The sequence below is a fragment of the Ruditapes philippinarum genome, unplaced genomic scaffold (assembly GCF_026571515.1).
Source record: "Ruditapes philippinarum isolate M1 unplaced genomic scaffold, ASM2657151v2 ctg247_1_1_1_1, whole genome shotgun sequence".
Lineage (NCBI taxonomy): Eukaryota > Metazoa > Mollusca > Bivalvia > Venerida > Veneridae > Ruditapes > Ruditapes philippinarum.
The window spans coordinates 63,400-135,488 of NW_026852169.1; the positions used below are offsets into that span (position 1 = coordinate 63,400).

The 72,089-nt window shown below is 30.3% G+C and overlaps 1 long non-coding RNA gene across 1 annotated transcript; it reads left to right on the top strand.

Moving 5' to 3' along the window:
- The first annotated feature begins 24,281 nt into the window (after window positions 1–24,281).
- On the top strand, window positions 24,282–31,636 carry LOC132751256 (uncharacterized). The gene is made up of 4 exons (XR_009628661.1): window positions 24,282–24,657; window positions 27,555–27,638; window positions 30,100–30,227; window positions 31,028–31,636. It is a non-coding gene; the product is annotated as an uncharacterized LOC132751256 (long non-coding RNA).
- Window positions 31,637–72,089: the final 40,453 nt, after the last annotated feature.

The window sequence follows — 72,089 nt, forward strand, 5'->3', positions numbered from 1 at the left end:
GTTGGTCAAATTTGAGTGTATTGTGGTTGTTGTAGTAGTAAGGCTTTATATACTTAATTCTACTATCATTAAAGTGATGGCATTCTAAAATATAATGATATTCATCCCCAATTCCGTGATTACATAGGAAGCAAATTCTTTCATTAATTGGTATATTATGATAGCGTCCCACCTCAATGGGACATTTGTGGTTTCTTGTGCGGAATCGTGTTATTATTTGACAGTAATAGTTTGGGATTATTGTAAAGTATTTATTTAGTTGTATGCTATGCTTAATTGTTTTATACATGAAATTTGTGGAGTTATTAACTGTTGAGCTCCAGGTTTGGAAAAATTGATCTATAATGTTTCTTTTGAAGGCGAGTGAGAACCATTTAAGACTGACGCTGTCTTGGTTCAACCATATATTGTTAAAACCGTTTGTTTCTATTAAACTTTGAATATAGTCTAACCACTTTGATTTGACTCTTCTTTGGTTTTTGAGGGCTAGTAGAATTTTATATAATTAAGTAGATAGTTTATTGTTGGTATCATTAATATTACTTTTCAATCTACACCAGTATGATATCATTCTAATTTTTGCTTCTTCCTTTAGAGGAATTATTCCAAGTTCACTATAAATCATATAGGATGGTGTTGACATTTTTAAATTAAGGATGTGTTTAAAAAATTTCAATTGTACTTTTTCCAGAGTGTTCATGTTGCTGAAACCAAACAATTCACTACCATAAAGTAGGATTGGCCTAATAGTTTTATTGAATAAGTCTATTTGTATGTCAAAAGATAAATCTAAATGTCTAATTTTCTTTAGTAACATGTACATTGCTTTAGTTGCTTGTTTAGCTATGTGTTCTTTAGTTTTCTTATAGTTACAAGTTTTTGATAAGTATAGTCCCAGATATTTATATTCATTTTCTATTTCTAATTCATCATTGTTAAATTTAAATTTTGGAATATTGTTTCTTAGTCTTGATCCGAAAATAACTATTTTAGTTTTGGATGTATTTACTGTTAGTTTCCAATTTGTACAGTACTGTTCAAATAATTTTAACTCTTGTTGTAGGCCTGTTTCATTATCACTCATCAAAACTGTATCATCAGCATATAGTATAACAAATAGTTTTAGGTAAATTATTGATATATCTTGTTCATTGTCAATGTTGCAGGTTACTCCCTGTGCATTATTTTCCGATAAAAAGGAGTCAAGGTCATTCAGGTAAATTGAAAATAGTATGGGGGATAAATTTTCTCCTTGCCGGACCCCAATCAAACTTGGGAAAAATTCAGACATACCTTGGGATGTTTTAATACAAGATTTTATATTTTCATACATACTTTTAATTATTTTTAGAAATTTCCCATTTACGTTATATTTTATCAGTTTTTTCCACAATCCTTGTCGCCAAACAGTATCGAAAGCTTGTTTAAAGTCAATAAATGCACAATAAATTTTCTTTTTTTGGGTCCTTAAAATATCTATTAAACTTTGCAATATAAATAGGTTATCTACAGTGGAGTGGTTTTTTCTGAATCCTGCCTGGCAATTTTTGATTATGTCATTTTCGTCAGTATACTTTGTGATTCTGTTATTTAAAATGGCTGTAAATAATTTTCCTAGGCAGCTTAGTAAGGTTATTGGCCTGTAGTTTTCGGGAAGATTTTCATTGCCTTTATTTTTATATATTGGAAGAATAATACCTTTTGTCCAAACTGATGGAATGCAACCAGAGTTAAATATTATATTAAACAATTTTTTATATATAGGGAGCATTTTTTCAAGGGTAACCTTTATATGTTCGTTTAGTATTTTGTCAATTCCAGGGCTTTTATTGTTTTTTAGTGTTTTAACGGCTTTCATTATTTCATCTTCTGTGATTTCGTTATTTATTTCTTCATTAATTTCAATTTGGATATCTTGTTCATCGTTTTCAGTTAAGTTTTGGTCACCTTCATTCACTTTCTTAAAAAATTCATATAGGTCTTGTAAATTTGCTGAGCTTTGTTTTTTGGATTTATCTAAAGAGTTTATTATTTTCCAATATTCTTTTGGGTTTGTGCCTTTAAGGTTTCTAAGTTTGTCTATTCTAGTATTTCTGTGATATCTGTAAGCATTATGTATACTCTGTTTATATTCTTTACTAATATTTTTAAGCATTGACTTATTTCTATCTGTTTTACTTTTATTATATATTCTTTTTGCTATATGATATTTATTTCTCATTGATTTACAATTTCTATTAAACCATGGTTTCCAATTTTTCTCTTTACCATTGATTTTATTTTGTTTTATTTTTTCGAATGTTAATGTACATGCAGTGTTAAATAGTTGTTGGACATCGTCAACACATTTATCTATTTGTTCTTGGGAAACATTCTCTTGTTGCCCTAGATTATTTAGGTACTCATTTATGTTTATAATTGTTTGGTTGTCTATATTATGTGTAAATGACATTTCCTTATTTTTATCCCATAATATTTGATATTCTTCATTATTGTTTTTATCTGCAAAATTATCTTTTGTGTAAGCTGGTTCTACCAGGTTGAGAAAAAGTTCTAATGGGTTGTGTACATCAGAGTACAGGCATGAGAATGGCAAAATATTTAATTCATTGATATATTTGATAAGATTTACACTACCTATAAAGTAATCAATAGTGCTAGCTCCTCTACAGGTCAGTCCTGGAGAAGTCTTGTCACTATCAATTCTGCCATTTAGAATGAATATATCATTAGCCACACATAGGTCTAAGAGTTGGTTACCATAACTATTTACTATTTTATCTTGGGTTTTTCTTTTTAAGGGTATATTTAGCAGATTTAGTTCTTGCTATGGTATATTACTATCTATAAACAGTTAATCATTACAAAACATATCTTAAAATATATTCATCACAAATTATAAAGACATCTTTATCACCGGTTCTCGAGTTAAAATCTCCCATCAACAAAATGTTTTCCTTATCATATTTGTCTGTCACTCTTTAACTCCAAAATGGGTCAGTTTTCTCGTATTTTGTGCCAATCGGGGGTATGTAGACATTGTCAATGTATAATTCTGTTACATTCTCTTCAATTTTGCATGTAAGTTGAGCCATTCAAGCAATTTTTTTGTGATATCTAGAATTGCAACTGAGGGTTCTATTGTTTGAGAGATAATATATGCAGTGTCACCATACCTATTTTTGGAGGTTATTTCTCTATTTGACATATATATGTTGTACCCTTCAATGTTAACTCTATCTAAATCATCCAGTTTACTTTCCTGTATAGCTACAATATCATAGTTCTGTATAAACTGATTAAATTCTGGTATTAATACTTTTGATTTAAGACCACACACATTCAGTGAGCATAGTTTTATGTTTTTTTGTTTTCTGTGATGTTCTAAATCTGTTGTCCTCTAACTTGTCCTATTGCTGTTTTGTATTGTTTGTCTTTTCATTTGGGTTTTCGTGCATTACACTGGTGTTTCCTCTTTAAAAGTTTATAAATTGTACATCCTCACTATCGCTTTCGCTAGATGAACCATTAATATCTCTGTATTTTTTTGGGTATAGCTCAGCATCAAGAGGGGATCTTTGACTAGCACTTCTTTTATCTGGCTTCTTTCTAATGGGATCATTTAAGGGTGTGCAAGAGTCTAAACAGTCAAATCTATTTGAGATGGGGGTTGGGACTAATGGTATCTCAGTGATTGGGTCCTTCATTCTACTATTGTATACCATTCTGTATCTTGCATTCTGTGGGTTATTGACATTGGAATTGTATTTGGGCCTTGATTGTCTATTTTCATTGTCAGGCCTCCTTCTGTTTCTGGTTTCAGTATTTGGGTGAAATCTTTCATTGTTTATGTACAACTTATCTCTCCCTAACTTTACCTTGTCACCATTTTCTTTTGCCTTTTTAAGCTCTTGGTATAATGGTTTTCTTCTTTCTTGTATCTCTCTTGGGTACTGCTCTCTTACAGCATATTGTGTTTCTTTGAGTTTGTCGTAAGCCATATGCTGTATGTATTCCTTGAAATAAATTAGTGAAGCATGACCCCAACCATTCCTCATTCCTTCTTAGTTTAGAATACTTTTTTGGGGGGATATTTGAAAAGAAATTAACTACGAGATAAAATGTATTCTCTGATTAATAAGTTACTGTGATATAACATGTTTCCGTTTCTTTTAGTCCGTGACGCGGTCTCTAAAATAGTGTATTTTTACGTTTGCTAGCAGACGTTGAAATGCAACAAGCCCTAGAATTCTCATAATTCATTCCCGTTAACATGCTTTCTTTAAGACGATTGTTTTATAAAATTGACATGCAATTCTCACAAATCAGCTCCAACTATTCTTTAATCATCAAAAATAGATAAGATAACATTAAGCATGTTGAACTACTCAAATTGATAATGAATTTATTAATTATTGTGCGGTTATAATTATCATGATCTTCACAGGTTGATCTATGAGCAACATTTATGACTGTGTTACGTGCATCACACCTGTAAGCTCTCTTGATAAATGGTCTGTATATCTTTAGATAATTATCTTGAAGAAAAGAATAAATAGAGCAAAGTGTTAGAAATACATAAACGTGTAAGAACGTACAAAACATTTAGATTGGCACAATACATTAAAGTGTTTAATTGTATTATTACCTTATGTCTTTTTACGATTAAAATGCGCTTTCTTATTTTAGACTATATGATAAGTTTAGATAAATATACTGTCAATAATTTTAGGAACTGAAATGTTTATAAGTCTATCTCCTCAGAATGATAACTTTTTTCTCACAATTCAACTAAAATGACATCGATTAAATTAATACAATTTAAAGTGACATTATGTTTACTTTTTCATTGTCATATCATTGACCATATATTTCAAAAAGTGTGACTGTTATAAAGGAAATTGACCAACAATAGATTTCGGAAAATGGTAAGAATTTTAAGAATTTTATAAATTGAAAATCACGGGTAAATTTTGATAGATATTTATAGAAATTTTCTTGGGCCACGTGCGTCATTTATCGTTCATACAATGTAAATTATAAAATTGAATGAAATATTGGCGAAAGGTAAACATATTTTGACTGTCATCTATTCACTCAATATAAACTCTTAGAGATGGGCATAATGTCACTTTAATAAAGAGGCATTGCTCGATTATCCTGATGAACACTTACTGTTCACATTTACTTATTGTTTTATATATGTTCATATATCACATGTTTAAAGGTCGGGCTCTCGCATTGCAACATGGCCAGCAAATGGCTGACCACAGTGCAGAAAACCGTAAGATTCAATTGGACATGAGGTGATTGGATAAAAATGAGGTATTTTGTAAGTATGAACATTAATATAGACACTAACACTATATTGTTTACTGAAAAAAATAAAATATTTTATCTGTTTCTATGATAGTTTGTGACTTGGATATTTGTATTTATAAAAAGTGTGTCAGTCCGGTGATCAGCCGGAAATTTAAATGAAAAGAGGGGTAATCCTCTTTGAAGTCATTTTGCCAAACATTTGGTTGGCTACTTCTATATAACAGGATCATTTTTATGTGTCAGGCATTTCATTATGCTAGAAAAATCACCTCTTTAGCATGAAAAATCAATTTAAATGTAGGATAAGGGGCCATTTCTGATAATGTAGGTCTATGGGGAAATCAATGTGAGTGTCTGACCTAGAAAAAGTCAGTCTAACATTTTTCTGATTCAGATAATTAATATACAAGTATTTCTGTTTTTTATGCCATGCAAATGGTAGATTATTTTTATCATGTCTGTAAAATTTCCTGAATTAATGACAAGTAAAATTACTTGTAAATACTTCAACCGAATCAGACGGAAAACTTAATATAATATTTAGTCCAGAAAAGGCAAGATTTAATACAAATCTTTGAGGATTAATTGAGAAAATGTCATGACAAAGTGATTTAGTTCCAATTATTATTAAATTTAATCATTTTACAAACACTGTGCTCGTTGCAAAAAATACCTTACATCATATTCAATCATTATCTTTTTTGTATTTTTATCTTATAGGCAGTAAAACGTGTTTGAAATAAAATAATAGAATTATCAGTCAGTATTTCTAAAATCTACAATGCTGTTCATATTTTTTTTCTTTTTCACTGAAATTTAGTTGTGGGCGACAATGAATCATACTTGTTCAGCTGTTTTATGATCAGCATTATAACGTTTCTGTACCGAAACTACAGCTAATTATTATGTTTGTGTAACTATTTGCTTTGAATTTTGTCAGTATAAGGCAATATTTCAACTTTTAATTGTCAGTTTTAAAGGCAATAAAAAAGCAAAATTTATTGAAACAGGAACAAAACACGACTATTCTCCCTTTATAATACTGATTTAGAAAATACAACATAATGTTTTTTGGTGAATTGATTTCAGAAGTGCTGTTAACAAATGACAAGCGTGAAATGGCTGCGAAGGAATTGGTTAAATGGAAAGGAATAAGTCAAATGTTACCTGAAGAAATGGTTTGTCATAAAAGTCGCAAAATGTTACAGTAGTATTTTGATTTCCGTTCAAATACTCTATTACCATAAATACTAGGCACCTAAATTCGTCGGCAAACTATGGTGTAGTTATTTCTTTAATGACTAATAATGTTTTTATTATTATTATTATTATTATTTTGTAGTTGTTTTTGTGGTTTTTGGCCATGCGAGGGCATTATTTTCTGCGGAAATCGTATGAAAAAAAGTTCACCTTCTGGCCAGTATAGGTATCTCGAGTCACTTCTGCAAGTGTCATAAGCACAATGTTTAGTTCTCCCTTTCATATTAACACTTAATTCGATTTTCAACTTGTTTTCCATTTACAACTGTATATAAATGAATTTCTCGAAATATTGCGTGTAATACAAATGTATTATAATCGCTTGTCTAAAGGCAGCACATGGGACTTAGTATTGGTTGTCAGCGCAGTGGTTTCGTCGTTCTATTTCTTTATTCGATGTGTATCTTTTTTTTTGAGCGCGAGTCTAATTCAAAAATACGTCTGTGCGGGTAAAAGCAAGGGAAAATAATAAATAAAGCAATTAAAATTACACGATCTGGAGTAGGCTATACTATAAACATTTACGGTCCCTGCGCTTATGCAGTTTTGTCCAATGCAAAACAGTACCCTTTTAAATAGATGGACAACGTGTTTTAAGCTGAATTTGATGCGTCATCATTTTCTGTGTTTTTAGTCTTAGTTCCATATTATCAATTCTCATAAAGCTACCTCATTGTATGAAATCAATCAGATGCGCAGTCCGTTATTTGTTTACGGAGTTAAGAAAATATTTTTCGTCGAATGGACAAAAATGTAAATAACCAATGTGTTGCAATAAATTGAAAAACAGAAAAATTGGTACAGAAATGTTAAGCATATGTTTGTGGATGTTTTTATTTACTTGGCAGTAATTTTTAATGCTCTCAAAGTTGATCATGTTATCCCGCAGTTAAACATGCGTCTAACTCAAAATCATAAAAAAATCCCCGAAACGCACTATTGATTTTTGTGTGTACGTTTATAAAAATATAAAACTCGTAAATGTTTATTTCGCATAGAAAACGGCAGTTTAAATCTTAGAGTCATTTTTTTCTCTTGATTTGTTTTTCATTTTCTAGTAAGATTCACATAATATTCTATGCTGAATAACATTAACAATCAACGCCGAAAGAAAAAGGTTTGGTAGCTAGATCAGTAAGATCTTGACTTTATTGAAATGATTGTCTTTTCCTTTCACATTATGTTGATCTTTTATCTGTACTTTAATCTAAGTATTTAGATTATTCTATATTCTAGTAAATTAAAATATAGGTAGAAAATATGATAATTTATTTAATTATTTGTTTAAAAAGACAATATTTTGTATAAAGTGAATTACGGTATCAATATAACTAATAATAAAACATAAAAGTCGGGTTAATAAAACAATATCTAAAAAGAGATCATTGTTTTTGATAATTTTCATTTTAACATTGTTTCAATATTTGATATACTCGTAAATGAACAACAAATAGGTGAAACAATAAAATGAATTTTAGAGCGGAATAAATTTGCAATGTACCAAAATGCCAATTGGATAATTTTTAAAGTTGTTATTGCGATGAATACAAATATTATTCATGTGTTCTTTTTTATAATTTGTTTAAACGAAATAAAATAAAAATGAGAATCAAATGTTTAACATGAAAAAAAAAACCAACAACACTTAAATAGCCCTCTTGATTTAATGAAGTTGAAATTAATTGAAGTAATACTCGCCCACTCGAATATTGCCTCATTATTTAAATTGTAAACATAAGATAAGATAAGATAAGATAAGATTCATTTCATGGAAGTACAAAATGACGTTTAGTAAAAAAAATGTCTGAATTTATCTCCAAAAGAATCTAGTTTTTGTAAAAATAATAGTCAAATTGATAATATAAATATATTAAATTTTATGCTCACTATTTGTGAATAAAATTCATTTAATTCAAAACAATCAAATATCTATAGAACAGTTTTAGAATTTAATGTTTTAGTAACTAAAATTACCAATATAATTTAATTCCCCTAGAAAAATTAGTTAGCAAGTAGTGTTGGTAAAAAACATCTATTTGTAAAGAAAACGTGATATACGTTAACTTGTCACATTTATGTTGCATTTAAAACAATGCAATTGCTAATATAAAAAGGCAAATGCAAAGAGTTCAAGAGTATCATGAGACTTTTGCTGACAGCTTTCCTGACAATATTGGCGATAAATGGTGAATTTTATACAGGGCATATAACGTATCATATGAATAATTGATGACATATTTTCGTTAAAAGGGCAAGAAATAATGAGTATTGTTGTCCAGAACATAAATGTCATCGCATGTTGCCTCGTCATATGACTTAAAAGGGAAACGAATAACATTACTTTCTACACAGATGTCTTGGTCAAAAATATTCTGTTTCATAGAGATGGAATTTCTGCTTTTATTTCTCAAGGAAAGTGAATTTTTCCGCCGAAGGCCGTCTAATTTCACTTTGACTTCCGCTAAAATTAACAGTAAAGAAATGATTATAGGCAGAATTTTCATAGGTCATTTTAACACTAATAGCCTGTTCGATTGATACTTTAGAAGAGCTTATATAAAAACACAATAATGATATTTTCAAGATGGTTCTAACAGCTTTTCAATAAATATATGAAATTAAATATGACAGATCGCCTTTTTGATGGTTTTGCGTTCGATTTGGTTTCCCTTCTAAGCTGTTCAAGTCATTATATTCTCTTCTCGAACCGGGCATGAGGCGATTGAAACGAACTTTCGACTAATTTACAGTTGCAAAATTCTCCTAGGAATTAGTGTACAGTATCTACTAAATCTTTGTTTATTATAAATTCCTATTCAAATCAAATTCCATTTTGATTAAAATCAAATAATGTAATTAATATTGTTTAAATCTAAGATGACAATTAATGGGGAAAACATTGCGGGTAAAAATGAACTGAAAAAGAACTATTGAGGACGAATAAAATGTTCTGATAGAATGTTCACTTAAATTTGCTATAAACATGTAAGGAATACATTGTTAATTACATTTTTATCATAATTATTTCATGAGATGACTTAAAGAATAAAAAAACTCATTCTTCCTTTTGTAATAAAAAGTTTAAGGGTAAATATACTTTAAGCAAAAGTGTCTAATGGCAATAATGCAAATGTACTTTATGCGGAAGAATTTTTTAGACGTTAAAAACTTTATATATCATAGAAGAGTCTATCGGTAGCCCTACACCTTTAAATGATATGCAAATTCGACCTTAAAATCAAGATAATTGACCTGAATCGCAATAAAAAACCTGTGTTGTTGCTTAGTACAGAGTGTAGTAACATAAACACTTATCAGGTTAGACTAAATATTTCAACTTTGGCAGAACATTATTATCTAAATGCTATGATTCATGTTCTTGTCTGGAATAGAGAACAGCTACATTGCCAATTCAATAATTCTAGTTTTATAATTACAGTTTATCTTTGTTCATTTAACAAGGATTATTATTAATTTTGCCAGATCGCCACGGCGAGCCGGTATTACGTTAGGATTTTACTGAGAAACAACCTAAAACTCTGAATCCATCCAAAAATTTAATCGGAGCTTGGCTTCCAGCTTTCTACAAAATTTATCTGTCAGGGCTGGAATCCAAAATTATTTAGCCAATCAAATTTAATCTTACATAGCGTCAAAAAAAATTCAATTTACACGCCATTTTTAAATAGCAGCAAGTATTGCTTTGAGCGCAAAGATAAAATGATGATTAAAATGTTTGTTTTCATGAATTCTTTTCAATAAATCATATTTACACTGACTTTTGATTTAGCGATTTCACCTGTTTTCTCTGTAGTTAGTTTTCGTTTGGTTAATTAACATAAGTGTATATCTGGTTCTGTGCATTTTTTTCTTTTTCTTTCTTTGTGGTCATTTTATCCTTTCCGGTATTTAGTGTATGTATTTACTGGTGGGGAGGGGGGGGGACTCGGGAACCGGCACGCCCGGGATCCGGGATCGTATTAGATATAGAGGAAAAACTAATAAACTATATTTGTGTTGATTATTGTCGCAATGAAAGGCCATTAAACGTTAAGTTTTTATTTTTGTTTATTGTATGTAATGAACGTTAAATTAATTTAACTTAGGATATAGATATATTTAGAGCTATTTATTAACAAACTTAAAATGCGGAAATCACAATACTTATAATTATATGCTTAATTAATTGGAAAAATCAAAGACTATATTCTTGAACTGGTCAAATCCCGGGATCTTTATATGTTTTAATACGATCCCAGCTTTTCTGAAAGCTATATTCTTGAACTGGCCATTTCCTGGGATCTCTATATATTTTAACACGATCCCGGCTTTTCTGAAAACTATATTCTTGAAGCGGTCAATTCCCGGGATCCCTATATATTTTAATACGATCCTGGCTTATCTGAAAAACATCTTCTTAGACTGGTCAATTTCCGGGATCCCTATATTTTTTAATACGATCCCGGCTTTTCTGGCTGAATTGATTGACAACTTGTGTTTACTTTAGGACTGTCTTGTGTCTGTCACTCATTCCAATACTAAATAACATATTACAACTTAACTTCGTATAAAGAGACATCTTTATGAATTCTACCTATCTAACATTTTTTTGGTCAAGGTCAACAGGCCATATAGTAAATGTGCATAGACATAGGGACTTCATTCTATCTGTTTACATGCATCTTCATATATACTCATATTCCTCTTTGTTAAACAGACAGAACTGGCTTCCATAACTTTAAATGTCACTTTTATTTTGATGTTCGCTGAAGTCACTTCAGCTAACAGAACCTCATTTTTACATTTAAACACACCCCTGGAAAATAATACGAAGCGAGTCGCTACTAGCTTTTTTAAAAGCTTACCTTGTCTGCATTTAAAATGGTTTAGTATTGAATGTACGCGTTGTCTTGTTTTTTTTAGAAATACATCAGCTATACTATCAGCACAAGATGGAAAACCTTCCAAGTAGTAGGGGTCATTTAAACTACGCATTTTCTTATTCATTAAAATCATGTGCACGCCTATCGATTAATATAGTATTCGAAAAAGCTATTCTTAATACACTTTAATTATGTCGTGAATTTAATTAGGAATATCTACACATCATGTTAAATGAGATTTAAATATTTGAAAACTCTTCGCAATTATATTTTTTTAATAATGTCCCACATTGATAAAACTTACTTATTGATTTTATAAAACCAGTCAACGTGCTATCTAAAATAATTAAATATTATAAGATATAGTTAGACGAGTAACATTTCCGAATATAAGGTTTTCTGCTTTTATATCATTGGCAGATGAATTTTAATTCATCAAAAGAAATTATATGTTGTTTCTTAGAATGTCTTTCTTTCAATTAAACTTATTAATAATCGTACATGAAAGTCTAAATTTTCAACATGTCGGCAGACAGGCAGACCGTTTTTGTTTATAATAGTATACGCTATTAACATATTGTCCGTGGAGTCTCTGATAAGTCAAAACCAGTGACAGACAATGTATCAACGAAATAAAGACGTTATTAATTAAAAGAAGACAAAATAGATGAATAAGTTAAATTTAAGCAATTAAGGCAAATATAAAAATAAATCATGAACATCAGTAATCATTCTTCATTTCTCCATTCTTTAGAATATTAATTGTCTATGGTATGGATCGCTTAGATAATTGATCAGGGTTATTGTGTTTGTGTATATTTGTTATACAAATCATTGTGTTTAAATTTGTACACAGTTATTTTTGTGCCACGATCTCTAAAAGAGCTCATTATAATAAATGCTTAATAGCATTGTTAAGGACTATAAAATATCCCGATGATTCATTCTTGCAAACAGCTTCATCATGCTTTCAATAAGACCAATGGATTTTGAAAATTACGACACCTCTCACAAATCAGCTACAACTAGGCTATAATCATCATATTGAAGATTTCAAACATCTTAATATTACATTAAGCAGATTAGAGATCACTAAACTTGATAGTAAAACTTGCATAAGTATGATAATAATGATTATGATCTTCACAGGTGTCCCCGACAGCAGAATGTCTAACCACACCTGTAAATTTCGTCTAAACAGACTACCGAGCACATTAAGTTAACAATTTGATAACCATTGGAAAATAAGCAAAAGTTCTTTTAGGGTCCCATGTTTTATTTCGATTTATGATATAATTGTACAGTTTTAATAGACATTATGTGACCTGATACTGTAGATGATAAAAACCGTAAAATGTTTATTCATCATTTAAGGATGTAACCCCACTTTGAAGAGTATTCAAATAGGTTAGAATCACTGTCAACAGCATTGAAACTGAGAGGCGTGGGTAAAAACCGCAGAAGGGGCAACTTTTTTCCTTTTTTAGTTTTAACAGTTTTATGTATCTGGAAAAAAAAGTGTTTGATTTTAATTATATAATTATTGTAGGTATTTACTTGCTAATGCCAAATTTAATAGCAAATATGAGGGGCGTCCGTGGCCGAGTGGTTAAGGTCGTTAACTTCAAACCGCTTAACCCTAAACGCTTAGCGTTGGAATCCCGACAGGGACTTTGGATTCTGTCATGTGAGGAAGCTATCCAGCTAGCTTACGGAACGTTGGTGGTTCTACTCAGATGCCCGTTCGTGCCTGAAATAATTCATGGAAGGACATCAGAGGTCTTCCTCCACCAGTAAAGCTGGAACATCGCCATATGACTATACTGTGTCGGGGTGACGTAAAACACAACAAACAAACAAACAAATAGCAAATATGATACAAGATATTTTCAAAGTTTAATAATACAAAAACTACACGCTATTTTTAATCATTAACTGATGAAAATGTGCTATATTCTTGATTAATAGTATTCACTAAGTAATTTATTTTTTATATAAAAAAATTGAAGAAATGAATTTGAAAAAAACTAGTAATAATGGATAATTCAAGGTCATAAATGTGGCACAGTCTCAAACAAATGACTACTCTTTGATGTTGATTTAATAGTTTGTAAATTGTTTGTATAATCTCATTCATTGTATTATATTGCTATTGAAATAAATGCTATATGCTATAATTATCATGTTTTGTTCTTCAGGGATTTGAATTAAGTTTTTTGTGTACAGTTTGTTACACCTTTTTTGCAATCAAAACATTAATAAATAATCTGTTTTGTTCTTCAAGGATTTGGATTAAGTTTTTTGTGTACAGTTTGTAACACCTTTTTTGCATATTGCACATGCAAGATGTACATGCATTGTTAATAAAATTGTTCATTCTTATATTACACACATGTTATATTGAAATTAAAAAATAAAATGTGTATATTATATATATTTTAATTCATCAAATCTTGCCCAATAATTGGTAAGTGTGGGGTTCTGAGTAGAACCACCGACGTTCCGTAAGCTAGCTGGATAGCTTCCTCACATGAAAGAATCCAAAGTCCCTGTCGGGATTCGAACCAACAGCGGTGAGGGGCAAGTGGTTTGAAGTCAACGACCTTAACCACTCGGCCACGGACGCCCCCAAAAGTACATTTGAATACGGAAAAAATACAAGGATGTTAAGGTAACAGAAATTTACATTGACTTTAATGCATATTAAGCAGCTTGTTTGTCGTGTTCGGCTTTCTTTGGGGATTCTTATTTTCTCTATTTTATCGCCACATTGGCGTTGTTTGTGCCGTGTGGAGGCTGTAAAAAGTCGCCCCGTACATTCAATCAGAAATTTTATATTTCATATCCTTAAAGATCGTTCAACACGACATTATTGTTGTGATTGAGGTACTAGTAATTTAGTTCTTTCTATTCGGCTATTTTCTTGTTGGGTGGTTCCAGTATTCCTCACTTGAATACTGTTGAAACACCCTTAGGATATGTGGCCTGATTTTTAAATTAGTCTTTTGACGTCGTATCTGTGATATGCAGGCTATCCTATGATAACCAATGATCCCCTTACAAAATTCAATTTTATTTAGTTCCGCCCATTGTTTTCTCGTTTTGGGCACACACATTTTTTTTACTTTGGGACCATATGCCGCTTTTCATGGAATGGCACATACGTGTCACATTGAAAGTTCCATGATAACCGCCATATGAATACATCTTCGGATGTTTCAAAATTCAAAATTGTACCAGATCAAGTTAAATGTTGAATTCTGCTTAAACCGGTGCTAGAGGGGCGTGGACGGTAGTTTGCACTTTACAGTACCGTCCATGAACAGGCTCAATCTAACCGAGCCTGCAATATTTTCAATTTTGCCGTGTTGGGATTTCTTTAGGGATTCTTATTTTCTCTATTTTATTACCGTAAATCTCATACAATCATTTTATGTTATGTATCATATATTGTTATGTATTATATATTATATTCTAAAAGGAGCAGCAGTGCAAAGTGTAATGTTTTATGTTATTAATTAAACCGAATCTGCAATTTTCATGTAATTTTGTTGTGATTTTTGCTTCAACTTTTCTCCAGATCTTGATACATCATAACAGCAGGTGTCAAGTGGCGTGTAGCGGCTGTAAAAAGTTGCTCCGTACTTCACGTAAGTGTTGTTATATTTATTCAGGTAACCGTTCTTTTAAATCATTGATACCAGCACTCAAACGTTACAAAAATATATTCAATTCACGTAATAAATTATGTTTCACGTCAATGATAATTCGTTCATATCTAAGATTTTTGTGTTTGATTTTAATAGTAGACAAAAGACAAAAACATAAACAAGTGCATGAAATGTTGCCATCTGTAAAACAATATAACACTAGTGTGCGTCATAAATGAATAGGTATTTGAAGTTTGATTGCTTCTGCTGGTATAATAGAATGTGTTTTTTTAATTCCTTATGTAATATAAAACCTAATCATTTTCTGTTGTGCAGTAAAATTTCACGCGCTCACCATTAATTCGTCTGTTTCATCTAATATGATGTTTTTCATTTATTTGTTAATTTAAAGAATCAAGCAATGAAAGTTTAGCAGTTGGTTTAGAAAAGATATGTTTCGTAACAGTTGCAGTAACTACATGTAATTGTTGCCTACGCCCGAGCAAGTTAAGTTTATGGTGAGGTGACAAATTGCGACAATATAAAATTGATTATAAATTATTTAAACAGATAAGAGAAAATATATGGAATGTTATTTGCTTCCGGTTGAAAGATGCAATTTATTTCAGGTGAATTTTAATTTGCGCATAATTTGCATCTTTGATTGATTACACGTTTTGTCCAAGTGAAAATTAAATTGAATATAAATTATTTAAGAATATTCCCTCTAGTTGAATTGACTTTATTTATTAGATAATTTGAATTTGTGCATGATATGAATTTTTATTTAACATTTCTAAACCAACATTTTCTAATTATGTTACAATTGTTTTACCTTTTAATATAAGTCTATGCCTATTAATATGTCTATTTAAATAATTCATTGTTTTAAACTACAATGACATTCAATTATTCATTTAAATCAAAATTATAATAGATATTAACTAGTTTGATTACATCTTTCCATGGTAAAAATAGTTGTTAAATTCATGTGATATACTATGTACATATATATATTCTTATTAAATAAAATATTGTTTTTACGAGTGGTCGGTTAACAAAACATAGTGTATGCCTGATACATTTCTGAAACAAATGAAAGAAAATTGCTATACTTTCTAAAACAAGCCAAATACTCCCCATTTTATTTATTTTGTCTTTAATATAAATAAATAAATTTAACAAAGTAATTTTAAGAATGTCCTTAATTTACGTTTTTAATATACGCGTTGTAAAGTTAATGTTTCCCATTTTATTTCGTGTTTGTTTTTTTCTGTTGTTCTTGTTGTTGCTTTTTTGTTGTTATTTTTGGTAATTCTATATTAAATATACGTTTTTCACCGTATATTGCCCAAACTCTCATTTTTAAGGAACATATCTACAAAAGGCTTAGAATACTTCTATAGAAATTTTCGCATTTGATAGACGTTCCTTTACAATTTTCTTCTTATCTCCCAGGGTAATCTCGAACAATCTATTTAAAGATAAGTCTCCAAACAAAATTGCCTGTTATTTGTAATTTAAACCTTTTGACAACATTACGATAACATAACAGAACGTAAAAGTACATCTTCAGAGTAATCAACTGATTAAAAAAGTAAATGACGTCAAGAATTTACATCAAGCCTCTTTTTCCTACTTACAAGATTTAGTATAATATGCAGCTGCTACTTAAACAAACTGACTTTGCGCAGAGCAACTGTAAAGTACAATGTCCTCTTTAGAACAACAGTGACACATTTCGCCGAAGATATATTTCAGGTTCCAAGTGTTGTGTGGCAGCTGTTAACATTTGCTCCCTAATGAATAGATTCAATCAAAATTAGTTTGCAATAATTTCCTTTTTCAATCTCCGGATGGATCAATCCTTTTCCAGTTTTTTTTTTACAATAAATTTTACCCTGTAGAGCAACACAGTTCAGCAACAACTAAAACCTTTGCCTTCATAAGAATGTTGACAGAAAATATCAATAAAGACAACAACAAAACTCTGAATGCTCCTAGTTACGGAAAACAATAGAATTATATACAATCCATTGTCAGGAGGTTGTTAACGTGTTGAAATATTTTCTTGTGTAAGGGATGCTCCCGATATTGGTAGACTCACAAACATATCAATGTTACTGCAAATAAGTATAAAAATGAAATACATTTTCAGAATGTGTTCAATTTATCTCAAGTATTATGGAGGCACGCATATAAGTGCATATTACAAAGAAATCACGTTAACGCTATGACCCACTTTGCTTCACGAAAAGAAAACACCAGTTTAAGTAATACATTAAATGCGAATTGTATATCGATATTTTGGACTTAATTAAATGTTGTGCAAGATTGCATGTTTTTATACGTCACATGTTTTCATCAGTTCGGTGCCAGAATGTCAAAATGTGTCTAGTTGAGAATGTTCGCTTTTCATTTGTATAACAACATAGCGATTTCATGACGCTCGTGACTTCACTCAAGAATAATGCATGCTAGTATTTATGAGAAATTAATAATTTTCGTGTTCTGTTTTTCATTTATCATTCAAGTTTTTGTCCATTTGAAACAGCTTGCTCGGTTATAATCATATGGTGTTTTTATAACAGCTCCTTTTTCATAATTCAGAGGGTACATAAGGAATAATGCTACATTTTGTTAACAGCTTAAATAATAAATCTCTCACTTAAAACAAATTGTAGGCAGCAAAGACATCGATGAAAACAAGTAGTGAATATTTTCATTTTTTACAATAATTAAGTGTTGTGCTCTGACTTCATTTATTCTATTATTTGCTATAAAACTTTTAATCAATGACCACTTCTTTATTAATCATGTTTTGCTTGTGATCACTATTGTCCTTTCAAATAGACGTATAACATTGCATTTTATGTAACTGATGAAATGATACCTTTTTAATAGTTTCTTAATGTATCAAGTGATGATAACTATTGACAAAAATCAGTTCAAGGTGGTTCTACTTATCTGCTTAGGATTTCAGAGCTTTTCATAAACCTTAAATACCATAAAGAAAAGAGTCGATTTTGGAGATTAAGCAATACTCTGTTGCAATCAGATGTTATGAATCTCTTACTAAAACGAAATGTTTCCTAATGCATTAATAGTAAAAGTTAATGTCATGGTTTCATTATCACATCACTATATAGGAATACAAGTTCTGCAAATAGGAGCGATAGTAAATAAAAAAAATGAAACTCGCAGGCTAAGAATCGAATCTGTTCGTTTTGTGGTTCTACAATAATCACAGACGACCAAATCATCAATTATCTAACGTTCAACCTTCTTTGTTCAATCAAATAAAATATAAGTAATATACATTTGTAAAGATAAAATCAATTTATACCGTTATAAATCTTGTTTAACTGATATTTTACTTAGTTTAATGCCCGCTGAAGTTTGTTTGGAATACAAGAAAATTCATTGTAAAGTAAGGTAACAACATATAACAACATAAAATTTGATTTATTGAATAAAATGAATGCAATTAATCGAAATAAAACGATTTAAAACTTTTACGCAGGTTGAAACGATGCCATTTAATTTAACATAATTCTAATTTTTACATAATTTGCGATTTTGCCTGATTAAACATTTTGTTGAAGTGAAAATTGAATTGAACATAAATCACCTGAAAATATTAAAGTAAAGTTTAGCTGAATAAATTTCTTACAGAACTGAATTCTGCGCAATAAGTCAAATTGCGAATTTAATTACAAATTCCTTGATATTCATTTTAAGATTTATTTCCGATAAACCTTACTGTTATTTGTAATTAAAACATTTTGACATTATCAGATAACAGACATACGAATATAAAAGTGCATCTTTTCTCACTATAAGTAAATGACATCAAGTATTTACACCAATGTATTACCGTCTATGTTAAAAGTATATTATGCAGCTGTTCATTGCAAAACAGTTTTGAACTGTACTAAGTGGTCGTTAGACAGTTGTACTTCACAGTCTACATTTAAACTCTGTTTGCAATTCTCTTGAAAGGCTCTCTCCTTTTCCAGTTATATTTAATCTCTGCTGACCAACATAATTCAGCAACAAAAAACAACGTTGTCTCCTCAAGGTTGTTGCAGAGGTTGTACTGTATATCTTAAACAATCATCTTATAACTTGCTTCTACAACAACAACCTCACAAAAATGTTTGTATGCTTATAATTATGTAAAATAATGGTATTAATAATAACAAGAAGTTATTGATATGTTTGGTGATAAATTTTCTTGTGTGCAATGGTTGCTCCCGATATTGGTAGACTTGCATCATATTTAGGTAACTTCATATAAAAATGAAAAACAAAGGCCTTCTAAATAAGATATTTAATTTATTTAAAGTAAAAAAATTAACTGAACATTATACATGCTCGAATTTTAAGTGCACATTACAAATAAACCGTAAGTGCATGTTAGGAATAAATCGTATTTACTACATTGCTCCCGTTAATTCACGAAATGGGAATACTAGTTTAATGCAAATCATTTATTTATAACATAGATTAAACTTAATTAAATGTTATGTAAGATTGGTTTGTACGGGTTATTTAATGTTTTCCACCAATACTTTTTATCAGTTCGGTGCCAGAATGCAGAAATGTGTCTTATTACGATTGTATGCTTTTCATTTGTATAATGACAATGCGATTTCGTGACGCCCTTGACTTCCATCAATTATAATGCATGCTAGTATTTATGAGAAATAAATAGTTTTCGTGTTCTGGTTTTAATCAATCATTCAGGTTTTTGTCAATTTGAAACAGCTTGCTCGGTTATAATCATACTGTGTTTATAAAACAACTACTTTGTCACAATTCAGATGATGAATCAGGAATAATGTTACATTAGGTTAACAGTCTAAATAATGTCTCAATGATTATGTATTATTTCTTAAAGTAAATTGTTGGGCGCCGTGAAATTAAAGAAACTGTTGTTAAATATTTATTATTATGAAAAGTTTAGTTTTATGTATTTCAGAAAAAAATTCTTCTTGAGTGATTCTTAAAAATGAGAAATCTCTATTTCGTGTCACCTTATTTGTCTTATTACGGTCATTGAAATTTAACTCAAACTCTACAAAGTTATATAAAGGGGGCACCTCTTGAGGGCAATAAAAGATCGATGTTAAAATGGCAAACTAAATTAAATGACACAAACCGCATATGTCACAGGTGTCAATTTAAAGAAATTGTGCTATTGCGGATCGATATGATGACGTCACCTTTATAATCTATTGTGACTTTCTTTTCCAACCATTTATTATTTAGTTTAATATTTTATATTAATTCTCGTAAAGTGTGATAGAATATTTAAATAAGCACTATAATGTGATCATTATTGGCAGGGCAATGAAATAAAAAAAAAGTTTAAAAATATGTGAAAAAAAATTAATTCTTACCGACTTTCCCATTGGACAGATGTTTACAATATTAAATGCCAAATAAGGTTTAGTGTAAGGAAATGTGACAGACTGTATCAATTGAAAACACTATTTATTTATATAGAGGAAAAATAATTATGGTATTGAAATTAAATGATTAATGTGATCTCCTCTAGTTGAAATGATGAGATTTAATTTTGAAGTATGCAACATTCTGCAACATTTAAGAAAAAATCAAATTGAATAAAAAATGAATATTTACAAGTTAAGTTTAATTGTTTTTTTATAAGAGAAACCAATTTTGCGCATTAATTTATATTGCATGCTTTTATTAAATTATCAATCATCTCAAGTATTAGGTAAGAAATTGTTTGAAACTAAATGATTGCTTAATGTTTCCCTAATTGAAATAATATAATTTTATAGCAGATAATTGTAATTATGTGCAAGAATTTGCAACTTTGATCGATGAAATGTTTTGATCATGTGAACATTAAATAAATTATAGATTGATCTTAGAATATTCCCTATTGTTTGATTGAGTTGAATCAATTAAATAGATAATTAATTGATAGCATTGTTCTAAGATGTAAGTTTATCTCACCAATCCTAGACTTATATTACCTAACCATAAAAAACCAAAACATTTTTAATGTCTGAATTATTTCTTCAATAAATGATCAAATGGTAATAATTTTTAAAATACTTATTTTTAGATATCAATATGTGATATAAAAGATTAAAACAATATGAAAAAATGTAGATTTTAATGTATAGGCAAGGGAATTTTTTTACAGATTAAGTCATGTCTAAAAATACTTTTTATCAAAACTATTGTTAAACACGTTATTTTCTTCTTCCTTCAGAGAAAAATTCAATCATTGCATTTAGAGATAAGTCTCCGATGCACCTGACTGATATTTATAATTCAAAACCTACAGCTTTATCAGATCAAGGAATGTAAAAGTGCATTACGACGACAAAAAAGTAAATGACATCAAGTCATGACACCTCCTGTCTATTTTAAGTACATTAAGCAGCAGCTTATTACAAAACCGTGCCGTAAATTAAAAACAAACTGTCATCTCATATAACTTGCTGCAACTGCTGTTTTAAAAGTTTGTTTTGATGCGAAAAAACAACCACTCAGGGCTACGGTCTTAGTGGTCAATTCGCAATTCCTACATATCAAAACTCCACACTGGTGTTAAAAAGCCGATAGTATTTCGATTCTAACAGAAAACAAATTAATAAGACAAAATGTTGAACCTTATTGTTCAAGAATTAGTCAAATTTTAACAATTAAAACTTTTGTGTCAAACAGGATTGTATTGTGTTATTATCGGGGCTCAGTTAATCATTCTTGAATCCCTATCCCATGTCATTTTTAAATGATGTTTTTCTTAGGCCTAGAATAGCATACTTAGGATGACGTCATTACGCTGCTTACGAATGACTATAGATTATATCATCTGATTTGGATAAAAAAAAGTGACGTTAGCGTATGTGAATATGAGGAAAAACGACAGAAACTATCAGTGATGTTCAAAGTATTATTGGCTTAAAAGGTTGTGTTAACCATCTTATCGGAGAGAGGGAAAAAAACAGCCAAATATTCATGAAGTTCACAAACAGTGTTTTATTGGCTGTTAAACACAAGTTGTTTTTCTTCTTTGTATAAAAAGAAAAATTACAAGGCATGTTTAAATAATAAATTCATGTATACTGTATAATATTAAACATAGAATATTTAATAAAAACAACATGTAATACACCATAATTGTGATAAATGTTACTGTATCCTTTGATAGAACTGAACTGATAATAATTGCAGAATTCATACGCTTTAAAAATTGCATGTTGAAGATAATAGTTAAGGCATTATTCAGAGTTTGCATTAATCTACTGTCTCGATACGTGTACTGGAAATGCGAATAGACTTCTAATATAAATTAACATTAAATGAGATCTTTATATAAATAATACGAAGTGTATGCGTTTTAACGTCACATCTTTTCAAGCATGTAAAAAGTTTTATTGTTCAAAACCTGGTAAGAATATAAGAATTGTGTGACGTCCTTGACTGCCATTTAGAATTATGCATGCTAATATTTATGAAAAATCGATAGTTTCCATTTACTGTAATTCATCTGTCATCCAGGTTTTTGTCCATTTGAAACAGCTTGCTATGCAATATTCATACGTGTTTTATATATCAGCTTCTTTGTCATGATACGGAAGATGAATGAAGAATAATGTATCATTTAATTAACAGTTTCAATAAAGGCTCAATAATAGGCATAATTACTTTATTTAAGTGACAGGGAGCTGTGAAATTAAAAACAAAGTAGATACTTAATACTTTTCAACGATTAAGCCTTTTTATACGGTACATCAGATTTAGAATTCTTTTACCAAAAAATAATTAATTTAACTTTTTATCAATGGCCATTTCCCTAATTACCATTTTGTCATCAATGAGAAAATTGCATGGCATTATTAAAGTTTATGAGGAAAGGTTAATTCGCTAATCGTTTCAAGTTAAAATACAAAAATATAACATTATGACATGAATGACGTCGTTTTTATATCATATGGTAATAAATGTTGATATAAAACAGTTTTAGAGTCATCTCATTTAATTTAAATGTACGAAAAAACAAAATTTTAATCAACATTTCATTTTTTATCAAAAATAATAAACCCAAATGCAAATACGATAAATACCAAAAAAGATCGTGTAGAAGGCTTAGAGATTTTTAAAGCAACTCTTTGCTTCATTATCGATTCCTGGCTCAGTGGTCCATGCCATGTAGTTGTGTGTTATTTGTTATTTTTAAAGATCAAAATGTGAATGCATACATTTTTAGAAAAGAAGGAAATAAGTCGCAGAATGTGTATTACGACATCATAAGAAAAAAAGCCTTCATGGCACGAAAAATAAAGATACAAATATATGCAGAAATAGGTCTTCTTCAATCTCGAGTATATAACATACAATAATACAATGAAACCTGTTGAATTGATATTATTTTGTGGTTGCAATAATTAAATCATATTATTTTATTACAGTGTATTTTATTTCATTTTAATTTCAAATTGATAATAAATGATATTAAATTTTATATAATTTGATTTTGATATATACTTGCAACATTCATATTGCTTTATCAATAAATACTTAATAACACTAAAATAATTGGAAACCATAATCCAAGACGACCAAATCAACAATTATCTTCCACTTGTCTACATTCACCCGTTTTATTTCCCTTTAAGATATTTATGTAATATAGATTTGTAAAATTAAATGAATTTATACAGGAGTGAAATCATTTTAATACTGCTTTAAATGGACAATTACATGTAACGAAGTTCATTTAATGCCTTACAATTTTCTAAATTTATAACAATAAAGTTCTAAATTACTTCCGTAAACAAGCCAAATGCTAATCATTTTATCTCTTAGCATAACATAAATAATGAAGAGATAGAAATTTTGTTTAAGTTCCTTATATATGCGTTCATTTCAAGACAATTTTGGGGGGCGCAAGCCCCCAATGTAATTACGATAAATTCAGTTAACTACCTTTTGAACGCATTTAGGCTATCTAGCTGCGCTGAGCAAAAATAGTTCCAATATTTTGCCATAATATTCAGATCATCATAATACCTTATCTAATTTAAAATTGACTGGTCATTTTATTACTTAATTTTAAATCCTTTTATCACAAAATTACAAATACCATTGCTGTACGTGATTTGAATATTACTACGCTAGCAGTCGATAAAAATTTAATGAGAACCAGTTTATTTGTCCTACCTTCTGGTTCCCGATGCATGAGAGCCAAAGTACTTGCATAAATTTGGTGCCAATTTTATCAAGTCATAAATTAACTAACTATCATAGAACACAATAATTCAGGAAGATGGAATACGATTTTCAAATTAGATAACTTTCAAGCTTAAAATGGTTAAAAAGTGTGAATGACAGAGTAAAAATTTGTATGCGTATGAATACGAACTATTTTCCCTCTGACGTCATTTTCCCGAAATCGCCATCTTGGTCAGTTATTCCGAGAAAAGGTTGAGAAGATTTGCTATCAATTAGGAAGTCCCAGCCATTACGTTGATATTTTGGTTGCAATCTATTCCGTATGTATAATCAAGTTTTCTTCACAATCTGGTAAAGCTATTGATATATTTCGCTTGATAGACTGCAAATTTTAGTGCAGTGTCGTACTCGGCCTCGAGTCAGCTCGGCCTTTTTTCAACTCGGTCCACCTTTTAATTTATTAACATATTGGTTTTTTTTATCACTTTTTATTGTTGAAACCACATAATTAATATCAGGACTTATTCAGAAACATGGAAAGGTATTTTCTTAAATTATTATTACATTTTTGACTACTTTTTGAACACATCTTTATCAGTCTATTACTCAATTTACTGTATTAGCTAACTAAGCTTAACAAAATAAGCCCAAAACTTGTCATGATATACAGGTAAAATGTAATAATTGGTGAAAAATGATAGTTTTCAATTTTGTGATCATGATTTTTGCAAGCGACTGGAGTTACTGCCCCAGCCCTGTAATGAATAAAATCCTATCCTATGAGAGGTCCCAAAATTTAAAGGACTAGTAATAATTATAATTGTTAAATACAATATGACCCCTGCAGGACAGGGCAGACCGTGAGACAGGGCGGACCGTACCAGGGCGGACTGTGACTTGAGACTAGGCGGACCATATTTTGGGACATCAATAATTTAATACTTTTATTACATTAGTCCACATATAAATACTTTTTAAATCATGGTCCGCCTAATCTTGAGTCACAGTCCGCCCTGTCCGTAATTCAATATGACTTAAAATAAGATATACTTATTTCATACATGTAGATCTGATTTTCACAGTTTTGCCTTCATCAGATGTAGGATTTCATGATATTTATGGTCAGTCCATAATTTTGTAGATTTTTTATTTGTAAATTTATAGACATTTATATATGAAAAAAGTAGTTGTATTAAAATTCAAAACCACAGGTCGATAATAATAAGATTACTGATTATATTATTAAATATAACAGATTCCAGATAATGTGAATATCGGCATATTTTACGCTTTAAAATCAACTAAAAACGTACAAGGTTAACAATTTGTTGCGTTCATTTACGCACTCTGTAAATTAATTACGCAAAGAATGTGAATTTGAAGTGTTTTTGGTGTGTACTTACATTTTTGAAACAGCTGATTGACCGCTTCCATTTAACAGTTGAACTGTGCTTACAGTGTGTATCTTTTTCCAATTAATACCTGTCAAGATACTTTCAACTATTTTTCTCTGTAAACCAGTCAAATTACATCTTTATTGCTTACGTGCTTGATAAAATATTTGTTCTATTTTCTTGATAATTGCAAGGATTTATTAATACACATGTTGTGCATGGTTGCTCCAAGGGCTAATCAAATTGAACTTTTTTTCACACAACTCTGTTGCCGGGGAAACTTGATAAACTTACCTCATTACCTTTGTTGATATAAACAATCAATAAAAACAACTTGTCTTTAGCAGCGGAATTTTATATACATCATATTAAGTCATCATTACTTTTATTGTTTAACATCTATATGATTATTATACTAATAGTATTCATGGAAGTATATGAATTGGTAGAGGAATAGGCAGCGGCTAGCAGTATGAACCAGTATTAGCTGTATGCGAGTCAAATACGACTAGCATATACTCACTGTTGAGACTAGCTGTACAGCATTTTAAAAATGAGTTGCCTAAAACAATAATATGCAAACTTGTTTTTCTAAAAGAAGATTTCATTGAATATCATATACAATTTCAGTCAATGCGAAAGTAAAAAAAAATTCCACCCACAAGGACTGGGATCCTTAGACTGATGATTTTTTCCCCGCCCGGACTCTGACAGGTTTTTTTTGTAGGTATGGGGGAGGGATATTGCCATAATTATAAAGAAAAATATTTAGCATATATGAATTATCAGACTCAACTATAAGATACTAAAGAAAAAAATATACAGAAACATAATTGATAAAACATTAGCATGATTCACAAGAAAACAATTTACATGTACAACTTTCAAAGGTTTAATTTTGAAGATTGGAGAAAAAATATGTTTTGGAAAAGAAATTATCCGAGACAAGATGGTGGCTTACATTTCTTAGCAAAAACTGGTCGTATCCTGCGGTGATTTTAGTTATCTTGGTCTGTGAATACAAGCAAAAATTTAAATGATAGATCGATCTTGGAAGCTTTGCATATTTCAGAAGGCCAAAAATTGTTTCAAACTGGCGGAAATTTTATTCGGACATGACAACTGACTGTATAGAAATTTATCTTGACCCTACTGATTTTTAGTTGGCGAGGTCCGAGGACCGACAGCCTTTCGCACAGACTGCAATTTACAGTTGGTATAGTAATTTGTAGTGTTTGATGATCAAAAGATTTTGTTTCCTTATGAAAATCATGGAGTTGAATAATCTGTGTGAAAGCGCAAAGAGAAAGAGACTGAAAATTAATTTATTATTTCTATGGACATTATTATATAGATACATTTGTAATCAAACATGTGGGTCAATTTCCAACAGTAGTTGAATTATGACAAAGTATTTTTAATAATTTTATTTCACTTTTAGCTACTTGAAAATTTCATGCTGGATGTTTGCTTACCATTACATTTTGCATAAAGAGCTCTATGATTGACATTAAAGTCCACGGGCCAATTCATTTCTGATATATCTTTCCGATATCTTGTTATAATATAAAAGGCTGAACGTCATCGTAGAATTATTAGGAAAAAATATATATGTTCATTCTTTGTAAAAATGTTAGAAGACTTGCAAGTTACCTATTTTATCATTGCATTTATTTATTATTGAAAAAATGCTGAACAGCTATCCTCAACAGTGTGTATAGGCTAGAACTTTCAGTTTGCATTTAGGGTCAAAATATATTGTTACAGTCATGACAGCTTTCCCGTTGCTGTCAACAAACTTTAACCTTTTTATAACTTTTCAGATCTTGGTGTATTGTCTTCATACTTGGCCACAACAACCCTTCAAATAGACCAGACTAAACTTGACCTCCATATAAACATTCAAGGTAAAATATTTAAATTTTCCTGATTTTTGCTATTAGTGGCTATGACTTTGTTATTTTTGAATGGATTGTCTTCAAACTTGTACGCAACAATCTTTCAGGATAGGACCTGATTCACTCATTAATGTCCTTGAAGCTTTTGTGATCAGAAGTCGTGTAGAATAATACAAATACAGAACAATTTCATTTACTTGGTTTTGCAACTTCTGAGACAATGGATTTTAAAGATAGTTGTTTTCTTAAAATTTAAGGACAGTATAGTAGATTGAAAAGACATTTACAGGGCTGCAGATAACATGCGTATTTGCGTTATTACCCAATTAAAATGTCTAAAAACCCAATAGAAATAATAACTAAGGGTAAGAAAAAGTAAATGAATTCTTATTTATACAAACTACATTTGAACTGGTGCGTAATGACGAAAATTATTACTTAACGCGTACATCAGGCAGATCATACTGTTTCAGACTGTTTTAACCTTTAAATTATATAAGGCAACTTGGAAATCTCCTAGGCCAATAAACCATAAAGCAAAGTAGTAAGTAGCTTTTTTATTACCGTACAAAACCTACAAATGTCTACAATGAAGGTCAAAAATTTTGGGTAAAATTTCTTTAGGGATTCTGTATTTATCTATTTTATGATCACATCCGTGTTATTTGTGCCGTGTGGCGGCTGTAAAAAGTCTCCCCGTACATTTAATCAATGATGTTATATTTTCGATCCTTGAAGATCGTTCAGCACGACATTATTGTTGTGCTTGTGGTATTTTTAGTTTCAACTTTTTGGCATTTTCTAGTTGGGTGGTTCCAATATTCCTACTTGAATAATGTTGAATCACCCTTAGGATATGTTGCCTGCTTTTTAAATTTGTCTTTTGACGTCTTATCTGTGATACGCAGGCTTCATAACCTCTGATCCCCTTTCAAAATTCCATTTTATTTAGTTCCGCCCATTTTTTTCTCGTTTAGGGCACACGCTTTTTATTACTTGGGGACCATACGCCGCTTTTCATGTAATGGCACGGAAGTGTCACATTGAAGGTTCCATGATAACCGCCGTATGAACACATCTGCGGATGTTTCTAAATTCAAAATTTTACTACTTCACGTTTAAATGTTGAATTCTGCTTAAGCCGGTGCTAGGGGGCGTGGACGGTAACTTGCACTTTCCAGTACCGTCCATGAACAGGCTCAATCAAACCGAGCCTGCAACATTTTCAATTTTGCCGTGTTGGGCTTTCTTTAGGGATTCTGTATTTATCTATTTTATGATCACATCCGTGTTATTTGTGCCGTGTGGCGGCTGTAAAAAGTCTCCCCGTACATTTAATCAATGATGTTATATTTTCGATCCTTGAAAATCGTTCAGCACGACATTATTGTTGTGCTTGTGGTATTTTTAGTTTCAACTTTTTGGCATTTTCTAGTTGGGTGGTTCCAATTTTCCTACTTGAATAATGTTGAATCACCCTTAGGATATGTTGCCTGCTTTTTAAATTTGTCTTTTGACGTCTTATCTGTGATACGCAGGCTTCATAACCTCTGATCCCCTTTCAAAATTCCATTTTATTTAGTTCCGCCCATTGTTTTCTCGTTTAGGGCACACGCTTTTTATTACTTGGGGACCATACGCCGCTTTTCATGTAATGGCACGGAAGTGTCACATTGAAGGTTCCATGATAACCGCCGTATGAACACATCTGCGGATGTTTCTAAATTCAAAATTTTACTATTTCACGTTTAAATGTTGAATTCTGCTTAAGCCGGTGCTAGGGGGCGTTGACGGTAACTTGCACTTTCCAGTACCGTCCATGAACAGGCTCAATTAAACCGAGCCTGCAACATTTTCAATTTTGCCGTGTTGGGCTTTCTTTAGGGATTCTGTATTTATCTATATTGTACTTTATAACCCAAATTGGTTAGAGGGGGTAGGGTAAAAAATACAGAAATAACTCAAAGAAAATAGAAAAAACCCAATAGATCACAAAATAAGGGGTAATTACCCAATATACACAAAATGTTATCTGTAGCCCTGCATTTAGTACATACTGTATATACACTATAACTACTATAGTATACTATAAAAATCTTTGTTCTTGGACAATTTTGAACAAATTGTTTCTTAAACAGTGTAAGAAATTAGGATTTGAATCGACTAGCCTGGTCGGACTACCAGATTGGAATATTCACTAGCCCAAAAGACATTTCTCTGGCACAATTAATTTGTTCAAAACAGTTGTTTATATTGCCTCTTAAAATACAGTAGCCTGGTCAGGCCTGTTACTGTGAAAAGTTGGTAGCCCGAGGAGAAATTTAGTAGTCGGGCCCTCGGACTACTGCTAATTTCTAACACTGCTTAAATTATTGATTTGACTATTGATTTCAACTAACATAATTATTGGGATACTATATATGTATATCTAATAATAATTATATTTTATCTTTCCGACTTTCTGTTTTAGATGGTCGGCCTACATGTCAGATTTGTAAATGTGAACGGCACGGTATCGATTTTAAGGATGCTTTGGGTCAATGAGGATGAAATAAAATGTGAGACTGTCAATCTGACAAACCTTGCAGTGAATAAATGGTAAAATGTTTCTTTCAGTAGCATGGCATTTAAGGAAGCGGTACATGATGATTTAGAAGTGGTTGTATATGATATTTCTTAATTATTATATTCTAATAGCTTTTTTTTCTTGACTTGTTTAAAGGCTGACACAGGATAGTCTATTTAAAGTCAGTGAGCTTCTGTCACTGGATAGACTATTTTCACAAAAATCCAAATTTATAAAAAGGAATTACAGTGAATTTAAATATCATCTTATAGAATAGAAATTAGGAACAAAATTAATAACAAGAACAATTGTGACATGTAACATGTATTTATGAATTCAGCTTTCCTTTCCTTTTCACCTCAGGAGAATTCACATTAAAATAATGACTATTCACAATAAGCACTCCAACATATCTGACATATATGATTATCTTATCTTCACTTAGCTGTCTATAGCTTATCAGAATCACTCACATTTATAAATTTAAATGATTTTGAAAAAAATGCTGCTTAGCAAATAGATAAAATACTTGGGTGTCTGTGGCGATTGGTTGACTGTAAACCTTTAAGCCTTTCACTGCTGTAGGTTCGTGCTCTGCAAGTGTTTACGGATCATTTCATGTGAGAAAGCTATCTAGCTCATTTATGGAACATTGATGGTACCCAGGTGCCTGAAATCATACACATAGGTGCACCAAGGTCTTCCTCAAGCAGTAAAGCTGGAAATTGTGCTTTAAATTGCCCCCACCCCCCCCCCCTCCCCGAAAAAAAAAAAATACAAAAATAATGGAATTTTTATTTTGCTATTAACTTTTTCTAAACAAATATTTCAGGAAACAGTGGCGTTTGTATGATAGAACAGTAATAGCAGGAGTGATAAGGACAGATGCATGTAGATGTGTCTTCATGTCGGAAACACTAGAGAAATTGACACATTTGGGTTTTTCAAAACTTAAAGAAATTGGAATACCAGGAGACTGCTTGCCATTTGCAATGTTGGAATGTGTGATGTCGAAAGCCTCATGAATATAGTAACTTGACTTAATCTAATAAGAAAAAGAAAAGACATTGAGGAGAAAACTAGTCACCAGTCTTTCACCAAGAACATGAGATAACTTTCCAATATTTGAAATATCATAATATGTATAGAACTTGAATGAGCGACATAATATGTATTGATATTGAATGAGCGACCAGTTTTTCACCAGGAAAATAAGATCACTTATCTATTTTTGAAATATGTATGAACAGAACTCTATCAACTTCAAGGTGAGAGTTTATCATGAAGAACATGAGATAACTTATGTATGAACAGAACCACATTTGAATATAGAGGCGCCAGTTCATCACCAAGAAGATGAGCTAACTTATCAATGTTTGAAATCTGTTATACCCCGCACAACAAAGTTGTAAGGGGGCTATACTGGAATCAGCTTGTCCGGCCGTCGGGGCATCCGTCGCTTTTTTCTTGTCCGTCCATAAAATTAAGATTCCCTTGACCCACAGTCTTCATATTTGGCATGGAGGTAAGTCATGATTAGTAGATGACCTCCATTAATTTTGAGAACACCAAGTCAAAGGTCAAGGTCACAGGGGTCTTGACTGAAGAAAGCTTTTCTGCCCAATAACTTAAGAATCCTTCGACCCACAGTCTTCATATTTGGCATGGAGGTTAGTCATGATAAGTAGATGACCCCTATTTATTTTCAGGTCTAAGGTCATGGTCACAGGGGCCTTGGCTAATTAAAGCTTGTCCGCCCAATTACCTAAGAATCCTTAGACCCATAGTCTTCATATTTGGCATGGAGGTTAGTCAAGATTAGTAGAATACCCCTATTGATTTTGAGGTTACTGGGGCAAAGGTCAAGGTCACAGGGGCTTTTATTACAATTAGCTTGTCTGCTCAAATGGTCTCATATATTCATCATAAAACACCTCCAGGCAAGGCTGCATGAAATGGGTGGAGAGGGGTGTTATTGAAGTCATTCAATGGCAGTTTTAGTTTTGAGGTCAGTAGGTCCAAGGTAAAGTTCACTTTGATCTTTTCCACTAAAACATGTAGAATATATAACTTAGCAATGCACTGGCTTACTTCCCTCAGATTTGGCTGAGCTGTAAATGACTACTGTTGATTCTGACAAATTGGTATGTGGGGGTATTCACGCCATGACAATGGCAGTTCTAGTTTGTACAGAAAATATCAAGGTGCAAGTTTCTTTTATTAAGAATAGACTTATTGATTAGATAACTTACAATATTTACAAACATTTATAATACCACACCCATTTAAAGTATTTCAGCTGAGATTGTATTATCCAAAATACATGTATTGTTATAATGTACTTTATAGTATATTTATTGATATATTTATTGTAAAGTTTTGATTCTACTAGATTTTAAAAACATTTAGATTTTACTAGATCTTGAAAATATTTTGTTCCATGCTCTTTCATTTAATTTTGAATAATGAATCCAATAAATACCTATAATAAGTATAGGATTAAAATTGATAATGTTTTCTATCTTTAACTTCTATTAAAAAGTAATGTTTAAACTGCTGGTTAGATTTCAAACAGGACTAAATAGGGGTGTACAGTGCCATCCTTAGTTGTGCACATTGTTGGCATGTTCTCATTGTCGGATACCCACGGCCGAACCATTAACATTCATCATTGATTGCATGTTATGTGACATGTTTATCAATTGTGGGTATCCAACGATGGCAGCCATGTTCTGTTTCTCTGCACAAAATGGCCCAAGAGTTAAAAAAAGAAATATCTATCACATGTACAACTGCCAAAATTCAAAAGAGTGATCAGAACCATACACAGTTTTGGGAGACATGTTTTTGTGACAAAAGCCCTTCAAGTTCATATATGACCTTGACCTTTATTTGATATAAAATATCTTTGGAGTTAGCTGGAATTGTCATTACTTTGTTATTTTTTTACAGATTTGAATCATGCTTGAACAAACAAACACAGAACCAACATGTTGAATTTTTCTGATATAACTTTGACCTTTAAATGACCATTACCTACAAGGTCAAACAATTGAAATTCACTCACATTGTCATAACTTTGTTTTTGTCTATGATTTGATTCATTCTTGGACAAAAGAACAATTATCATTCAACTATGACCTTTACTATTCAAATTTGAAATTTACTTTATACATTTATATTATGTTTTCTAGGAGTACTCTAATAGATATTACAATATTCTCCTACTGATGTGTTTGACTTCCAATGTAAGAAAAAGCCGAGCATGGCCCAAGCTAGATAGTGGCTCTTGTTTTCAATGCCAACTTGATTAAATGTATACATTCCAATTTACATTCTCACATGTATTATCTATTGTGCTTGAAAGGTTTCTACAAAAAATAAGTTTGTTCTTACAGTCCTGGTTTTATTTTAGAAATATTTTAAAGACAGTTAAATGTTCTGTTTATTTAATATCTGCATACTCATTTCTTGGAATAAATATAGCAAGTACACTGATTTATGTGTTATACATTCACATAAGGAAGTACTTTACATGAAAATTGGTTAAACAACTATAGTTTCCCAACAAAATCCAATGTCTTAATTTAAAATGTTTATTCATGATATATATGATATCAATTATGCATTTTGCTGGGTTTGTTAGTATGTTCTTGGTACATGATTTTCAATTTTGACAAGAGTTTGGAAGCGATACTATTATATTGTGTACAAAATGGGCACTTATTCAACTTTGAAAGAAGAATGATATCAGATTGGAACACCTAAAGTAGATTGCTATACATATCTCGAATTTAGCACATATTGCGCCCCCATCAGTGCTTTCAGCACTTTGATTATAATTCCGTATACACTAAGTACAATTTTAAAGCATATATCTACAGATTAATGCATGTCTTAAAGTACTTTTATGGTAGCTGTTGTACATATTGTGTTTATTATGTTTTCCTTTACATTTCTCCTCATCCCTCAGGAAAATCCCGGTAACTTTATTTTAAGATATGTCTCCGATAAACCAGACTGTTATTTGTAATTAAAAGCTAGTGACAGCGTAAAAGTGCATCTGCACAATAAACAAATGATAAGGAAAGTAAATAACATAAAGTAATTACACCAAGACTCTTCCGTCTATGTTAAAAGTGAAATATGCAGCTTCTTATTTCTTAAAATATCTCTACAGTACAACCCCTGCAAAGTGGCCACCGGAAGTAAAATATCCTCTTTAAAAACAACATCATTTTTTTAAAATTCTGTGTAGCACCTGTTAATTGCATATAAGTTCATCGAAGCCGGTGTTAGAAGACGTTAGAAATGATGCATTTATCATCATCATTCATAAACATGTTCAATCAAACCAAGACTGTAAATTTCACATTTAAACTTTTTTTTGCTCTTGTTCTCCACTTTTCCAGATATTTTAACAAAGAATTTAACCTGTATAAAGCCATACCTTCCAGCAACAACAACAATCTGTGTCTGTCTCCAACGGTTGTTGCTCTACAGAGGTTGTACTGTTTAACATTCATTAACAATATATCATATCATAACAATTGCTGCAGCAATCCCTTAGGGGCGTCCTTGGACGAGTGGTTTAGGTCGTTGACTTCAAACCACTTGCCCCTCACCGCTGTGGGTTCGAATCCCGACAGGGACTTTGGATGTTTTCATGTGACGAAGCTATCCAGCTAGATTACGTAATGTCGGTGGTTCTACTCAGATGCCATTTCGTGCCTGAAATACGGAGGGGCACCTGAGGTCTTCCTCCACCAGTAAAGCTGGAACGTCGCCAAATGACCTATACTGTGTCAGTGTGACGTAAAACAAAATCAAACAAATATAGCAACAACCCCTACCTTGAAAGTTGCAAAAAAAGTATGTAAAACCATAAAAGTGATAATAACAACAACATTTTTTTCCACACTTTAGATGAAATATGTTCTTGTTACACAAGTTGATCCAGCTATTCCTAGGGTGATATCATATTTTGTTAATAACATGTAAAGCTTTTAATTTGTCTTGAGTGAAATTGTCCCATAAAACTATGAAGGAAGGCATAATAGGTGCTTGTAAAGAATGAACCACGTTAAAACATGTGAAAGGTTATGAAAAGAAAATACCGGTTTGAAATATACTTAAAATGTACCTCATTTATTTCTAAAATATTTTAAAGTCATGTTATGCAGTATTGGTCAATACAGATTGTATGCGTTTTTACAACACAGCTTTTCGTCAGTTCGATGCCAAAATCTTCAAAATGTGTCTAGTTTAGTATATTTGCTTTTCATTTGTATAAAAACATCGCGATTCCATGACGCCCTTCACTGTTATCAAGAAACATGCATGCCAGTATTTATGAGAAATGAATAGTTTCCGAGTTCTGTTTGTCATTTATCATTTAGGTTTTTGTCTATTAGTAACAGATTGTTCGGTTATAATCATACCGTATTTTGTAACAGCTACTTTGTCATAATGCAGAGGATACATTAGAAATAATAATACATTTGGTTAGCAGCTTAAATATTGTCTGAATAGCTATCCATTATAACTTAAAGCAAATAAATGCAATCTGGAAATTGGAGAAAACAATAGTCAAGATTTCGTATTCTGAAAACATTTATTGATTTTTTTTATATTTGTTAACTTTTATCAGTAAAAGATTTTTCACTAATAATATGTTTTGAAAACCAAATGTCTTCAAATCAAAGTTTGCATTTCACTGTGAGATTAATATTATTAATTAATCGCTATTTGACTATTTTATAATCTAAAATGTATCGGTGTATTCAAAGCAAGAAATGAGATTATATTTCTAGTCTTTTCTCATATGTATCATGTGGTAATCATAATTGATAAAAAAAATCGGTTCGATTGGTGCTAGTTGTGATTAGTAATCACAATTACTTTATAAAAACAAATAACCGATTCTTTAGCACAGATTTCCAAAGTGTTGTGATTTTGATGTCCATTCATTGTCTGCATGCAACTGATCAAAGTTTATGCAGCCATTCAGAGTGTGGGTTTTGTGTCCATTGCCTGCAAGCAAATATACATAAGTAATCAGAAAAGAAGAAAAGACTTGGTAGATTTATTCTTCGATAAAGATAGATAATGAAATATGATAGTAAGCAAGTATAATTATTACAATTTTTGTAGTTGTTTTTGTAGACGTAGCCGTGAAGTCATAACAGACAAAAACAACAAAAGATACGCACAAGAGAGTCTATTTCAATCTTAAGTAAATACGATATTAAAATGTTTCAATAATAGAGCATTGTAGCTTAAATTGAATTGATATTTGTGACTGAGTTACGTGTATAACGTATTTCTGTATAATGAATAACTCTGAACCTAACTGTATCAAAATATTTATAAAAATAACACAGTAACAATAAATGAGACTGAATTACAATATAACTATACCATATCATTACCAAACCGTAAACCTGTATTGATAATTATATCCAAAAGCTTCAATTTGTAAGTAAGAAAATGATAGAACATTTATTAAAACTTTCAATAAATGTAATTACATATAACATAATGATTATTTAAATTGGAACGGCACAATAAACGTCTCCACGAACCGCCTGTTAGTATATCATAGTTTTACAAATGGCATGTAAAATTGCTGTTTCATTTGTTGTTTGAATGACTATTGTCGTGAAATATGTTTAATTATGTTAGCAGTTCAAATTATGCATATACATGTTTATACATATGATAAATTAAATTAATGAGCTTATTTGATACAAGAAGTACTAAAAATGTATGCAACTTGCAAAATGCAATGAATCATTTACTGTTTACAACAGAGTACTCCCTTTTTCCTGTACACAAAGCTTCAATCTTTAAATCGATTGAAAAAATACTTTTCTTTGTCCTCAAATGATATAAAGTAGACTCCAAAATCACTCTGACATGTTCAAAACCAAAGTAAGCAAGGAAGATGGCATTTAATGAACACATCCTCCAAGAAAAACATCCACAAAGGGACACCGACTAGGAGTCAAGCAGGGCAACAAACAAAAACAAAAAAGGAATCACGGACGGAATTTTCGCAGTATTTAATGATCGTTTCTACATTTTTCACTAACGAGTCAAAATAAGTTTTGTTTAAGCGTAGAAGCCTATGGAAACCACTTTTTAAAAAACATTAAGAAATCGTAGTGGAAGGCTTTAGCATTAGATAATAAGAATTTTTGAAAACAAAACAGAAGTTCTAATGATGTGAGTTTTGATCAAAACATAGAATTGCAAATAAGTTACCAAAGCAACATTGGTAAGAAATTTTATCGCCGCATGCGAAACAATTAATACTAAATGGTAGCTTGGCAACAGAGAATTACTTGTTGAAGGGCTATGTCTTCATACTTCTTACAGCTATAATGGCTAATTTTAAACCTGCTGTATAATTGTTCTCTGCTAAGGTAATAAGAAAAACAAGGTGTTTACGACGAAGTTCAACTCGAGGCGAAAAGGCAAATGAGACAAAAATGCGACATATTATATGTGTCTTGTTTTCACCACTTATTTGTCGTTTCTTTGAATTTTCGTATCTGTACATTTTCACTTTTCACATTGTCATATGTGGATCATGCTGGCATATTTGCTTTGTTGCATTGTTGTCTTTTTAATATACGCGCTACGGATACACAAAAGCAGATAATTACACAATTAACACATGCCACAGCAAATGGAATATTATCGGCGCATTCAATTTGTTAGTTTGTTATATCTAATTAATACAAAGGTCAGATTTTATGTTATATGTTTATTTAAACACATTTTGTAAGCTACGTTTCTACCGATGTGAATTAACCAAAATGCGATCAAAGAAAAACGAACACTGTTAAAGACGTCCATAAAAGTAAAATGAAAATGATGCAGGCTTTGTTTGATTATGTCTGTCCATGGACAGTACTGAAAAGTAAGAGTTACATTCCATGCTCCCTGTCAACATTTAACATGAAATGGTAAAATTTTGAATTTCGAAACATCCGCAGTGGTGATCATGGAATCTTCAATAAGGCGGGTCAGTAGCATTCCATGAAAAGCGGTTAATGGTCCCCAAGTATAAGAATACATGTGCCCAATAAGAAATATCCCTGGGCGCGAAACTCAATAAAATGTTATTTGCATAGAGATCAGAGGTTATGAAAATGTAAAAGGGCGAAAATCTAAACAATGCGAAAAAGTGGAAAAAGTTTGAATTTGTCGAATTTTTGTGATTTCGTATTAATGCTTTCACTTATTAATTACAACCTATTTATAATAAAACGATTTCTTTATTCTCTCATTACATAATAAGACAAAGTATATCTTTTAAAAGCTATGTTAATGTCTGACAAATATTAACAGGAATTAAAACAGTATTTGAGAAACGTCTTTAGTTCATTCATGTTGATTTGAAATAATTCAAAATATTCAGTGATTCTTAAAAATGAAATAATTACCATTTATCATCACGCAAGAATTAAATATCATATTAACTTAAATCATTACAATTTTCTTGCTATGTAAGAAATAAACGGCATTTATTTGTATGTTAATTGGTTATTAAAAAAATCTATACTGCAATTGATTTAATTTGGTCATAATTTTGCATTGAAAGTAACTGTTCTTCGCATTATTGTTAGATACATCTTATTTATCTGCTACACAAAAGAAATTGTTGTCTTGTTCATGGAAGGTTCTAATAAGGCATTCGTAAAAGGTCATTGCAGTGTGAAGCATTCGTAAATGTCACTTACTTTTAAATTACAGCGTAATATTAATCAAAACGAATACACAGAACCGCAAGATTGCTAATTTGGAAAGCTTTAATTTGAGAAATAAATAAAAGTTGATCTTGTCTAGTCTGTGGCATTTGTCTGAAATCAATCGTTTTCAAAACTTTACTTTATCAAATTTACAACTATATTGTGATATTTTACTGAAAAAAATCACAAAAAAAATTATTAAAAGTTATCTATCTTTCAAATCGTATATTTTAATCTGGACAAGGTTGTATTGAATCACACCTACGGTTTTTTTAATAAACGTTTAATCTAAAAAAAAAATAGGGCAATATCGTCTTGTTTTCTGATTTTTGTTTAAACCACAATGCTGCATTTAACAGTTTATAAATCAGCAATATATAGTTATTTGAATGGATCTTTTTCTTAGGAAAAAAGGTATGCATGTATTACTATGGCAATGATTACAAAGGCATTAGTCTAAATTCCTGTTTTTTTAAATTGGTATTCCTGTACAATCACTGTGTTAATAAAAACATCTCTAATTATATTATTTGTCAAGATATGTGGAATAATGTCTAAATAATATAAATCATGTTTGTAATGAAAAACATGCAAACGATCTATCGATTCGAATATCACAATAAAATACGAATGATTTTAAAATAGAAATGCTACAACCCGATTGTCCTAAGAAGCTCTGGATTTATTTTTCCATTAACCATTGTATTATGTTCTTTTAAGGCTTGCAATGTATAAATTAATTAAGATTATCTACCGCAGTACGTAAATGAAATATCATATTGTTAATAACAAACAGGTAAGCAGATTTTAGCAGTTACACGTTTAATACTGATAAATTAGCTAGCAATCCAGCAGCTCTCACCCTCGAATGACCATTTCATTAGCAACTTATGACTTAGCTAGCGATTAATTCTATTATAGTTGCTTTATATTTCATTGTAAATTTTCTATATTTGATCATTTACATGATTTAATCAGTTCTTTTTATTTAATCGGTAACATTATTTATGTCTATTGCAAAGGTGTATAACGTTAAGTCATCCCAAGACTCCAAAATATTGCAACATGCTTTATAATCAACCCTGATTACGTCACGGTAATTTCCGATTTACCGATAAAATGATACATTAGGGAAATAGAGCATAAAAAAGCTTTTTAAATTAAGTTGTAGAAATAAAGCATTCAAGATTATCCTGGATATTTATTATTGGAATCACGAAGTTGACAAATTTCAGTAAATAATAAACTTGTATGACATGAGAAGACAGTCTTGAGTTATCGGTGCAGCTGTATTTTTTTTTTTCAGAAATACATATATTGCATTGAATTTTCTGTTAATTGCAAACAAAATGAAATAGTTATTCAAGCGGACATTTTGTACAGTGACATGGAAAATGGAACATCGTTGAACTGACTTCTATGTGTAAAGGCCCATTACATCCCAGAAATGATTTTATTATCAATTTGATTCTCCTTTCTCATTTTGTTTAACTTTTGGTGTACTTTATAGGCTTAATAGGTTCTAAAAAGTTGTTCTTTTGCCCATTATCTGAACGATCATGTTTCTTCTGTTGTTCTGTTTTTGGCAATTAGTACAGTTATAGTAATTGAATATTATTTTTGAAAGTTTGCTACTTTAATATTTTGATATATCCACAGTTAGCGTAACTTGCTTCAGATAACAAGCACCTATAAATTATTATGCTCTAAAACCATTGTTCATGTTTGCCCTTTCTAAAGTAATAAAGATTGATTAATTTCTGAATCATAATAAAGGTCTTTAAATGAATGAAAAAAATCTCAGATATATAAGAGATGTTTGATAAACTTGCATATTTGCGTATTTGAAAAGTGAAGAACTTCTTTTTTGACAAATTGAAACTCAAATATGATAGTTTAAAGAAAGTTATTTGCAAAAATCTATTTATTGCCTATAAAAATTACGTTAAATGAGATATTTTCAAAATAAGATATTTTCGCAAGGGCAATATTTTATGAAATATTTATATTTTAGAATTTTTACTTTTAGTTATTTGAATATACTTAGTTTACATACGTTTCTCGTTAATGAAAAATTAAAAATAACACTAGCGAAATTCAATCCCTCGCAAAATAACAATATAACTGAGAAACCTTTTTAATTCAATAATAATGTCAATGGAGGTTAAGTTTGATCAATTATCGGATTAAATATCGAAATATGAACGGAAACGGTTGATCATTCGAGTGAAGAAATATGTTTTAAGAACAGTCTCTTTAATATTTGCTGCGTAAATGTTCTTAAAATTTATATCTGAAACCAAACGACATGGGATGTAGTCTAGACAATATCTTGTATTATCTATAATTTATTCTTAATAAAGATATTTATACAAGCTATCTTATTGTTCATTGTTCTCATTTATTATTCTAATCAGTGTAAAAAATGAAAAATGTGAGAATTACGTATTTGATAAATTCCTCATATAAGCCTTTTATGGCCAGACTGTAACTAGTTTCCATGTACTGTGTTCTATAACATGCACGAGGAAATCTCTATCCTGAGAACTTTTGTCTGCGCACTTACACTTCATATGTCAAGTCAAAATAGGTCGATGTAATGTGATTAATAGTTTTAAAAATATTGTATTTTTGAAAAAATATTGTTCTTATATTATACAGTTATAATTAGCCCTCAAACTAAAAAAGAATCATAGGAAAAAAAGCCACGTGCAGATAAAGTTGTAAAGATGATTTTTTAAAGAAGAAACTACGGCATGACAAAACGTTTTGTATTTCTGGTAATAGTTAAAACATATAGCAATTGCATTTGAATACCTGTTTCAGCAAGAATTCATGAGTGATAAAAATATTTCAAAATGTTTACCTCGATTTTCAAATTATATCTATAAATGCAGGAATTGGTGCAATTAATCACAGAAACAAAAAGAAACTTGTTTACTATTGAAACTACATGCTTCCAGATGAGTAAAAATATAACAATAAATAAAACTTGAGAAAAATGTACTAAGATGTGAGGAAAAGTAACAAGTTTCAAGATTCAAGTAATATTTTTCACATTATGTGCAATTTGACGACTAATTTTTCAGTATCTGCAACTCTATTTCTACTGCGTTTCTAACGCAGTAAAGGCTATCCATGCATATTTTGATCACTTTTTGGTAATTTTTTTGGTTTGTAAGTGCCATTGATAATGTGTTGGTAACTTCACAATATAAACACATTCAAATACATTTTCAAAATTTTCATGAAAAGTAGCATGATTCTGGAGTCTGATTCTGAAGTTACATTATGCCCATCCAAAAATAATTGTGAGTGTTCAGGTAAAATTAAGATAACTATACATTTTGCTTGTCCTAATTGTTTTTAATTTCATAATAAATGTCATATGATTTATCAATAAGCCATGACTCACATAAACATATATAAATATTATTTGGAAAATATCTGTTATTTTCAGTTTATAAACAAGGGTGCCATAGTCACAAAATACGCCCGTTTACGAAAGCTTTAGATGGAGATGGGGGCATTATGGATAAGTGTTATCTAGCAAGCAAGTTTTTATTCTTGGCACTGTGTTGTTAAATGAACCTTAAAACAAATCAGTAGGGAAGATATGCACAGGATGTGTGACCTTGACCTTGGTCGCAGGGACCTGAATTTTATGCACGGCGCTCAGCCTCACAATGATGAACATTTGTGCCACATTATATTGAAATCCCTCTATGCATGTAGAAGTTTTGCTCCAGACAAGCGTTTTTCTATGAGCTCTAACTGTGACCTTCACCTTTGATCTAAAGACTTGGTTCATGTGCAGAGCACTACGTCTCATGGTGGTGAACAATTCTATAAAGTAACATTAAAATTCCTCCATGCATGTAGAAAATATGCTCCCGGACAAAATCTGGATATTTAATCATCTCCAGTGACCTTGACCTTGCAAATATTAACCTAAATTAAATGTGTCACACCTGTAGTCATGATAGTTACCATTTGTGTGCTACAATCCATCAATAAATGATGACTAAATGGTCCCTATACACATCTTCAAATTTTTATCTGAACTTTGACCTCTATGTGTAACCTTGACTTTGGTCGCAGGGATCTGAATTTTGCGTGCGACACTCAGCCTCACAATGGTGAACATTTGTGCCAAGTTATATTGAAATCCCCCTATGAATGTAGAAGTTTTGCTCCGGACAAGCGTTTTTCAATGAGCTCTAAGTGTGACCTTGACCTTTGACCTGGAGACCTGGATCATGCATGGAGCAATACATATCATGGTGGTGAACATTTCCATAAAGTATTATAAAAATTCTTCCATACATGTAGGAGATATGCTCCAGACAAAATCTGGATATTTCACCATCTTTAGTGACCCTGACCTTGCATATATTGACCTAAAGTACATGTGTCACAGCCGTAGTCATGATAATGACCATTTGTGTTACAATCCCTCAATAAATGATGATTAAATCGTCCCTATACATATCTTCATATTTTTATCTAAACTTTGACCTCTATGTGTGACCTTGACCTTGGCTGCAGGGACCTGAATTTTGTGCGCGACACTCCGCCTCACAATGGTGAACATTTGTGCAAAGTTATATTGAAATCCCTCTATGCATGTGGAAGTTTTGCTCCGGACAAGCGTTTTTCAATGAGCTGTAAGTGTGACCTTGACCTTTGACCTAGAGACCTAGTTCATGTGCGTGACATGGCTTCTCATAATGGTGAACATTTCTATGAAATTTCATTAAAATCCCTCCATGCGTGTAGGAGATATGCTCCGGACAAAATCTGGATATTTCATCATCTTTAGTGACCTTGAACTTGTATATATTGACCTAAATTATATGTATCACAGCCATAGTCTTGATAATGACCATTTGTGTTACAATCCCTCAATAAATGATGACTAAATGGTCCATATACACATCTTCATATTTTTATCTGAACTTTGACCTCTATGTGTGACCTTGACCTTGGCCGCAAGGACCTGAATCTTGCGCGCGACACTCCGCCTCACAATGGTGAACATTTGTGCCAAGTAATATTGAAATCCCTCTATACATGTGGAAGTTTTGCTTCGGACAAGCATTTTTCAATGAGCTCTAAGTGTGACCTTGACCTTTGACCTAGAGACCTGGTTCATGTGCGCGACACTGCTCCTCATAGTGGTGCACATTTCTATGAAGTTTCATTAAAATCCCTCCAAACATGTAGGAGATATGCTCCGGACAAAATTGGACGCCGTCCGCCCGCCCGCCCGCCAGGGGCGTTCCCATAATACGTCTCGTTTTTCAAACGGGCGTATATAAGAATGGTGCATCTGCCTCCAGGTGAACCAAAATATTTTTTTAAAAAAGAGAAAATAAGAATCCCTAAAGAAAGCCCAATACGGCAAAATTGAAAATGTTGCAGGCTCGGTTTGATTGAGCCTGTTCATGGACGGTACTGTCAAGTGCAAACTATCGTCCACGCCCCCAGCACCGGCTTAAGCAGAATTCAACATTTAACATGAACTGGTACAATTTAGAATTTTGAAATATCCACAGATGTGTTCACATAGCGGTTATCATGGAACCTTCAATGTGACACGTAAGTGCCATTCCATGAAAAGCGGCATATGGTCTCCAAGTAAAAAAATGCGTGTGCCCTAAACCAGAAAACAATGGGCAAAACTAAATAAAATGGAATTTTGAAAGGGGATCAGAGGTTATGAAGCCTGCATATCACAGATAAGACGTCAAAGGACAAATTTAAAAAGCAGGCCACATATCCTAAGGGTGATTCAACAGTATTCAAGTGAGGAATACTGGAACCACCAAACACGAAAAATAGCCAAATAGAAAGAACTAAAATACCACTAGCCCAACAATAAAAGTCAAACTAAAAAAAATCAAAGATTTTAAGAAAAAGATTTTTAAAAGTTATACTTTCATTGTTATGAGGATTATATAATTATCATTATTGACTGATTTTGCAGTATTTTTGTTGCGCAGACTGTAAGTGCCGTTTTCAAAGTGTTAATTACTTTCTTTGATCACTTCACATAATTGAACCTTTAAATACATTTTTCTAACATTTTCATGAAAATTAGTATGAATGTGGAAGCATGTTGTTTTAAAAAAGGTTTCTTCTCTCTGATCTTCGAACATCTGCATTTTTGGGATGTTGGTCGTTCTAAATAATTTCAATTTTTCCTCTATTATTTCATCATGCACATTCTTGATTTTCACAACCTGGCTTTTTTTATATTCACAAATTATATAGAAATCAATGCCCTATAAATTCAAGCTAGGCAATTAAATATAATAAAGTAAAGTGGAAAAACAATAACGGCATGTGCTGCAATTTCAATTTAGACATACAAACTTAATAAAAACTGTTCGATTTCTTGTAAAAACACATAAACGATTTATGATCCCAATCATATTGATAACATATTCTAAGAACATGTTATTTGTAAAATTGATACATATTCAATTTATAATTTAATGAAACAGTTTTCACTGTATCTTTATGTTGCAATGAAGATAACTACATTTTTAAAGAAAACGGACATGCATACGTTCTTTGGTATATCGGATTGCGTATGAATATATACAAAATATTATGGCTCATCGTACGAACAAAATTTTTAATATAACAGGAAATTGTAGTCTACTAAGCGTTGTCGTTTGGATACTGGCGGTTAAATGATATGCTTTATTTAGGTCATTGATATTCATGATATAATTTTAAACAACCTTACTTAGAAGATGATTGCTAACTTTGAGCTTTAGGTACAGATTATATGAAAGTATCGTATAATTGTCTTTATTCTTTAGGGCTATTTATTTAAATTATAATTAGTTCAGTAAAGAAGTATATTTATTCTTAAAAACGTTTGAAAATGAGTTATTACTTTCAATCAACTTTATCTTATTAAATGATTAAAACCCTTGCGTCTCTCTTTCTGTGAACAATACAAGAGATGAATATCAACTAATAAAGAGATACTGATTTTTTTATAAAGACAATATTAGATAGTTTTGAAAAGTGACAAGTGTCAATGAACTTCACACCTTTTCTGCTGTATTCTTGATTGCAATATAATCAACACTTAGAAATGGATATCTTATATGGATATCTTATATTGTAATGGTGGTTTGATTGAGCCAGTGGTGATCAATACAAGTGACTGTTCACATCTTAAATATTAACATTTGATAATGATGAATTTTAGAATTTAGAAACATTCCCAAATGAGTTCATGCGGTGGTAATCATGACACCTTAATGCAACATCTACGTGGTATTCCGTGAAAAGCGGCGTACAGTCATATCTACGATATATTACTCTTTCCTATTAATTAGCAAGAAAAGAAGACCATAAAGCAAAGTCAATGGTTCCATGTAAACAGATTTGTTAATTAATTAGATTCAACGATATTTAAGACCCGACTTAGCCTCTGAATTCATCAGGAGTGACAAATAATGTGTCGGCATTACTATCAGATTACTGACATTCCGAAAGTTCTGATATATTTTCCTCGAATCACCTTTGAACTTTTCGCTGCAAGTCCTGAGGTATACAACATTTAGTGACGCCTTTAGCTATTAAATGACGTACCTGAAAATATGTTATTATATTAATTCGGTCATTGTTTATTATACAGTTTTACATTTTTAACATGATCTAATTATCTTTCAGTGACTTGCGCTTATCTTAAGATTATTTTAAGAATGCATTATTTTAATGATTTGAAAGAAAATTGCTTCACTTTGTTCTTTTTTTAAAGTTATTAAAGTTTTTATTTACACGACGTCTAAACCGTGCATCTTTACGTCTGAAAGCTTGGTTATGAGGTCTACGTAATTTGTGGTTATTAACGTGCAAACGTTGTCTTGACCTTAAACCCTCTATTAAATACTACTATTTCATTCCGAATCAATGTTTTACTTTTTACATTTTATGAATAATGATAGACAATTGTATTCCAAACTGTATATTACATTGAGCATTATTAGAACAAAACATGATTTATTGAAGTATCTCTATCTGAATAATCTTATTTTATTGGGGTACTTCGGCAGTGAAACGTACACACGTCTAATCAGAGTGATTTATTATTGTTATTATTGTTGTTTGTATTCAGCAAACGAATGATAAATGTTACTGACGTACACTTTCGTTCAATATATAAACGTTTGTTTTTATTAATGACATTTTTTATTTACATACATAGATACTTTTCACAGATTTATGTTTCTTAATATTATACAAGCATAGCAAAACAAAAAAAATGCATTGTTGACAAAAATAAAAAGTCAACAATTCATAGTGGATAAACATAAATCACTATAACATGTCTTGATAATCTATGCAGTTCAGTTTGTAACCTGTATTGGGTTATAAGCACATATTACTACCTTTCTTGGGACCTTAGATATTTTTAATTTGTATCTTTCTTGCAATAATAGGGTTTAGACCTGTTTTTACTTTGCAAAAATAACTGTTCAAACAACGAACACCTCGAAGAAATATTTTATTTGAAATAATTTCTGTTTAACAACATCTTATATGGAATAGGAATGGTAATTATATGGTTTTAAGTATACATTTAAATTATGTTTTGATTATTGCTCAGTAATAAATAAAATTTAAATTTATAATTTCACTGTAGCCAAAAATATATTTGAATAAAAAAATTGTTTGACATTTTTACAGCATAACACTTTGTTGCAACAAGTTTTTTCAAAATAAACATTCTGAAGTCAGGACTTAGTGACGCCATAGAGTGGGACGTTCACACATAAAATGATAATTGGTAAAAGAACAAACCCAATTTTGTTTTGCACGGCTGCTCAAATAATACTTTACTATGAATATCAGCTGCACCATACATGAAACTATTGTATCTGGTGTTCGCAATGTGAAATATATATTTTTTTCACACATGCAAAACAAACAAATCTCTTCTATAAATTTCCCGAATTCCGCGGATATATTTTTACATTTGAAAAAGTAGTTGCAAGTTTGTTGTTGTCTTTTAACTACCGCCTCTTGAAACACAGTAATATCAATAATTTTATTAAAATCAAAGTGATTTTAGATTAAACCAATAACGTAATTCATATGCCAATAACGTTATTCATAAGAGAAATAAAACGAAAGTTGGAAATGAATGTTATGTGTATCAATATCTTATATATATTAGGAGTATATGCATTGCATGAATATGTAGTAAGTCAATAAATTAGTATTAATATAATTCGGACAAATTTTGAATATTTTTAATTTTGCTAAATGGATGATCATCCAATACACCACTTATAATTAAAACAAAATGATAATTTATGTAATTGAGCATTGATGCCTAGCATAAGACGCACTTCAATATTAACAAATTAAAGACATAGCATTTTTTTTATCAAAATAGAGATGAATGCAATTTAAATGAGAGTCGAATGTATTGTCAACAAGGATTTATTAATGGTCTATACCAATCGTTTATTTCAGTGAAGTGCACAATTGTTCATTTAAAATCTGATGAAAACGGCCTCTACAATATAAGAGTCATCATTTTCTTTACAATTTGTAAATGCAATATTGTCTCGACAAAAATTTGATTTATCTATTTCTATTTATTGAACAATCTTACAGTTCGGTGTCCGCAAATAACATTCAAACCATTTATTAAGTAATAATATGAAAATTGCCCATATGAAATACATTTCTTTATAAATGTCTTTGCCAGACTGCAATTTGCATTATTATTTCAGACAGAACCAGTTTTTTCTTTATTCGTTTAAGACAATACAAGATGTTCAATTTTGTTGCTCGAAAGAACACTGATATCAAAATGAACGTATCTGGCAATCAATCGTGTTTTAACACTTGCTATAAAACTATAAAAACTGCTTCAATACTAATCAAATTTGGCACAAATGTTGACTGGACCATTGCCTTTGTAACGACATGCTCAGTTTTAAATTTCCTGTTACCATGGCAACGAGGGGACATCTCAAAATTGCCAAAAATCACTATTTTACATTGAATTTTTCCCATCAAAATTGATTTCAAAGTGCTGCAACTTCTCAATGGATTCAGATAAAGTCAAAGGCTTTTCATCGTTGGTTACACGTTACCTTATGATCGACATTGGGTCATTTTAGCCTCTCACAAGTCCAAAATTTTCTTGGCGATGAGGGGGACTACCACCCCCTTCTGGCAACCCCCCCTGATGTATCTTTTGGATTGGGGCGGGGGTGAAAAAGGCGTTTAAAGTCGTGTATATCGGGTAATGGGTTAAACAGATTATTATGCAAATAAAGCACTTCATGCTCATGCAAAATCACTGTTATTGAAATTCTAATAGAAGCTTGATTTGGAATAAATTATTTCAAACTTTGAAGAGTCTGTTTACAAGTATATTTGTAGTCCACATGACAATTTGAAGTATACATATAAATCCTTAGATGATGATTATTTAAACGCAATATACAAAAGGAAGCAGAAAACAGCATTTTATGTTAATTGTTATACAAAAACTGTAGACTCAGAAATGTATTATTTGAAATATTATATCACCATTTGTGTTAGGCACTTATCCTAAGTATGTGATAATATTATCGCACATTCTTTTAATTCCATAACCAAATTCTCTAAATTCTAATAATCAATTTCAAAACTAATTACATCAGAGTGAAGAGGCCAAAAATGTTGATTTGAGTTTTTAGGATTCTGACTTTAATTTATGAAGCGCAACAAGAAAAAATAGAATGTCATTTAATATGAGCGATTGTTTTGTATCACATCTTTCCTTCCATCAAGAATTTACGGAAAAACTCCAAGTTGTTCATCTCATTTGCATAATAAATATGATAAAAACGTCAATAAAGTATGTGTCCAAACATAAATGACTCTAAATTTGAAAAAAGCGATATGCCTTGTTTTAAATTCAGGACTAAATAGCATAAAAATATGTAAATTTTAAACATACAAGTAGAGGAATAAAAACGACTGTCGAATATCTAGCTCTCGGGTAAATATTTAGCGGTGCATTAAGACTATAAGTATAAAATCTATGGCTGCTTTTCTAAAATCAGAACAAATCATATATTTAGTTACTTAATCGTTCGTTTGCGTTAATGGCGGAAGTGCCGGAAGATAAAGTCTAGACATCTGTTTCTATTTATAATACTATATAAGTTATTTGAAGACATAATTGGTAAAGTGCATTTATTTACAAGGTATATCATGCCGCAAAACTGTACAAATAAGCCATAAGGAATATTTTTCTGCAATTACAAGACTGAAGTGAATTTTAGATATATTTCCTGGTTTGCTGTAATAATATTGGTGATAACTAATTAAGCGTGATCTCACGAACATTTTGTTCTAATTTAAACATTTTGAAAATAAATTTTAATCAAAACTTGCTTGTACATCGTAAGTATGTAACCTAATATAACGGCGGATATCTGCAGCAAAACCAGCTTATATGAAGAAACAGAAATGAATATATAAGGAAACACTCTGGATTAACAACTAGATAGAAGGAAGTCATTTCGTATTTTAATTAGTATATCGTATGGCATTGAATCTATTTATTTTAAATTGTCCACACAATTGTAATTTTGTGATTATATCGATATTAATATCTATACAATATTAATTCCAAATTAAACATCATACTCTTCAAAAGATATGAGTAAACACAGTTTTTTTAAAGTTAAATATTTAGGAAAATCGAGAATCCAGCAGTACAATTTAAGGAAACAATATTGTGATAAATAATTATTGCGTGAAACAAGTAGAACATTGGGTAGTAAACCTTTAATTAATGTCTTAACTTTATGCGACCAGATTATAAATAAGCTCGTAAAGGATTTTCTGTAATTAAAATAGCCTTAAAACTATCTAATGTTAAATATTAGAAAATCCATGCCCAAGAAAATGATTAAAGTACCACAAAAGCCATAAAATATAGCAATTTGAGTCACACAAACGAAATAAATGTGTAAACTATTTTGTAGTAGGTTGTAACCGTTATGGCGGTTTCGTTTCCATTTATGTTTACTGGCATAATAAAGATTCAAAATTTTAGATTTGTCAACAGTATCTTATAATGAAGTAGCTGTAAAAGACAACCCTAAAAAGGTCTTTGTGTTCAACTTTAGTTTTTGTTTGGAATATTTCAAAATGATCCAATTTTAAAATGAATAGTGTTTTGGCTATTTATGTTATAAAGATTTGTAACTCGTAATTTTGTTGCATTAGGCAAAAAGAGTTGCAGAAATGAAACTGAAAATATCTCAGCATGTTTAATAAATGGTACACATATTTTTTGTACATTTATTTTGTATCATGTAAGAAAGTCAAAATACAATTTAACACTTTGGTACCTTTATCATAAATTATTTCACATCCATTGCGATCTTCATTATATGATCAGCATTTCACATGTCTGAATTATGACAACATTATGAAACAGACGTTTGCCCTTTCTACAAAATGAAAAAAGGAAATATTCAAATCTGATGCTGTATGTGCGAAATACCCGAGGCAAGTGTCTAGACAATATTTATATTTATGTCCTCCACTTTGTAAGTTCAGTGTTCTCTCTCGAAATTGGGTTTTATCCATTCCTTAAAACGTAATGGTAAAATACCCTTCAAAACATGTTTCATCCCAAGTTTTCCTTTGGCCAAACAATTTCTATTTCATACTGAACTTTTTGTAGACAAGAGCTTATATATTGGCGCTTGAAGGATTGACGATTTGAAAATAAGCAATTTGAAAGTATATACTAGTAATCATTAAATTCTATTTGGGTTATTTTCTTTATTTTCATTTATTTATTTTTTCATTTTTATTTATTTATTTACTTTTTTGAAAAAAAAGCTACGGACGTATGTCATTATATTATCTATATTATTCAGTTTCACTAGTTGAGCTCCACCGCATCCGTTGTCGACAGGCTAGAGTCGATGACTTCTAATCCAGATACCTCTCTGACGTGGGTTCGATCCCCTTTAGCACGGAGAAAGGTAGTCTACTACTGGTTTAACTCTCCAGGAACGATGGTTAGGAAACTACCCGTCTATATGACTGAAATACTGTTGGAGAAAAGGCGTAAAATATAACAAACAAACAAACAATAGTTGAACTCCCTACCAATATGTTATTTAAATTATGTAGACAAAAATCTTTTTGACTGATGCTATCAAAAGTTTTTTTTATCAAGTACAGGTTCCTTCATTTTGTATCTTTAATATTAAACTTGCTTAAATATTAACTTTTGTTAAAAATCCCAATTTTTTTTAATTTTACTTTTTCTGCAGTCCGATGTATTTGATATTCATTTCAAATACAGTGTACTTAAATTTAAATCTTTTCTTCTTAAGGGGAAAAAGCTCACGTATGAACAATAAAATATATCTTTCCTCATAAAATATGACTCTCAATTTCGCGTAGTAAAAGATCTTTTTATAGTTCGAAAACTTGCAGCCTAAACAAATATAACAAATGTCATTATCATAACACATTATATAAATACTTATTTTACTGTTTTATTTTCAAAAACTATATGAAATGGAACGCTGAGGGATACAGACCGGGCATTATGTTTTGCTCTTTGTTATTAACTATTTAATACCATAACAAAGGAACTGAAAGTGTCTTCATTTGCATTCATAATATGCTTAAAACAGTCTGTATATTACCCTAAGGTAAAAATATGATTTATTGTCGCAGGACTGCAATTGGCATCATTCAGCAGACGATAATCTCTCTCGCTAAAGCAGTTTGTAAAATTATGTGTAGTATTACTACCTAAGAGCGGATCTTTAAATGTGAATATATTCAGAACTATCAAGTGCAGTGCATATATTAATTATTGTTTATGATAAACAGGCGTAATGATGCACAACAGTTTATTATAGTTTTGTTAACAAAATTAAAGTTGTCGAAATCAGACCCATGCAATTCATAACATAAATATTTACAGATAAAAAAATCGCAACAATTTCATTATAATTGAAAAGAAATCAGCGATTATAATTGCACGAGAATTAATGTTGACAACATATAGCCAAAAATAAAATAAATACTTGACACATAGGTTTGGAACAACACGTGGGCATGTTTAAACATTTCGCTTTCAAATTTTATAAGATTTGTGTAATACTCAGAAGTATCACAGAGAAACAGTATGGACCGTAAAGATTTATTTTAGGCTGTAAAAAGATTTTTTGTGAATATTGTGCAGAAAAAAAGTGATACAACATTTCGATTTTAATTTATTAACGTTTTAATAGAATAACAGATCATGGTTCGTTTTTTTTTTTCATTCAATTTATTTTATTATCAGGCAAGAAGACTTCTTTTAGCAAACTAATCCACGGACAAGATTTAATTAATAAGATTTGCAGCCAGCCAACTATTTTGAGAGTTGTACTCAGTTTTTGTTAAAATCCTATAAATGAGCTGAAATGACATTCAAAAATATTGCGGATCTGTTTCAAATTGACAAAAACGTGAATAATAGATGAGTAACAGAACATACAATCCAATATCATTCCCGTCAAATCCGGCATGCACTACTCTCTGAGGAAGTCAATGGTGACGTGAATCTCTACATCTAAAATTTACTTTAACAAGGACACTGACATGTTGATCTATTTGGCACCAAATAAAAACCTATTCTACGAAATGCATATGAAGTTACCATTTAATATGTTAAGAGAAATTAAAAAGATTTATGCAATTATATATATGTTTTATTAACACGAAAAAAAATGAAACTCTGTATTGAAACTAAATATCAGAGGAAAATATCATTTTTCATAGTTATTTTTATTCTACGTTTTTTACCCAAACATCCATAATCATTGCTACCATTCTTCTGTTGGATTGTTTGGTCTAGCTGATAATGGTTTATTTTATTGTATCCAACATATAACTAGTTATAGGTTAGGACATTATCATAACGGTGCAATACAATCTTTGTAGTTTTCGTTTGTTGTAATAATTCTCATTTGTCCTAATTAGTGTCAGGGATAAAATATTGATAGCATATGTGATTAATTTATAATATAAAACACTCCAGTCTTTAAAATTATTTTTCAACGTTTCTTTCTTTTTTAAGATTTAGGTATTAGTTACCTGCACTACAGTTTGGTATCAGTATATTGATATTCACGGTTTTTCAATTTGAAAACGTTTGTATTGCTTCATATACAAAAAGTAACGTCTTACCAGGTTACACTGACACTGTCTGTCTGTGATAAAAATATAACATGCTCGTTGACTGAATGATTTTTCCTGGGACTTACTTTTTATAACGACAGTGAAAGGAATATTGATTGAACAATCATATTCATATTCTCGTACATTGTTTTTTTTCTTCTTATTCTTGAGACGACATAACAAGTTACATATATATTAAATGATTAAGAATAATATGTATTTAATATTTGATAGTGAAATCGTAATCATATTGATGATACGGTACGACTTATTCCTATAACTTAAAGGAAATATTTTAAATCTGAAAGACTAATTTTAGACGAGTGATATTGTCCAAAATTAAAGAAATATCTTTTTGATAAAAGGATGCATTTGAGTCTGTAATAACTTTATTGATATTCACTTGTTAAGTTTGATATTAGAAGTGTCTATCAATTTGTTATTTTTTTCCATTTACAAAGATATCGTCTTGCTAAGTTACACAGACACGGTCACATCTAGACTTATTTATTATTAGCACCCCCCCCCCTCCCTCCTTAAAATCAATTGATTTTTCCTTTGATCAAAATTTCAAGATGAATACATAAAAAACGTGTTTCATTGAATTATTGAATTCGTTTTGTTATATATCAATTAATCGAAAATAGTTAAGTATATTAAAGTTTTGCTTTCATGTCGGTATATTGTATATATTCATATTGAGATAGATATATATCTTTCCCTCCAAGCTTAATTACCTTTGTGAAAGAGGGTGCTTTAAGTTTACAGCAATATGTGATGTATACTGATTTAGCTCTTTATCTCTTCTTGATAAACAATTAACGATACTAATAAAGGAAACTTTAAACAGAAACATGTAATAAACATCTCATAAAAATCATAAAATAGCAATCCATATATTATCCAAAGTGATGATCTGTTATTAATTCATACGAAAAACAATTATGTTAATATCAAAAATATCTTATTTATCACGTTTGTAGGATATTCATAACGAGTAATTTACAGGTGTTATCCAGAAATGTGATTTTTAATGTAATTAGAATGGCTATAATATCACGTTAAAGTCAAGTTTATTATTCAATTGCATATATTATAATACGAGTTTCATTTGTTTCAATTCTGTTTGATAACATGCTTTATAAAATATTTACATTATTTTTTTTTTGTATTTTCGTTTAGCGTCAACAATTTCCAATCAACAATAGTCAACAAGTTATATACTACTTTCACGATATATACTACATGAAAATACTAGTTTTCGTTATTTTTTATCCGACGTGCCATTTATAAATGATATGCAAGAAATTTTTTTTTAAAAAGTCTGCCGAAGTCTGAGGGGCATAAGATTATAAGTATAAAATCAACGGCTACTTGTCTTTAATCAGAAGGAATTAAATATTTTGTTAATTAATTTTTCGTTCGCGTTAATGCCGAAAGTGCCGAAAGTTATAGTCTAGACATCTTGTTTTATCTATAATACTATAGAAATTTATTTGAAAACATTAGTAAAGTGCATTCATTTAGAAGTCATATCATGCGCAAAACTGTACAAATTAGCCATAAGAAATATTTTTCTGCAATTGCAAGACTGAAGTGAATTTTATAAATTATATATTTCCTGGTTTGCTGAATTGGTAATGACAAGAAAGCGTAATCCCACAAACATTTCTGCTTTAAACTGTTTGAAAAAAATCAAAACTTGCTTGTACATCAAAAGTATTAAACCTTATATCACGGCGGATGTCTGCACCTAACCAGCTTATATTAATATCGGAAGAAACGGAAATAAATAAATAAGTAAATAAACTAAGAAACACTCTGGATTAACAACTTGTTAAAAGAAAATCAATTCATATTTTTATTAATAATCGTATGATAATGCATGGCACTGAATCCATATATTTGTTAATTGTCCACACAATTGGAATTTTATTGATTATATGGATAATAATATCTATACGATATTATTTCCAAATTATCATACCCTTCAAACGATATGAGTAACCAAAATTTTTTAAATGTTAAATATTTCAGAAAATGTCAACTCTAGCAGAGTTACAATAATATGAAACGATATTTTCAGGTTATCATTAAAATTGTGCTAAATAAATATTGCGTGAAACAAGAAGAACATAGGGTAGTAAACCTTTAATTCATGTCTTTCTTTTATGCGACCAGATTATAAATAAACTCGTAAAAGATTTTCAGTAATTAAAATAGCCTTAAAACTATGTAATGTTAAAATATTAGAAGATCCGTGCAAACGAAAACAGTTTAAGTACCACAAAAGCCATAATATATAGCAATTTGAGTCACACATAAGAAATAAATGTGCAAATTATTTTGTTCGTGTTGTAGCGGCTTCGTTTCCACTTACTTTTGCTTGCATAATAAAGTTTCTTTATTTTAGATTTCTCAAGAGTATAGCTGTTAAAGACAACCATACATTTGTCTTATGTTCAGCTTTATTTTTGCACAATACAATATTGAAATCAATATTGTTTGGCTATTTATGTAGCTAAGATTTGCAAGTCGTAATTTTGTTGCATAAGGTAAGAAGCAAGAAAGAATAAATAATATACCATAATACAAACAAAGCAAATAACTAATATGAGGCATATAACAGTATTTCTGAATTTAAAAGCAAATGCCAAATAATATGCATTTTCAGAAAAAGAAACCATGCATGATTTAATTTAGAATATCATTTTTAAATTATATATTTATAAAATAATTGAGATGTTGTAAAGGGAAAAAAGACAGATGATTTACACACTATTTAGGATCCACTTATATCCGTGCAAACAAAAACCAAATATTTACTTTATTCACTCTTTTTAAAAGGCAAAATCATAAAATATCATACAATCTTTACAAACTTTGCATTTACAAAATATGCCTGTAAATGAACTATTTAAAGATAACTCAATTTATTCATTGCACTCAAAACCATTTTTTTTTTTTAGCAATTTTCACATTCGGCAAGTATTGAAATAGAGAAAAACAGAATCCCTAACGAAAGCCTAACGCGGCAAAATTGAAAATGTTGTAGGCTCGGTTTGATTGAGCCTGTTCATGGATGGTACTGGAAAGTTACCGTCCACGCCCCCTAGCACCGGCTTAAGCAGAATTCAACATTTAAACATGAGAAATGGTGACATTTTAAATTTAGAAACATCCGCAGATGTTAAGTTAAACATGAATGTTAGTATTTAAGAATTTTGAAAGAGTATTTAAATCGTAAAGAATCATTAAACCTTATTACATTTAAGTAGTTTCCGATTGACCAGATCACGCGATGCGTAAGGGAAATCATACGCAGTAACGATTTCCGTATTAAGTTGCAGAAATAAAGCTGTAAATAGTTCAGCATGTTTTATATATGGTAAACAGATTTGAAAATAAGTATAAATATGCGAACTAAACACCTAAGTCAACTTTTGCTTCCTTTATGCATAATCAATTAGTACATTTACATTGATTTAGTATTATGTAAGAAAGTCAAAATACAACATAACATTTTGCTTTCTTTATCACAAATGATTTCACATTCATTGCACTTTTCTTTATATGATCAGCATCATTTCACATGTCTGAAGTATGACAACATTATGAAACAGACGCTTTCCCTTTCTACAAAATGAAAAAAGGTAAGATTCATATGTGATGCTGTTTATTCTATAAAACGAAATACCTGAGGCTAGTGTCTAGACAATATTTAAATATATGTAATTCAGATTTTTATAGCCACTTTGTAAGTTCAATGTTCTCTCTAAATTGGGTTCTATCAATTCCTTAAAACGTAATGTGATAAAAACCCTTACGAAATATGCTTCATCAAAACTTTCTTTTTGCAAGTCAACTTGTATTTCATACTGAACATTTTGCAGACAAGATAACATATACTGTCGCTTGAAGGATAGATGATTTAAAAATAAGCAATTTGAAAGTATACAATCATTAAATACTATTTGCGTTATTTTGTTATTAATTGATTAATTAATTAATTTATTTATTTTTTTTTTTAATTTTTAAAAAACAAAAGCTACGAACGTTTGTCATTATATTGCCTATATTATTCAGTTTTACTAGTTGAGCTCCCTTAATACATTATTTTAATTATCTTGACAAAACTCTTTTTGACTGATGCTATCAAGAGTTTTTTTTATCAAGTACAGGTTGCTTCATTTTGTATGTTAATATTAAACTTGCTTTGTTAAAAATCTCAATTTTTTTTAAATTGTACTTTTTCTGCAATCTAATGCATTTGATATTTATTTTAAATACAGTGAAATTAAATTTTAATCTTTCTTCTTAAGAGAAAAATGTTCACGTATGAACAAAAATATATCTTTCCTCATAAAATATGATACTCAATTTCGCGTGGTAAAAGATATGTTTATAGTTCGGAAACTTGCAGCCTAAACAAATATAACAAATACAATTATCATAACACATTATATACAAATGTACATACTTATCTTACTGTTTTTTTTTTTTCAAAAACAACATGAAAGGAAACGCCGAGGGATACAGTCTGGGCATTATGCTTTGCTCTTTATTATTAACTTATTTGATATCATAACAAAGAAACTTAAAGGGCCATCATTTGCATTCATAATTTGCTGAAAATAGTCTGTATATTACCCTAAGGTAAAAATATGATTTATTGTCGCAGGACTGCAATTTGCATTATTAAGCAGACGATAATCTGTCTCGCTAAAGCCGTTTAATTATGTGTAGTATTACAACCTTATAGCGGATCTTTAAATGTGAATATATTCAGAACTATCAAGCGCAGTGCATATATTAATTATTGTATATAATAAAAAAGGCGTAATGATGCACAACAGTTAATTATAGTTTTGTTAACAAATTAAAGTTGTCGAAATCAGACCCATGCAATACAACATGAAATTAATAACATTAATATTTACAGATAAAAAAGTCGCAACTATTTCATAAATCAGCGATTATCATTGCACGAGAATTAATGTTGACAACATATAGCCAAAATAAAATAAATACTTGACACATAGGTTTGGAACAACACGTGGGCATGTTTAAACATTTCGCTTTCAAATGTTATAAGATTTGTGTAATACTCAGAAGTATCACAGAGAAACAGTATGGACCGTAACGATTTATTTTAGGCTGTAAAAAGATATTTTGTGAATATTGTGCAATCAGAAAAAAAGTGATACAACATTTCGATTTTAATTTATAGGATAACAGATCATGGTTCGTTTTTTGTTTTTTTTTTTCATTCAATTTATTTTATTGTCGGGCAAGAAGACTTCTTTTAGCAAACTAATCCACGGACAAGATTTAATTAATAAGATTTGCAGCCAGCCAACTATTTTGAGAGTTGTACTCAGTTTTTGTTAAAATCCTATAAATGAGCTGAAATGACATTCAAAATTATTGCGGATCTGTTTCAAATTGACAAAAACGTGAATAATAGATGAGTAACAGAACATACAATCCAATATCATCCCCATCAAATCCGACATGCACTACTCTCTGAGGAAGTCAATGGTGACGTGAATCTCTACATCTAAAATTAACTTTAACAAGGACACTGACATGTTGATCTATTTGGCACCAAATAAAAACCTATTCTACGAATTGCATATGAAGTTACCATTTAATATGTTAAGAGAAATTAAAAAGATTTATGCAATTATATATATGTTTTATTAATACGAAAAAAAAATGAAACTCTGTATTGAAACTAAATATCAGAGGAAAATATCATTTTTCATAGTTATTTTTATTCTACGTTTTTTACCCAAACCTCCATAATCATTGCTACTATTCTTCTGTTGGATTGTTTGGTCTAGCTGATAATGGTTTATTTTATTGTATCCAACATATAACTAGTTATAGGTTAGGACATTATCATAACGGTGCAATACAATCTTTGTAGTTTTCGTTTGTTGTAATAATTCTCATTTGTCCTAATTAGTGTCCGGGATAAAATATTGATAGCATATGTGATTAATTTATAATATAAAACACCCCAGTCTTTAAAATTATTTTTCAAAGTTTCTTTCTTTTTTAAGATTTATGTATTAGTTACCTGCACTACAGTTTGGTATAAGTATATTGATATTCACGTTTTTTCAATTTGTAAACGTTTGTATTGCTTCATATACAAAAAGCAACGTCTTGCCAGGTTACACAGACACTGTCTGTCGGTGATAAAAATATAACATGCTCGTTGACTGGATGATTTTTCCCGGGACTTACTTTTTATAACGACAGTGAAAGGAATATTGATTTAACAATCATATTCATATTCTCGTGCATTGTTGTTGTTTTTTTTTTTCTTGAGACGACATAACAAGTTACATATATATATTTAATGATTAAAAAGAACATGTATTTAATATTTGATGGTGAAATTGTAATCATATTGATGATACGGTACGACTTATTCCTTTAAGGAAATATTTTAAATCTGAAAGATTAATTTTAGACGAGTGATATTGTCCAAAATTAATGAAATATTTTTTGATAAAAGGATGCATTTGAGTCTGTAATAACTTTATTGATATTCACTTGTGAAATTTGATATAAGAAGTGTCTATCAATTTGTTATTTTTTACATTTACAAAGATATCGTCTTGCTAAGTTACACAGACACGGTCACATCTAGACTTATCAATTATTAGCACCCCCCCCCCTCCCCTTAAAATCAATTGATTTTTCTTTTGATCAAAATTTAAAGATGAATTCATAAAACACGTGTTTCATTGAATTATTGAATTCGTTTTGTTATATATCAATAAATCGAAAATATTTAAGTATTGTAAAGTTTTGCTTTTCATGTCGGTATATTGTATATATTCATATTGAGATAGATATATATCTTTGCCTCCGAGCTTAATTACCTTTGTGAAATAGGGTGCTTCAAGTTTACAGCAATATGTGATGTATACTGATACAACTCTTTATCTCTTCTTGATAAACATTTAACGATACTAATAAAGGAAACTTTAAACAGAAAAATGTATTAAACATCTCATAAAAATCATAAAATAGCAATCCATATATTATCCAATGTGAAGATCTATTATTAATTCATACAAGAACAATTATGTTACTATCAAAAATATCAATTTTATTATCACGTTTTTATGAGATTTATTTACAGGTGTGCTTTACCTGTTTTATCAAAAACATAACTATTATTTTGAATATAATACAATATATTATAAATAATATCATGTTAAAGTCAAGTATATTCTTCAATTGCATATTTCATAATACGAGTACTTAATTTCATTTTTTTTCATTATTCATGATAAAGAAACATGATTTATAAAATATTAATAGTAACCTTCTTTGTTTATTATTTTACCGTCAACAATTTCCTTTTGAATATATGTCGATTTCTTGACATTCATTAAGTTAAATGTTGAAATATTTTACTTTTGATTCATAACTATTCTAATATTTCCATAAATTGTTGATTATCGCAAAATTGGTTGAATGATAGATCTTGGAAAGTGCATCAAGCCCTCATTATATAATGTTTGTATCCAAGATACTGTAATGTTTTATCTTTTTCTCAAGTCATTTATTCTTATCAGACGGCAGTAAAAATTGTGAGGTCATGTGTAAGTTAATCAGTATTCAGTAAAAAAAATGTTTGTAATGTCTGTAGAAGATATTATTGTTTTATAACCAAGGAATATTTATTATATTTTTATCATTTACAGAAAGTTAATTTTATAATTTACAGAATAAATTATGAACGAAAGTTGCAAACATCTCTACAACAGAAACGTCATTATTGTTTTGAAATTTGTTAAAACGACATCAAACCCTCACTTATGAAATAAGATAAACACTTTAAAGTACAGTTAAAAGTGGTGTTTGCTGGCATTTCATAATAGAAAATTCAAATGTCAATTATGCAAGTTAAATAAATATAAACAACATTTCTGAGCCTTTCAAAAACTAATCAATCAATAATAAGTTCAAGAACTTCATTCTAATTTTTATAATGGGGAAAATTCATGAAAGGAAAGTAATGGCTGTAATATGTGGACGCAGGAGTTAAATAACGAGCTTTCTTTTTTTTCTAAAATTATTTTTATCATTGTATAAAAGTGTATGTTTCAATAACGTGTCATTTAGCTGTTTTGATAGCTTTATGACAACAATAAACTTATTGTGATATATTTCATCGTCTTCTTTTCCTGAAAAATCTCATCTAGTTTATTCCAAAGACAAAATTTTCTGTTCAGTGATTTAACCGCACTATTCAACACCCAGCAAAAGATCCATTGATATGAGTAATATTTTGTTTAAAATTATATTATTAATTGAAACCTTTAAATGAATGTTACAAAAATTATAAAATTAATGTTTTGAAATGATTTCTATATTGACATATCTGAAAGCAAAGTGATCCCTCGGAAGCATTAATCACAACAAAATTACAAGAGAATTGCAGGCTCGGTTTGATTGAATCTGTACATATAGAAGCCAAATATTTTGATGTCTTGTCTAACGTAATCATCCATTATACACCTGATTGTGCTTTTACTCATTGATTGCGAATCTTTAAAAAGACAAATCTTATATAATAATTAATTAAAGAATCGATTTTAGATAATATTAAAATACATCAGTTCCTTAATCTGAGAAATTATTTTTTAATTATAAAGCACTTGAAATTTTCTTTCAAATTATAACATTATTTATAATGAGCACATTTATTGAACACTTAAGGTTCATTTCTTACTTTGTTCTTAAGCAACATTACTTTGTGTGTTCTATCACACACCAAGTAACTGATTTGAAAATGAGTAAGATCCTTGTTACTGTTTAGCATATCTTTATAGAATTTCATTTCTCCATTAAAAAAATCTATCTGTTTATCTGTATAAATATTTTGTTATTAATTAAAATGGTACAGAAATAGCCAAACAATATACGTTCTAAGGCACAACAAACTACGTTGTTTGAATTGAAAACGTGAAAAATTTAAGCGTTTAGGTCGGCGGAAAGAAAATGATTACCCTTAGGTCATCCTTTTGTAATATCATTTGTGGCAGGCAAAAACGATTGTTCTGCTTTTTAGTTTGGAATCTATCTTTGAAGAAATAATAACATCAACTTGACAAATGATATGATTTTTGAAGTTTAAAATACAATGAAAAATAATACTTTCAAATTAACGCTTCATTGCAAGATAAGTTAGTGAAAAGTGATCACAAGTCGTAAATATAGTCTAATACATAAAGCATATTGATAGTTTGAAAATTTCATAGATCAGCATCAAGTAGGCCTTTGAGGTCATAGCCCGCATTTCAACACCTATTAATTACACAAGGTAGATAATATTACGCAATAAAATAATTAAAATCTACTAATATGCCATGAAATAATTAGAATTGTGGCAGTTTTATCTGAAAACAACATGTAAGAACGTTATTTGTAAATCACACCTGTAAAGTATTCTTGATAGATATCAAAATACGAATTTTCTTATCAGATGATACAGCACCTGTCCTATAATAAATATTCAATTTAAATGTTAGGCAGGCGGTAAAGCACTGACGTTGATATTGGGACTTCTTAGCATTCAAAATTGAAAAAAAAAACTTTGAAACTTGACCCACCGAGTTTTAGTTATAAATACAGAAATTGGTTAAAACGTTTTGTATATATGTTTACCTTATTTCCTCCATAGTGGAAACGGAAATTTTAAAACAATGGAACTGAATCCGAACCGCAATACGGACTTAACCGACAATATAACTGTAGCGCCACCTGCTAGCATAATTTGGGTGTCACATATTATTTCACCAGATGTCGCGTCGTATTATGCTTGATGCATTCGGCTTTCGGCTACGCGTCATTCTACCTTATGACATTCGTTATTCAAGCTGAGTAAATAGACCCAAATACAAACAGTTGCAGGTTAAGTTATTGAATTAATATACCAGATCAACAAATGAATAATAATTGATAGTTAAATAACGATATCAACATACAATTAAGCAAGACGCTCACAGCAGAAAGCATTATGTGCATGTAAAAAGCAATATGTAAAAGTCAGAATGCAAGATGTACAAGTCAGAATGCAAGATGTACAAGTAAGAAAGCACGATGTAACGTAAGAAGGCAAGATGTAATTTTTGCGTTAATACCCTTCCATACTAAACTAAGACATAAAACGATATAACTAGAGTATTGAATTATTTATTTTATCAACCTTTGTCATTTGCAAATGCCAAACTTATTATAAACACATTGTCTTTTACCAATCATCATCAGTTTCTTGCGTTAGTTTCAACGAGTTAAACAAAAATACACATTTAGGACTTACTGGCATATTAGAAGACTAGTATCAAAAATAGTAATGGCGACAACATATTGACATTGAATAAAACAGTGCAAAAAAGGAACAAAAATCTTCAACTGAAAGTATAACGTGGCGTAGTATTGAAGCCTCTTTTATCTGTTTATTCCATTATAGGGTAAGTCAAATATTTGAAGAAACAATCTGTATGCCGATGATTCTTATATAAAGGCATCAGATGCATACCCGGTCTTCACCTCTTCCCTACCCCGGACCACGCCCCCGCCTCCGTCAAAACCGCTGAACGAACGGGCACAGGTCATCCTTTGCTTCATCTCATGGCGGCAGGATTCGAATCATCGATGATTTATGGAACGGGTTTTAAGGAACCGATAATTCTTGGTCACGGTAGCTTAACATGTTTGATTTATTAAAAGCCAAAATGATGAACGTTTGTGTATGACACGATTAATTTCTGATTTTGATATTATATGTTTAACGCAAAAATAATCAAAGAAAAACATGGTCAAAACAATTGTGATTCTAGTTGCCTCTGTTACTCCATGTTTTGTTTTATTTTTTATTTATTTTTTTTATGTTCTGCTGTGCTCTGTTTTCTCTTGTGAAAACTTTAATATCGTAATTTTTAGTCATATAACTGAGATAACCTAGTATAGGTTAAGAGCAGTGGGTGTTAAGATTGCAATTAATTGTTCACATTTTATCACTCATAAGGTGATTATTTCTAATATATCATGATTTAAGTTAAAGTCATTAAGTCGGTGTCATTGTCCATTTGTACATATGTGTCTAGGTTATTACCTTGTACCTGTCAATGTGTAAATTAGATGCTCTGTTTTTAATTTTGAGTCATCACATAAATCAAAGTTAAATTTCATGTAAGGAAAATAATTTTCAAATAAAAGAAAATAATTTGTAAAATGTATTACCGCTAATTGTACTTTTAATCTTTACTCTAAATACGTTTACTTCCCTCTATGTACTTTTAATTTATCGCAACTTCAAATAACCTTAGTTTATGTTTGAAGCATCGTTTATGTCAGGCTTAAGGATTCTTCGGAATTAATTTGGCAATATCCATACGACAGAAACACTAAATGAAGCTTAATATGTCAATCAGATAAGTAACAAGGAACCTTTGATTTTTGTATTTTCACTATGGTTAAGGGAAAATTGACATTTCAGCTGTCAACAAAATAAGCCAGACAAAAGCTTTTAAGAAGAAAATTTCCCTAACAAATTATTGTTAATTTTGACACATTTCTTCTTTATATTTACAATGGATAAAAAAGCATTGTCAATATAATGATTACAAAGTAAATGAGAAGTTAATTTAAACGTCAGAAGAATATGAATGCGTTTTCAATCACACTCTTACTTCCTCAGTTTATAATCAATATATATATCCAAGAGATACTTTTAGGTAAACCGAACAAACTAAACTATATCTGTACAAAACCAGTTAGTCTAAAAGCAAGGGTCTTTAAAGACATCCATATCAAACTGCATTCTATTTCAAAAGTACCATCTGACAGTGTTACACTTTATTTTAAATAAAATTTAAAAAATGCTCATTCATTGCAATTTACTTAATACAATTAGCGAACATGTTGGTTTTTTGCTTTCGTTTTAGTTTTTTTATTGCTGCTGTTTTTTTTCTTTTTTCGTTGTATTTTTAGGGAGGGGGTCACTTGGTCAGGTGATATAACAAGCAAGAGAAACAACATATCATTATCATAATATTACTGTTACCATTTAGAAATTAAATATAGTTTAATTCTTAAGGAATAAAGACACATATCACGAATTTAGGAGCCATCATAATTATGTTTCTTGTTAATAAGCGTAATAACTTACACTGTAAAAATGTTAATTGTAAAAAAAATGAATTTCAATGAGTTTTTTCACTTGACTATCGTCGTCGGAGGCTTGCTTTGTGGCAACACAAAACAATATGTTGTAAATTATCAGCTTTGTATATTATTATTGATATCTTCTACATTTTCTGACCTTACAGATTGGCAAAATGGTAAATTGTAATAATGTAAACCTACAGTTGTTTCTAATATTCATTGAATGGTTTCGTTTAAGTGATTAAGGAGGTAGATGACATAAGCAATATTCGCTAACAATTATTTGAACAGCAGATAAAGTGATTCTCATATTGAAACAGATAGAATGCAACAGCTATAAATATTTAATCACTAGTCAAATTCATCGCTTTTAACAACAGTATAATTCTGTAGCAGTTTTCTTTATGGTATTTTTAGATAAATTGTCCTTAAGAACACTTTAAGTTTTTGTTCTTACTTAATTTTAACCTCATTTTTAAAAAGTTTAAATGGATAATCCCATGTTGCGAAAAAGTAAAAGATGTTAGAACATAAAATGTCACAATTTCTTCAAGAGATAAAGATTATTTGAAGCACAAAGTATGTCAAGTGTTAAGGTTCTCTGAGATCATATTCCTTGGATATTAAATGCGGCAGACATCCTATACACAGATTATGTCAGCAAACTTATTAAATTAAATTGAATGATGGTGATTATGTTACTATGACTGGGTAAACACAGGAAAACATGTAAATCTGGGGAAAAATTGACAACGAAGCATTCATAGCCTAGCAAAAGTATGAAATAAGAACAGGGATCATATTATTAAGTCAGCCATTGATATATATTGCTTTACAAAACTCTTAAACTATTCAAGTACCACGAACTTTAAGGCGGTAATCTATCAGTCCATACTGAAAACCATATCAAAGAGGGTAGCACAAGTTCAGGGGTAATATTGAATTGTTTAAAAAATATTTATTATTTAATGTGCAATCAATTGTGTAATTGTTTCTTTCTTTGTAGCCAATGTTCTTCAACATAAATATTACAAAGCCCATGCTAGCAACACCCAATATACGGTGACAAGACAGGGATAACAAATGGACTTTATTTAATCAAAGGTCAATGAGGTGAGTATAAAACTTACACTGTCGAATGTACCCGAACAATTCTGTAATAAGAAATACAATATATATTCATGTTCTTGTTAACAATAAACATTTAGTTTATTCAATTTTTCTAGAACGTTTTGTTCATATCACATTCATTCTTGGTTGTTTCAAATTAATAATAATGATAACACGCATAACATTTCCTTTCAATTTAATACAAACATGCTTAGTATAAGTTGACCAGGTTAAGACAAGTACTGTCAAAATGTCAGTAGAATTACAGTACAAATGTTGAGTCAGAAGCGAATTTTATCTTTTACTCCCCTTTATCAATTTGCTTATAATACAAAAGCAAAAATCGGTATTGTATTGATCAGCAAAACCTTTCGCTAGAACTGACAAAGCCCCATTTTGTCGTCCTGAATAATAGCAAGTTTAAGTCAGGAAAATGTGCAATTAATTATGTCTAATAGCTATTGAGAGGTCTGCAAAATGGATATGTTTGTATTGATATAAAGCCTCTAGAACGAGAAACGTAAGTTGTACTTTCCCAATACGTCTGGCTTTATAAACATGTGGAAATTTAGAACTCAGGTCGTGCTATATTTCGGGCTTTAAGATTTTATCATTATAAATTAAATAATAGATTTTTTCTGAAAATGTCTTCATTTAAATACCTTTAATAAATTGGTAAAGTTTTCTTATGTAAGTTCAGATATGATTGTGTAATTATATAGTTGATAAATACATTAACATCGATGCCTTTTAAGTATTCAAAACGTTGAAAGAGCCGGTATGAACAAAAACGTCCCATTGCAACAAAAGAACACTAGATTAACAACACCTATGAAGTATGCCAGTGGTTAATTTGAAACATTTTTTAATTTACGTTATCTGAATAAAAAGACTTATCAGTAATTAAAATTTCATAGAAATAAAATGTAAAAGCAGTCATAAAGCCCCTTCGCTAGTAAAAGAAAAACATTTTGATATTAAGATAATAGTGTCTTAGATGTTGCTTTTTTAATCTGCGAATAAAAAACTGAAAATATAAGAAAGAAAAGAATAACAATATAGATTTTATAAATAAAACATTGGTATAATAGAAAATAGCACCAGTTAACCAGATTCCGGTTTAGCGTGATTTAACACTGTTGCAGAAGTTGTTTTATTTGCAGATACAGTCTGGTGGAATATATAGGAACTTTTTGCACAGTTTGATAGATTCTGATAAGCAAACATTTTTTAGTACAAACGAAATGGATGTACCAGATCCTGTTTACCACTCCAGAAATTTACTTGAATTTATGAAAAATGAAGTGATGCAGAACTAGGTTCATTCAAGTTAAGTTTAGAACGGTACCGTACTTCTGACTTTGCAATGCCAAAATAAGATTTCAAAGGTGCAAAACATTATTCAAGAGACTAAGGAAAACATATTTTAGAGATAACATTAATATGTCCTATGTATTTCATACACACCTCAAAATATTAGCTACAAAGCACATAATATTTATCAGATGAATTTTGGATTTTTTCTGCATACAATTGAAATTTAATCTTATTCACTGATAGCTCCTGAAATCTAAATATTGTTGATTTCGCCAAGCCCACCAGACCTTTTGACTCATTTAAGCGAATATATCTGAAGAAGTATTCGTTTTAATTTGTTTTGCATACTTTTTGTAATACTTAAATGGTGTTTTACCATGTTAAAAGACGAAAGATATATCTGTTTAATCTATTTATTTGTGTAAAAAAGAATATTTAGAAATAAAGATACAAATAGCTGCCGGTTTCTTTTTGCCGCGCCGGTTTTTGGCAAATTCAACCCCTATTTTTACGTTTTAAAAAAATGAAAACTATCTTAAATTGTTATATTTACTAATAGGTTTAATAGTTAATATGTTTTGTTTCTCTATCTTTACTACTTTTTTGTAAAAATGCATTTAAAAAATGCATTTGCCATGGCAAAGTGTGTTTTGCCATGGCATTTCGGCATTTTGCCATGGCAAAATATTTTGCCATGGCCAGATTTTTCCTACATTTGCCATGGCAAATTTGCCATGGCAATCTTTTTTTTAAAAAATCACATAGCCTTCTAAAACTTATCCTATGACATGTTCTTGGGGCCATGGTTATAGATTTATTATTAATCTTAACTTTTTTCATTTTGCCATGGCAAAAAATTGCCATGGCAAGGCCGTGGCAAAAGTTTGCCATGGCAATTCCATGGCAAAAATTTGCCATGGAAATACCATGGCAAATTTCTGCCATGGCAAAATTGCCATGGTATTTCCATGGCAAATTTTTGCCATGGTATATTTTTGCCATGGCAAATTTTTGCCATGGCAATTACATAAAAGTTTGCCATGTCAAATCATTATGATATTGAAAATTTAATGTATAATTGTTATATTATATTGAAAATGGAAAATGTTACATTGTTCTTAAAAGGCGGTTGAATATGCGCACACAAAAATCATATTTCTAGAAAATAATATAAAAGACCTTTCTTTTAAACTTTGTTTATTCGCCATAATGTATAATATAAACAGAAAGAAAATAATTGGTTACTGTCACTTTTGTAAAAATTGTTTCCCCTTTTTAATGTTTATGACACACAATTTTTTGAAGTCCTTAAAAAAATATGTTGCAATGTAAAATTGTTAACAGAAACATGTCCCAACATCTTCATTTGGCTCAAAATTACTGCGCCAGTACCTTTATTCTATATATTTGGATTTAACATTCTGTTCCTGGCATAAATATTTTGACGATTCTTTGACACTGAACATAGTACTTTGGAATTTCCTTTGAAAACTGAGTGAAATGTATGCTGACAGGTGTTGGCACAATGATTTGGATCATAAAGAAATTATTTAATCTATTTTGTTTTATACGGGGAAGTCAAAGACCGGGCCCGGCTATAGACTACACGTAAATATTTAAAAGAAAATCAAATAAAAACAATTAAAAAATATATAAAATTCTATACCTATCAATAAAATTTTTTAGTGTCAGTTCTAGTCGGGACCCGCCATTTACAATATATGTCAATGATAATAGGCCAGGTATTCTGATAACGGAACAAATCTCAACTTTTCGGATTAGTAATAATCATCGAGTGTTCTGAGTCAAACGGAAGAGGTGTATGTAACACCTTTAAAACGGAAAGAATGAAAGGATTTGTTTAACGACTTCCCCGTTCATAGGCTTTGCCTAATTTCATATTAATTTATATGTAACTAATTTTATAAGGACTTTGAATTTATGAAAATGGGGAAATTATTCTCACAAAAGTGACAGTTACCAAATATTTTTCTTTCTGATTATGTTATTAGCCCAATCGGGCATTTTCACCAGTCTGTTAAAAGTAAAATGCAATTTGTGATAATGTGATGCCTTATGGTCAGGGTAACAGAATCTTACCTTATTTAGCTGTATTAGCAGTAACCTTGACTTGTTCAATGTTTTATGATGTGAGCTGTATTCAAACCAATCTTTCGAATTACCTTTCATTGTTGATAGTAACGAAACATAAAATTGTACACATACGTGTAGATCAACATACTTTAAACAACCTATCACGTATTATACAGCTTCATGCTCGTTTAACTCTAATCCAAACGTGTTCTGTTTTTATCTCGCACATCCGGTTACTGTTCCTCACACAGATGTCCTGACTTTAGCATGTAAGTCTGTGTGAATTGTTATTTATTGTATGTAATTACCCCAGACACTTTTATTGATTGATTTAAATAACTGTCAGCACTCTAATCCTTCTGAATTTTGCACAATTTACAATTATTTTTATTAAATTATCACGTTTCCTGCAAGGAAATAGCCGTTTTGTAGACATGCATTATGGGAGTGTTTATATGGTAACCGTTAGCAGCCGATATCGCTGTCGTCTACATGATGAACGCAAATAAAGTGCGAAATTCAATCTAATGGTACGGATTAGTACTGACCATTTATTTTGGTAAATGACCAAATTGACCTCTTATTAACCATTTTTGTTGGTCAATTTTCTTGATTAAGTATATTAAAAGGACCAAAACTTGGTAATCTTGGTCAGAATCTGCTTAAAAATTGTACTGTTAGCCTGTTTTGCTTGTCATCAGGGGCTAACATGGAGAAAACTCATTACACTATTAATGTAAGCAATGCTAACTATTTTTAGAGGACTTTTATATAAATACAGATCTAAATTTTAAAATAGGTTTAGATTTAGAGGAAGCTTGTCAGAGCTCATTTATTATTAAGTAGCCTACACTTGTGAATTTCTACTTGAGGTCTGAAAGTTGATACATATATGCTATGTGACAGGATAACTTGCTGAAATTTATGATGCAGATAGATAGATATTCTTTATTTCCTCCATTTAGAAGAGCATCATGTATATAAACTGGAAAAGAGGATTTCAAGCAATCCCATCACGGTAATTAATAGAATACAATTGGAATATTAATATTTGGTGCAAATTTTCACAATAACATGTTATGTGCAACACCCAGACGCCTACCTCCAAGTTCATGGTCACGTAGAGGTCTGTTTTAGGGAATATTTTGTGTCCGATCCATAACTTTTTTTTAAAGC